Source organism: Ranitomeya variabilis, chromosome 8 (assembly GCF_051348905.1).
Source record: "Ranitomeya variabilis isolate aRanVar5 chromosome 8, aRanVar5.hap1, whole genome shotgun sequence".
NCBI lineage: Eukaryota > Metazoa > Chordata > Amphibia > Anura > Dendrobatidae > Ranitomeya > Ranitomeya variabilis.
The window spans coordinates 72141107-72213195 of record NC_135239.1 but is presented as its reverse complement, the minus strand read 5'-3'; the positions used below and the strand labels follow the sequence as shown (position 1 = coordinate 72213195).

The window sequence follows — 72089 nt, the reverse complement described above, 5'->3', positions numbered from 1 at the left end:
AGAGAAATAGAGTCCCCGATCCCCCCCCCCCCGGTACCTCTGTTGTCCCTACGTGGCCCCCTGAAGTCCCCCGTGCCTCTGGCTTCATCTTCCGGGAGAAAATGGCGGGCGCATGTGCAGTGCGCCCGTCAAGATCTGCCGGCCGGCACCCAGCAACAATAGGGAGATTTTTCCTATTGGTTCATTTTGGTCACCGTGATAGACTCTATCACGGTGATCAAAATAAAAAAAATAGTAAATAAACCCCCCCTTTATCACCCTTTTAGTTAGGAAAAAATAATAAAATAAAGAAAATGTAATTATTTCCATTTTCCAATTAGGTTAGTTACAGTTGGGCTAAAGTGAGTTGGGCTAAAGATAGAGTTAGGGTTAGGCTCGGGGCTAAAGTTAGGGTTAGGGTTGGGGCTAAAGTTAGGGTTGGGGCTAAAGTTAGGGTTAGAGTTGGGATTAGGGTTAGGGTTGGGATTAGGGTTATGGTTAGGATTAGGGTTAGTAACGAAACCCCCCTTTATCACCCTCTTAGTTAGGAAAAAATAATAAAATAAAGAAAATGTAATTATTTCCATTTTCCAATTAGGTTAGTTACAGTTGGGCTAAAGTGAGTTGGGCTAAAGATAGAGTTAGGGTTAGGGTCGGGGCTAAAGTTAGGGTTAGGGTTGGGGCTAAAGTTAGGGTTAGAGTTGGGATTAGGGTTAGGGTTGGGATTAGGGTTATGGTTAGGATTAGGGTTAGGTTTGGGATTAGGGTTATGGTTAGGGCTGGCATTAGGGTTAGGGGTGTATTGGGATTAGGGCTGGGATTAGGGTTAGGTTTGTGGTTAGAATTATGGTTAGGGTTAGGATTAGGGGTGTGTTGGGGTTAGGGTTTTGATTAGGGTTATGGTTAGCATTGGGATTAGGGTTAGGGGTGTGTTGGGGTTAGGGTTGTGATTAGGGTTATGGTTAGGGTTGGGATTAGTGTTAGGAGTGTGTTGGGGTTAGGGTTGTGATTAGGATTATGGATAGGGTTGGGATTAGGGTTAGGGGTGTGTTGGGGTTAGGGTTGGAGTTAGAATTGGGGGGTTTCCACTGTTTAGGTACATCAGGGGGTCTCCAAACGCGACATGGCTCCACCATTTTTTGTGTTCAAAATGTCAAATGGTGCTCCCTCCATTCTGAGCTCTGCCGTGCGCCCAAAGAGTGATTTACCCCCATTACCCCCACATACAGGGTATCAGCGTACTCAGGACAAATTGGACAACAGCTTTTGGGGTCCAGTTTCTCCTGTTACCCTTGGGAAAATTAAAAATTGGGGGCTAAAAAAATCATTTTTTAAAAATTTTCATGGCTCTACGTCATAAACTTCTGTGAAGCACTTGGGCGTTCAAAGTGCTTACCACACATCTAGATAAGTTCCTTGGGGGGGTCTAGTTTCCAAAATGGGGTCACTTGTGGGGTATTTCTACTGTTTAGGCACATCAGGGGCTCTGCAAACACAACATGACGCCCGCAGACCATTCTATCAAAGTCTGCATTCCAAAACGGCACTCCTTCCCTTCCGAGCTCTACCATGCACTCAAACAGTGGTCCCCCCCCCAGATATGGGGTATCAGTGTACTCAGGACAAATTGCACAATAACTTTTGCCATCCACTTTCTCCTGTTACCCTTGTGAAAGTAAAAATTTTGGGGGTGAAAAGATCACTTTTGTTGAAAAAATATAATTTTTTATTTTCACTACTCTACGTTATAAACTTCTGTGAAGCACTTGGGGGTTCATAGTGCTCACCACACATCTAGATAAGCTCCTTGGGGGGTCTAGTTTCCAAAATGGTGTCACTTGTGGGGGGTTTCTACTATTTAGGTACATCAGGTGCTCTGCAAATGCAACATGACGCCTGCAGACGATTCCTTCAAAGTCTGCATTTTAAAACATCACTACTTCCCTTCCGAGCCCCAATGTGCACCCATACAGTGGTCCCCCCCCCCACATATGGGGTATCAGCGTACTCAGGACAAACTGGAAAACAACTTTTGCGGTCCAATTTCTCCTGTTACTCTTGTGAAAATAAAAAAAGCGAGCTAAAAATCATTTTTTGTTGAAAAAAAAGATTTTTTATTTTCACAGCTCTGCATTATAAACTTCTGTGAAGCACTTGGGGGTTAAAACTGCTCACCACACATCTAGATAAGTTCCGTAAGGGGTCTAGTTTCTAAAAAAGTGTCACTTGTGGGGGTTTTCCACTGTTTAGGTACATCTGGGGCTCTCCAAACACGACATGGCGTCCGATCTCAATTCCAGACAATTCTGCATTGAAAAAGTCAAATGGCGCTGCTTCCCTTCCGAGCTCTGTTGTGCGCACAAACAGAGGTTTACCCCCACATATGGGGTATCTATGCACTCAGGACAAATTGCACAATAACCTTAGTTGTCTAATTTCTCCTGTTACCCTTGTGAAAGTAATAATTTGGAGGCAAAAAATCATTTTTGTGGAAAAAATAAGATTTTTTATTTTCACGGCTCTGCGTTATAAACTTCTGTGAAGCACTTGGGGGTTCAAAGTGCTCACCACACATCTAGATAAGTTCCTTAAGGGGTCTAGTTTCCAAAATGGTATCACTTGTGGGGGTTTTCCACTGTTTAGGCACATCAGGGGCTCTCCAAATGCGACATGGCGTCTGATCTCAATTCCAGCCAATTCTGCATTGAAAAAGTCAAATGGCTCCCCTTCTCTTCCAAGCTCTGCGGTGCGCCCAAACAGTGGTTTACCCCCACATATGGGGTATCGGCGTATTCAGGAGAAATTACACAATTTTGTGGTTCATTTTCTCTTTTTACACTTGTGAAAATAAAAAAAAATGGTTCTGAAGTAAAATGTTTGTAAAAAAAAAGTTAAATGTTAATTTTTTTCCTTCCACATTGCTTCAGTTCCTGTGAAGCACGTAAAGGGTTAATAAACTTCTTGAATGTGGTTTTGAGCACCTTGAGGGGTGTAGTTTTTAGAATGGTGTCACTTTTGGGTATTTTCTGTCATGTACACCCCTCAATGTGACTTTAAATGTGAGATGGTTCCTAAAAAAATGGTTTTGTAAATCTTGTTGTACAAATGAGAAATCGCTGGTTAAATTTTAATCCTTACAACTTCCTAACAAAAAAAATGTTGTTTCCAAAATTGTGCTGATATAAAGTAGACATGTGGGAAATGTTATTTATTAACTATTTTGTGTGAAATATCTCTCTGACTCTCTGATTTAAGGGCATAAAAATTCAAAGTTTAAAATTGCAAAATTTAATTTTTTTTTGCCATATTTCCATTTTTTTCATAAATAAACGTAATATCGAAGAAATGTTACCACTAACATAAAGTGAAATATGTCACGAAAAAACAGTCTCAGAATCAGCGGGATCCGTTGAAGCGTTCCAGAGTTATAACCTCATAAAGTGACAGTGGTCAGAATTGTAAAAATTGGCTTGGTCATTAAGTACCATATTGGCTCTGTCACTAAGGGGTTAAACGCATGCACACGCAGCAGTTTTTTTGTGTCATGCATAAGATGATGCAGAGGCGTAAGCATGCATTTTGGCATGCTTTTGCGTATGCAGATGATATGCTGCGCACAGAAACGCTAATGTAATCCTAGCCTAACCCCTTCCCTATCATGACATATGGGTACATCAAAGGTCATGAAGGGATTAAAGGGAACCTATCATTTCCCCAAATGCTATTAACCTGCGGGGGACGCCGGAAGGTGAGAATATCATGATTTTTTATGTTAATTCTTTTTTTTAACAATTATATGGTTCCCAGGGCCTGGAGGAGAGTCTCTTCTCCTCCACCCTGGGTACCAACCGCACATGATCCGCTTACTTCCCGCATGGTGGGCATAGCCACATGCGGAAAGTAAGCGGATCAATGCATTCCTATGTGTGCGGAATCCCCGCAATTCCGCACAAAGAATGAACATGCTGCTTTTTTTTTCTGGAATATGATTCCTCCGTGGAAAAAAACACAGCATGTGCACAAAAAATGAGGAATGCATTCTAATAATAGGATGCTTAATGTATGCGTTTTTTTCGCGGTTTTATCGCGTTTTTATAGCGAAAAATGCAAAAATTCCTGAACGTGTGCACATAGCCTAAATGCACCTGGTCTGTGATAGTCTCAGGGTTCTGTTTGATGCACAGAGCGCATCATGAAGACCAAGGACCACAACAGGCAGGTCCGTGATACTGTTGTGGAGAAGTTTAAAGCCAGATTTGGATACAAAATGATTTCCAAAACTTTAAACATCCCAAGGAGCACTGTGCAAGCGATCATATTGAAATGCAAGGAGTATCATACTACTGCAAATCTACCAAGAACCGGCTGTGCCTCTAAACTTTCATCTCAAACAAGGAGAAGACTGATTAGAGATGCAGCCAAGAGGTCCATGATCACTCTGGATGAACTGCAGAGATCTACACAGGGGCGTAACTACCGCGGTCGCAGCGGTCGCAGTTGCGACGGGGCCCAGACTACTTAGGGGCCCCATGGACAGTAGTGAAGCCGGAGAATGAAATGACCCATGATTGCACCATTTGTGAGTGACCCGCGGCAGGGAGCCGTCACCGCTCTCTAATTATACTTACCTACTCCCAGCGCGGTCCCTGGAAGTCCCTGCTTCTTCCAGCGCTGCAGATTCTTCCTGCACTGAGCGGTCACATGGTCCCGCTCATTACAGAAATGAATATGCGGCTCCACCTCCCATAGAGGTGGAGCCTCATATTCATTTCTGTAATGAACGGGACCATGTGACCGCTCAATACAGGAAGAAGATGCAGCGGTGGAAGAAGCAGGGACGCAGCGCCAGGAGCAGCCTGCAGGTGACTGGTGGTGAGTATACAGCGCTGCGCAGCGCTGGGCGATATTTACCTCTCCTCGTTCCGGTGCGGCTCTGTCATCAGCGTCCTCTGGCAGTGACGTTCAGGTTAGAGGGCGCGGTGACGTAGTCAGTGCGCGCCCTCTGCTGAACGTCAGTGCCGAAGACGGAGCCGCACGAGGAGCAGCCAGGTAAATATTGATAGTGCCGGGGTCCTGAGCGAAGAGAGAGAGGTGAGGTGAGTATGTGATTTATTTTTTTTATGGCAGCAAAAGCAAAAGGGGCAAGTCGCAAGTGGCTATACGGAGCATCTTATGGGGCCATAACTCTTGTGCAGCGCCAGCACTATAAGGGGCAGTGGCTGTGCGGAGGAGCATCTTATGGGGCCATAATGATTGTGCAGCGCTATAAGGGGCAGTGTCTGTGCGGAGCATCTTATGGGGCCATAACTCTTGTGCAGCGCCAGCACTATAAGGGGCAGTGGCTGTACGGAGCATCTTATGGGGCCATAACACTTGTGCAGCACTATAAGGGGCAGTGTCTGTGCGGAGCATCTTATGGGGCCATAACGCTTGTGCAGCACTATAAGGGGCAGTGGCTGTGCGGAGCATCTTATGGGGCCATAACACTTGTGCAGCACTATAAGGGGCAGTGTCTGTGCGGAGCATCTTATGGGGCCATAACGCTGGTGCAGCACTATAAGGGGCAGTGGCTGTGCGGAGCATCTTATGGGGCCATAACTCTTGTGCAGTACTATGCAGTGGCTGTGCGGGCTGTGCTCTATATACCCCTGTGCGGGCTGTGCTCTATATACCCCTGTGCGGGCTGTGCTCTATATACCCCTGTGCGGGCTGTGCTCTATATATCCCTGTGCGGGCTGTGCTGTATATACCCCTGTGCGGGCTGTGCTGTATATATCCCTGTGCGGGCTGTGCTGTATATACCCCTGTGCGGGCTGTGCTGTATATATCCCTGTGCGGGCTCTGCTGTATATATCCCTGTGCGGGCTCTGCTGTATATACCCCTGTGCGGGCTCTGCTGTATATATCCCTGTGCGGGCTCTGCTGTATATATCCCTGTGCGGGCTGTGCTGTATATATCCCTGTGCGGGCTGTGCTGTATATATCCCTGTGCGGGCTGTGCTGTATATATCCCTGTGCGGGCTGTGCTGTATATATCCCTGTGCGGGCTGTGCTGTATATATCCCTGTGCGGGCTGTGCTGTATATATCCCTGTGCGGGCTGTGCTGTATATATCCCTGTGCGGGCTGTGCTCTATATACCCCTGTGCGGGCTGTGCTGTATATATCCCTGTGCGGGCTGTGCTGTATATATCCCTGTGCGGGCTGTGCTGTATATATCCCTGTGCGGGCTGTGCTGTATATATCCCTGTGCGGGCTGTGCTGTATATATCCCTGTGCGGGCTGTGCTGTATATATCCCTGTGCGGGCTGTGCTCTATATACCCCTGTGCGGGCTGTGCTCTATATACCCCTGTGCGGGCTGTGCTCTATATACCCCTGTGCGGGCTGTGCTCTATATACCACTGTGTTGGCTGTGCTCTATATACCCCTGTGCGGGCTGTGCTGGATATACCACTGTGCGGGCTGTGCTGGATATACCCCTCTGCGGGCTGTGCTGGATATACCCCTCTGCGGGCTGTGCTGGATATACCCCTGTGCGGGCTGTGCTGGATATATCCCTGTGCGGGCTGTGCTGTATATATCCCTGTGCGGGATGTGCTCTATATATGTTATGACCCCAATGGCGAGGGTCTCAGAGGAACGTGGAAGTCTGCAGAATACAAAAATCCAGCTCATAGGGCAGTGGTAACTGGGTTGACCATATATCTACTCCTAACGCCAACACTAGAAGTAGCCGGGGATCATTCCTACGTTGATTCTAGATGACACGCGCCAGCCGGAGAATCTAGCTACCCCTAGTAGAGGAAAACAAAGACCTTTCTTGCCTCCAGAGAAGGGGACCCCAAAGCTGGATAGAAGCCCCCCACAAATAATGACGGTGAGGTAAGAGGAAATGACAAACACAGAAATGAACCAGGTTTAGCACAGAGAGGCCCGCTTACTGATAGCAGAAATAAGAAAGGTAACTTATATGGTCAACAAAAACCCTATCAAAATCCACACTGGAAATTCAAGAACCCCCGAACCGTCTAACGGTCCGGGGGGAGAACACCAGCCCCCTAGAGCTTCCAGCAAAGGTCAGGATATAGATTAGGAACAAGCTGGACAAAAATACAAAACCAAAACAAATAGCAAAAAGCAAAAGGCAGACTTAGCTGATATAACTGGAACCAGGATCAGTAGACAAGAGCACAGCAGACTAGCTCTGATAACTACGTTGCCAGGCATAGAACTGAAGGTCCAGGGAGCTTATATAGCAACACCCCTAACTAACGACCCAGGTGCGGATAAAAGGAATGACAGAAAAACCAGAGTCAAAAAACTAGTAACCACTAGAGGGAGCAAAAAGCAAATTCACAACAGTACCCCCCCCTTAGTGAGGGGTCACCGAACCCTCACCACGACCACCAGGGCGATCAGGATGAGCGGCATGAAAGGCACGAACTAAATCGGCCGCATGAACATCAGAGGCGACCACCCAGGAATTATCCTCCTGACCATAGCCCTTCCACTTGACCAGGTACTGAAGCCTCCGCCTGGAGAGGCGAGAATCCAAGATCTTCTCCACCACGTACTCCAACTCGCCCTCAACCAACACCGGAGCAGGAGGCTCAGCAGAAGGAACTACAGGCACAATGTACCGCCGCAACAAGGACCTATGAAATACATTGTGAATAGCAAACGACACAGGAAGATCCAGACGAAAAGATACAGGATTAAGGATTTCCAATATCTTGTAAGGCCCAATAAAACGAGGTTTAAATTTGGGAGAGGAGACCTTCATAGGAACAAAGCGGGAAGAAAGCCATACCAAATCCCCAACGCGTAGTCGGGGACCCACACCGCGGCGGCGGTTGGCAAAGCGCTGAGCCTTCTCCTGTGACAACTTCAAGTTGTCCACCACATGATTCCAGATCTGCTGCAACCTATCCACCACGGAATCTACCCCAGGACAGTCAGAAGGCTCCACATGACCCGAAGAAAAGCGAGGATGGAAACCAGAGTTGCAGAAAAAAGGCGAAACCAAGGTGGCGGAACTAGCCCGATTATTAAGGGCAAACTCAGCCAACGGCAAGAATGTCACCCAATCGTCCTGATCAGCAGAGACAAAACACCTCAAATAAGCCTCCAAAGTCTGATTGGTTCGCTCCGTCTGTCCATTAGTCTGAGGATGGAAAGCAGACGAAAATGACAAATCAATGCCCATCCTACTACAAAAGGATCGCCAGAACCTGGAAACGAACTGGGATCCTCTGTCTGACACAATATTCTCAGGGATGCCGTGCAAACGAACCACGTTCTGGAAAAACACAGGAACCAGATCGGAAGAGGAAGGCAGCTTAGGCAAAGGAACCAAATGGACCATCTTGGAGAAGCGATCACATATCACCCAGATAACGGACATGCCCTGAGATAGCGGAAGATCAGAAATGAAATCCATGGAGATATGTGTCCAAGGTCTCTTCGGGACAGGCAAGGGCAAGAGCAAACCGCTGGCACGAGAACAGCAAGGCTTAGCTCGAGCACAAGTCCCACAGGACTGCACAAATGACCGCACATCCCTTGACAAGGAAGGCCACCAAAAGGACCTGGCCACCAGATCTCTGGTGCCAAAAATTCCCGGGTGACCTGCCAACACCGAGGAATGAACCTCGGAAATGACTCTGCTGGTCCACTTATCCGGGACAAACAGTCTGTCAGGTGGACAAGACTCAGGCCTATCAGCCTGAAATCTCTGCAACACACGTCGCAGATCCGGAGAGATAGCTGACAAGATAACTCCATCTTTAAGAATACCAACAGGATCAGTGACTCCAGGAGCATCAGGCACAAAGCTCCTAGAAAGAGCATCGGCCTTCACATTCTTTGAACCTGGTAAATACGAGACAACAAAATCAAAGCGGGAGAAAAACAATGACCAGCGGGCCTGTCTCGGATTAAGGCGTTTAGCAGACTCGAGATACATCAGATTTTTGTGATCAGTCAAGACCACCACACGATGCTTAGCACCCTCGAGCCAATGACGCCACTCCTCAAATGCCCATTTCATGGCCAACAACTCCCGATTGCCCACATCATAATTTCGCTCGGCAGGCGAAAACTTCCTAGAGAAAAAGGCACAAGGTTTCATAACAGAGCAACCAGGGCCTCTCTGCGACAAAACGGCCCCTGCCCCAATCTCCGAAGCATCCACCTCAACCTGAAAGGGAAGTGAGACGTCAGGCTGGCACAAAACAGGCGCCGAAGTAAACCGGCGTTTCAACTCCTGGAAAGCCTCCACGGCAGCAGGAGCCCAGTTAGCTACATCGGAGCCCTTCTTGGTCATATCCGTCAAAGGTTTCACAATGCTAGAAAAATTAGCGATAAAACGACGGTAGAAGTTAGCGAAGCCCAAGAACTTCTGAAGACTCTTAACTGACGAGGGCTGAGTCCAATCAAGAATAGCTCGGACCTTGACTGGGTCCATCTCCACAGCAGAAGGGGAAAAAATGAACCCCAAAAAGGGAACCTTCTGTACACCAAAGAGACACTTTGAGCCCTTGACAAACAAAGAATTTTCACGCAAAATTTTAAAGACCAACCTGACCTGCTCCACATGCGAATCCCAATTATCAGAAAAAACCAAAATATCATCCAGATAAACAATCAAAAATTTATCCAGATACTTCCGGAAAATGTCATGCATAAAGGACTGAAAAACTGAAGGCGCATTGGAGAGCCCAAAAGGCATCACCAAGTACTCAAAATGACCTTCGGGCGTATTGAATGCGGTTTTCCATTCATCACCTTGCTTAATGCGCACAAGGTTGTACGCACCACGAAGGTCTATCTTGGTGAACCACTTGGCACCCTTAATCCGGGCAAACAAGTCAGACAACAGCGGTAAAGGATACTGAAATTTGACAGTGATCTTATTTAAAAGCCGATAATCAATACAAGGTCTCAAAGATCCGTCCTTTTTTGCCACAAAAAAGAATCCCGCACCAAGAGGGGAAGAAGACGGACGAATATGTCCTTTCTCCAGAGACTCCTTGATATATGAACGCATAGCGGTATGTTCAGGTACCGACAGATTAAACAGTCTTCCCTTAGGAAATTTACTGCCTGGGATCAAATCTATAGCACAGTCACAGTCCCTATGAGGAGGCAGTGCACTGGACTCAGACTCACTGAAGACATCCTGATAATCAGACAAATACTCCGGAACTTCCGAAGGCGTAGAAGAAGCAATAGACACAGGCAGGGAATCGCCATGAATACCACGACAGCCCCAACTTGAGACTGACATAGCCTTCCAGTCCAGGACTGGATTATGGGTCTGTAACCATGGCAGCCCTAAAACAACCAAATCATGCATTTTATGTAAAACCAGAAAACGTATCACCTCGCGGTGTTCAGGAGTCATGCACATGGTAACCTGTGTCCAATACTGCGGTTTATTTGCTGCCAATGGTGTAGCATCAATACCCCTAAGAGGAATAGGATTTTCTAATGGTTCAAGAGTAAAACCACAGCGCTTAGCAAATGAGAGATCCATGAGACTCAGGGCAGCACCTGAATCTACAAACGCCATGACAGGATAAGATGACAGTGAGCAAATCAAAGTTACAGACAGAATAAATTTAGGTTGCAAATTACCAACGGTGACAGGACTAACAACCTTAGCTATACGTTTAGAGCATGCTGAGATAACATGTGTAGAATCACCACAGTAGTAGCACAAGCCATTCCGGCGTCTATGAATTTTCCGCTCATTTCTAGTCAGGATTCTATCACATTGCATTAAATCAGGTGTCTGTTCAGACAACACCATGAGGGAATTTGCGGTTTTTCTATCACATTGCACCGAATTAGGTGTCTGTTCAGACAACACCATGAGGGGATTTGCGGTTTTGCGCTCCCGCAACCGCCGGTCAATTTGGATAGCCAGTGCCATAGTATCATTCAGACCTGTGGGAATGGGAAAACCCACCATAACATTCTTAATGGCTTCAGAAAGGCCATTTCTAAAATTAGCGGCCAGTGCACACTCGTTCCAATGTGTCAGCACGGACCATTTCCGAAATTTTTGGCAATACACTTCAGCCTCGTCCTGCCCCTGAGACATAGCCAGCAAGGCCTTTTCTGCCTGAATCTCAAGATTGGGTTCCTCATAAAGTAAACCGAGCGCCAGAAAAAACGCATCAAGATCAGCCAATGCCGGATCTCCTGGCGCCAGCGAAAAAGCCCAATCCTGAGGGTCGCCCCGTAAGAACGAAATAACAATTTTTACTTGCTGAGCAGAATCTCCAGATGAACAGGGTCTCAGGGACAAAAACAATTTACAATTATTCACGAAATTCCTAAACTTAAACCTGTCTCCGGAAAACAGTTCAGGAATCGGTATTTTAGGTTCTGACCTAGGATTTCTGATAACATAGTCTTGTATGCCCTGCACACGAGTAGCCAGCTGGTCCACACTTGTAATCAAGGTCTGGACATTCATGTCTGCAGCAAGCATAGCCTCTCTGAGGTAAAGGGGAAGAAGAAAAAAAAAACTCAGAATCTTCTTTCTTATAATCCCTCTTCTGCAATGCATTAAACATTTAATACTGGCCTGGCAAACTGTTATGACCCCAATGGCGAGGGTCTCAGAGGAACGTGGAAGTCTGCAGAATACAAAAATCCAGCTCATAGGGCAGTGGTAACTGGGTTGACCATATATCTACTCCTAACGCCAACACTAGAAGTAGCCGGGGATCATTCCTACGTTGATTCTAGATGACACGCGCCAGCCGGAGAATCTAGCTACCCCTAGTAGAGGAAAACAAAGACCTTTCTTGCCTCCAGAGAAGGGGACCCCAAAGCTGGATAGAAGCCCCCCACAAATAATGACGGTGAGGTAAGAGGAAATGACAAACACAGAAATGAACCAGGTTTAGCACAGAGAGGCCCGCTTACTGATAGCAGAAATAAGAAAGGTAACTTATATGGTCAACAAAAACCCTATCAAAATCCACACTGGAAATTCAAGAACCCCCGAACCGTCTAACGGTCCGGGGGGAGAACACCAGCCCCCTAGAGCTTCCAGCAAAGGTCAGGATATAGATTAGGAACAAGCTGGACAAAAATACAAAACCAAAACAAATAGCAAAAAGCAAAAGGCAGACTTAGCTGATATAACTGGAACCAGGATCAGTAGACAAGAGCACAGCAGACTAGCTCTGATAACTACGTTGCCAGGCATAGAACTGAAGGTCCAGGGAGCTTATATAGCAACACCCCTAACTAACGACCCAGGTGCGGATAAAAGGAATGACAGAAAAACCAGAGTCAAAAAACTAGTAACCACTAGAGGGAGCAAAAAGCAAATTCACAACAATATATCCCTGTGCGGGATGTGCTCTATATATCCCTGTGCGGGCTGTGCTCTATATATCCCTGTGCGGGCTGTGCTCTATATATCCCTGTGCGGGCTGTGCTGGCACCCAACACCATGTTGCAGTGCAGGAGATTCCTGCAACAGTCCGAGGCGTATCTAGGGGAAGGTGGGGGGGGCCCCATTTGGAAGTTCGCACCGGGGCCCATGACTTTGTAGTTACGCCACTGGATCTACAGCTGAGGTGGGACAGTCTGTCCATAGGACAACAATCAGTCGTACACTGCACAAATCTGGCCTTTAAGGAAGGGTGGCCAGAAGAAAGCCATTTCTCAAAGATATCCATAAAAAGTGTTGTTTAAAGTTTGCAACAAACCACCTGGGAGACACACCAAACATGTGGAAGAAGGTGCTCTGGTCAAATGAAACCAAAATCGAACTTTTTGGCAACAATGCCAAATGATACGTTTGGCGTATCACCCTGAACACATCATCCCCACTGTCAAACATGGTGGTGGCAGCATCATGGTTTGGGCCTGCTTTTCTTCAGCAGGGACAGGGAAGATGGTTAAAGTTGATGGGAAGATGGGATGGAGCCAAATACAGGACCATTCTTGAAGAAAACCTGTTGGAGTCTGCAAAAGACCTGAGACTGGGACAGAGATTTGTCTTCCAACAAGACAATGATCCCAAACATAAAGCAAAATCTACAATGGAATGGTTCACAAATAAACGTATCCAGGTGTTAGAATGGCCAAGTCAAAGTCCAGACCTCAATACAATCGAGAATCTGTGGAAAGAGCTGAAAACTACTGTTCACAAATAGTGTTGAGCATTCCGATACCGCAAGTATCGGGTATCGGCCGATATTTGCGGTATTGGAATTCCGATACCGAGTTCCGATATTTTTGCGATATCGGGAATTGGGATCCATATTCATGTAAAAAATAAAGAATTAAAATAAAAAATATGGATATACTCACCCACCGACGGCCCCTGGCTCGCAGCGGTGCAACCGGCAGCCTCCGTTCCTAAGAATGCAGTGAGTGTAGGACCTGCGATGACGTCGCGGTCTTGTGATTGGTCGCGTGACCGCTCATGTGACCGCTCACGTGACCGCGACGTCATCGAAGGTCCTTCACTCTGCATTCTTAGGAACGGAGGCAGACGCTTGCAGCGGTGACAGCCAGGGCTCGTCCGAGGGTGAGTATATCCATATTTTTTATTCTTTATTTTTTACATGAATATGGATCCCAGGGCCTTAAGGAGAGTTTCCTCTCCTTCAGACCCTGGGAACCATCCAGGATCACTTCCGATATTTTTGTCCCATTGACTTGTATTGGTATCGGGTATCGGTATCGGCGATATCCGATATTTTTTGGATATCGGCCGATCCAATCCGATACCGATACTTTCAAGTATCGGAAGGTATCGCTCAACACTATTCACAAACGATCTCCATCAAACCTCACTGAGCTCGAGCTGTTTGCCAAGGAAGAATGTGCAAGAATTTCAGTCTCTCAATGTACAAAACTGACAACAACACGACCAAAGGATGATAAAAAGGCCCAGGTATAAAGAAATATATTTTATTAGACACAGTTTAAAAATACAAACGTGTAAATAGTGGATAAGACCACAGTGCAAATAGCAATGAAAAACGGGATGGGTGCACCGCGACTGAATATAAATAAATTACAAATATAGTTGTGCTGCATTGCACGTAGATAATAATACATAATTTATTCTAATACCTCCATATATAGCACATTTAGTCAATATTAGCACCAAAAATCGTAGTCAAAAGTGAAATGACGGCGAAAAATCATACAACATACCAATATGGAGAAATGCCAAATGCTCGTCCAGCTAGCAGGAGGTATAGAAAGAAGCCAGCGATCACCACATCACAGCGACGCGCGTTTCGGCGCACAGCCTTCGTCAGGGGGCGTGGCGAAAATTGAAATGTGTGCAACTTAAAAAAGGGGCCCGAACCAATGGCCAGTGGCCGGAAGTGAGGTCATATTACTATGGTGACAATTAGTTTGAAGATGCCGCGCGGTTAGCATAATAGTAATCATAATATCGCATAATATATAGGATGCGCAATAGTTTAGAACTGTAATATCAAGGCGGTACAAATTGACACAATAAAACTGCACCGATGGCGGCGCATGCGTGAATGGAAACAAAACCCCGCCCGCCGGCGTCCACGTCAGAGGGAGACGGAGCCGCTGCGCGCGCAGCACAACGGAGCCATGTCACCTAGGAGACACAGAGAGCCGAGGGACGCGGAAGACCAAGCCCGCATGCGCACACGGGCAGCAGATAGGTAAGTATGACCTGCACAATTATACTATATCTAGCATCCATAACAATGGCTGGATGATATACAAGGAAATAGCATGGATAGTAGATATGCAAATATTGAAGACAAAATAAAAATCAAACAAAAAGAAATATAAATGCTAATATGCAGAGACAATCTTGCAAATATAGATGATGATGCAATATCCAGAATGATGGAGCCGGTGTAACAGGCCAAAGTAACCCCGTCCCAGATTAACCCCGGGTATAATTTGGCCTAGGCCAGAGTATACCCCGGGGTATAAACTGGCCTAGGCCAAACTATACCCAGGCATAAAATGGCCTAGGCCAAACTATACCCCGGGGTGTAAAATAGCCTAGGCCAAACTATACCCCTCCAGGCCACATTATACCCCCCAGGGTTAAAGTGGCCTAGGCTACATTTAACCCTGGGTATATTTTGGCCTAGGCCAAACTATACCTAAGGATGTAAAACAGCCTAGGCCAAACTATAACAGGCCACACTATACCCTCAGGCCAGACTATAGCCTTTTACTGGTTGCTATGGGATTTTACATGGCCACTTTATCCTAGCAACGCCCTGGATACGGTTGGAAAAGGGGTTTATCTACCTTGGGGGGCACCCTCACAGCACTGCGGGGAAGCCGGGGAACCCTTTTACTGGTTGCTATGGGATTTTACATGACCAATTTATCCTAGCAACGCCTTGTATACGCTTGGAAAAGGGGTTAATCTACCTTGGGGGCACCCTCACAGCACTGCGGGGTGGGTGGGGATCCCTTTTACTGGTTGCTATGGGATTTTACATGGCCACTTTATCCTAGCAACGCCCTGGATATGGTTGGAAAAGGGGTTTATCTACCTTGGGGGCACCCTCACAGCACTGCGGGGAAGCCGGGGAACCCTTTTACTGGTTGCTATGGGATTTTACATGACCAATTTATCCTAGCAACGCCTTGTATACGCTTGGAAAAGGGGTTAATCTACCTTGGAGGACACCCTCACAGCACTGCGGGGTGGGTGGGGATCCCTTTTACTGGTTGCTATGGGATTTTACATGGCCACTTTATCCTAGCAACGCCCTGGATACGGTTGGAAAAGGGGTTTATCTACCTTGGGGGCACCCTCACAGCACTGCGGGGAAGCCGGGGAACCCTTTTACTGGTTGCTATGGGATTTTACATGACCAATTTATCCTAGCAACGCCTTGTATACGCTTGGAAAAGGGGTTAATCTACCTTGGAGGACACCCTCACAGCACTGCGGGGTGGGTGGGGATCCCTTTTACTGGTTGCTATGGGATTTTACATGGCCACTTTATCCTAGCAACGCCCTGGATACGGTTGGAAAAGGGGTTTATCTACCTTGGGGGCACCCTCACAGCACTGCGGGGAAGCCGGGGAACCCTTTTACTGGTTGCTATGGGATTTTACATGACCAATTTATCCTAGCAACGCCTTGTATACGCTTGGAAAAGGGGTTAATCTACCTTGGAGGACACCCTCACAGCACTGCGGGGTGGGTGGGGATCCCTTTTACTGGTTGCTATGGGATTTTACATGGCCACTTTATCCTAGCAACGCCCTGGATACGGTTGGAAAAGGGGTTTATCTACCTTGGGGGCACCCTCACAGCACTGCGGGGAAGCCGGGGAACCCTTTTAGTGGTTGCTATGGGATTTTACATGGCCACTTTATCCTAGCAACGCCTTGGATACGCTTGGAAAAGGGGCTTATCTACCTTGGGGGCACTGTCGCAGCATTGCATGGAGGCTGGGGAACTCTTTTCCTGGTTGCTAAGCGATTTCAAATGATCAATCTAAGGTACTTACACCATGTAAAACCCTATAGCAAGCAGGGTGCCCCCAAGGTAGATAAACCCCTTTTCCAAGCATATACAAGGCATTGCTAGGATAAAGTGGTCATGTAAAATCCCATAGCAACCAGTAAAAGGGTTCCTCGGTGTAACAGGCCAAAGTAACCCTGTCCCAGATTAACCCCGGGTATAATTTGGTCTATGCCAGAGTATACCCGGGCATAAACTGGCCTAGGCCAAACTATACCCCGGGGTGTAAAATAGCCTAGGCCAAACTATACCCCTCCAGGCCAGATTATGTAACTAATCTGGGGTTAAAGTTGCCTAGCCCAATTTATACCTCTCAGCTCATATTATACCCCAATGAAATCATTTGCATTGAGTGATATACACAAGAATTACTTAATGCTTCAACATTTTATTGAGAAACCAAACTGACAATTCTTAAAGAGTACCTCCCACTATACAAAACTTTTGCCCATGGCAAAAGTAGTTGTAAAGGGGGGTATTTGTAATGCATATGCATTACAAATACCCCCCCATTTTATAGTTACCTTAGGGGGGCTGCCCGATTACCCCCCCTCGCTAACCGCCGCTGCCCGTCTCCTGGTAGACGGGGTCCCCCTCCTGCCGCTAGGTGGCGCTGCCTCTCCATGCGCCGACGTCACAGCCAGGCGCCATAGAGGAGAGCGGCACCTGGCTAGTGCCGTTGGAGCTTGTAGAAGCAGAGCCAGCACCACCTAGCGGTGGGAGGGGGGGCAATAATTTCTCATTAGCTATAAGTCACTTATCATGCAATGCAATTATCTGGGGCAACAAATCGCCCAACAGTCATTCTGTGTATTATGACATTTAGTCTAGCATGTCCTTGCTACCAAATTAACGTTTAAAGCTAAACACTGATAACAACATTGAAATGATCGTGCTTATTTTCAAGATACAGTGCATGTTCAGTTGTTGACTGCAGATTGAAGCTTGCAGGATATGTCAACCAATCCATGGAGTCACCGACGTTTGTGTAGATTATTATGTCGCAACTCAACAGATTCGCCGTGGTCATGATCTCTGCATCAGTTGCCCAGACTCCATCACGAGAGATTCCAGAGATGTTCACATATTCATTCACATTTTGGTTCAAGTAGTCCTGTAGTTTTTTTGTCAAGTCAGTTTTCATATGGTGGATGACTTTATCTCTGAGAAGGGAATGGTTGTCCTCTGTTCCTGTCAAGATGTAGCTGATGGCCCGGAAGAAGCAGTTTCCATCACCTTTGGTTTTATATGTACGCCGTGGTTGTTCAAGGTCTCGTCTGCATCCACAGTATACAACCTTACTAAACGTAAGGCCAAGAGTGGTGCTAAGATACTTCCTTCTTGAACTTGGTAGTAGGTTGAAAGCCTTAGTTTGCTTATTTTTCTGTGTGGCAGAGTCACTGGAATAATCATCATCGGATGGTGGAGAAGCCTCTTTATCCTGGTAAATCTTTAGGTTGCTGGTGTGGTATGTGTTGCTTAATATCTTGCCAGTTTTGTTGTTCTTAAGTTTTACTCGTCCCTTGGTCAAGGATTCCACAACTAAATAAGGTCCAATCCAGCGTGGTTCCATCTTTGAACCTATGCGTTGAATACGGCGCTGATTCTTGATATAAACTATGGTACCAGCAGTGATTTCTTTGTTGCTTTTGTGTCGGCGATCAAAGGCACACTTCTGGTGTTCTTGAGCAGAGTGGATGTTGGTACTGACGTCTGAGTGCAGCTTTTTAAGAATGCTTGACAGTGTATTTAGCACATCAGGGGTGGCATGATCTGAAATGGGCATGGGATCCACCGTATCATCTTTTGAGGGATTAAGGTCCATGGGAAGCTTGGCCTTCCGTCCATACATGACCTCAAATGGAGTAACCTTGGTTGAAGCATGCACAGATGTGTGATAGGCAAACAGAACACCAGGGATGAATTGATCCCAGTTGTTTCCTTGGTCATTGACAAGCTTACTAAGAGCTTCTTTAAGTGTCCGATTATCACGTTCCCGCTGGCCATTTGTTTGTGGGTGGTATGCAGATGAAATACGGTGATCTGTTTGAAAATGTTCCATCAGGTTGTCAATGATCGAGTTTACAAACTCTCGTCCCTGGTCGCTAATCAGAGTCTCCATACAGCCAAGGCGACAGATAACAGAGTACAAAAAATTTGCCACTGACTTGGCACTCTTATCTGGGACAGCTGTTGCTTCAGTCCATTTGGAGAAATGATCAGTGGCAGCAACTATATATTTGTTGCCATTTGATGTTTCCTGAAGAGGGCCAATCATATCAATCCCAACTAAGCTCCATACTTTTCCAGGCACTGATATACTGTTGAGTGGTGGAGCTTCCTTTGTGATTTTGGGATTTATAACAAAACATTTTTGACAGGCTTTCACATACTGGTGAACGTCATTTTTCATTCCCTTCCAGTAAAACCGGTCAGAGATTTTGGCTAAAGTTTTATCTCTGCCAAAATGGCCCCCAGATATTGGGTTGTCATGACAGGCCTTCAGGATATTTGGCAGTCGACTTTTAGTAAGAACCTCCTTTTCCCTATGATAAACAATTCCTCCTTGGGCTCGATATGGCTTTGCTGTTTGTCTAAACTGGGACTTGGCATTTGCACGTTTCTCAGGAGGTAGATCGTAGGTATACTGAGGGTACCTTTGTTCTGTTGCAGTGTAGAATCTCAAAAGCTGGTCATACAATTGATCTTCCATGGTTGTCAAAATTGGAAAAGATTTGGTGTCATAGAGAGCAGAGAGGTGTCATAGAGAACATACAAAACAAGTTATCATTAACTATGCACTGACAGGACAGCGCCATCTACTGTCAGTTCAGATCTGCACACTTTTCAACAAATAAGCAATAGGGTGAGAAAAACAGTGAAGTGATAACATTATGGCCTAGAGAAATACTATAAAAACTATTTTATACCCCCTGGTATAAAGTTTATCCCCCGGGGGTATACTATGGTTTAAGTCAGCTTTTGAATTTTTGTGCTGTTTCCTTCCTCAGTAAAAGGGTTCCCCGGCTTCCCCGCAGTGCTGCGAGGGTGCCCCCATGGTAGATAAACCCATTTTTTAAGCGTATCCAAGGCGTTGCTAGGATAGAATGGCTATGTAAAATCCCATAGCAACCAGTAAAAGGGTTCCCCACCCACCCCGCAGTGCTGTGAGGGTGCCCCCAAGGTAGATTAACCCCTTTTCCAAGCGTATACAAGGCGTTGCTAGGATAAATTGGTCATGTAAAATCCCATAGCAACCAGTAAAAGGGTTCCCCGGCTTCCCCACAGTGCTGCAAGGGTGCCCCCAAGGTAGATAAACCCCTTTTCCAAGCGTATACAAGCCGTTGCTAGGATAAAGTGGTCATGTAAAATCCCATAGCAACCACCTAAGGGGTTAACCACCTATCCTTAAGTGCTGCGAGAGTGCCCCCAAGGTAGATAAACCCCTTTTTCAAGCGTATTCAAGGCGTTGCTAGGATAGAGTGATCATGTAAAATCCCATAGCAACCAGTAAAAGGTTTCCCCACCCACCCGCAGTGCTGCAATGGTGCCCCCAAGATAGATAAACCCCTTTTCCAAGCGTATCCAAGGTGTTGCTAGGATAGAGTGATCATGCTATATCCCATAGCAACCAGTAAAGGGGTTCCCCACCCACCCCTCAGTGCTCGTCAGTGCCCCCTAGGTATACAAAGCCCTTTTCCAAGCATATCCAAGGCGCCAAGACAACGAGCTGGCACGAGCAGGGCTGAAGATTTCATGTCACATGTGACTATAGGGAGGGGGTGGGGCTTAGAAAGGGAGATCCCTGGCGTCACCAGAGGTGGAGGAGCTTGAAAAGGAGCAGTGCCCGATGGGAGGGGGAGCTGTGACCTAGAAGAATGAGCAGCTTTCCCTCAGCTTACCCTGGGGGGTATAATCTGGCCTGGAGGGGTATACTTTGGCCTAGGCTATTTTATACCCCGGGGTATAGTTTGGCCTAGGCCAAAGTATACCCGGGGTATAATCTAGCCTAGGCCACTTTAACCCCGGGTATAGTCTGGCCTGGGGGTATAATCTGGCCTGTTACACCGGTAGAGGATTGAAACGCCAAATAAGGAAACGGAGCCGCAGGCTAAAATAAAACAATGTGAACAAGTTGGAAACATAAACACACAAAAAATAAATAAAAAACAATAAAAACAAAAGCTATAGCACAGATGAAAACACCAACAATGCAACAGAACGGAATCACAAAAATGGGACAAAACTCATTTGTTCATTGAGTCCCTTTGGATGTAACGTATCAAGCCTCCATATCCAGCGGGACTCAAGCTGGGCAAGCCGTTGGGATACTTTGCCGCCACGTATATTGGTCTCCAAGGTATCAATCCCCCTAATCCTCCAAAGAGTGGCGTCACAATTGTGATACTGCCAGAAGTGTCTGGGAATTGTTTTTAAGATAGATGGATCCGTGGTCTCAGACGCAGCTATTATCCCCAAGACATGTTCCCTAATCCTAATTTTAAAGGGGCGTGTGGTCAAACCAATATATATAAGACCACACGGACAGGTGGCAAAATAAATAACGTTCCGTGTGGTACAATTGATAGATTTCCTGATGTCAAACGTTCTTGATTTATCAGAATTAAAAAAGGAATCACACCTATCCACATTAGGACAGGCCACGCAATGCCCACAAGGAGTACAACCAAATTTCCTTGGATACTGATCCAAGAAAGTGGTTTTGGTGTTACCAACATAGTGACTATGTACCAAAAGATCTCGTAAATTTTTGGACCTCCTTGTGGTAATGGCGGGCCTATTGGGCAGATATTGAGAGAGAATAGGATCAATAAGCAAGATTGGCCAGGATTTAATAAGGGCTTCTCGAACAGCTGGAAAACGATCATGGTAATCTGTGACAAATCTTATCTTCCCATCAGATAATTTATTACTCGATTTGTAAATCAAATCATGCCGAGAAGAATGTCTGGCCTGGTTGTACGCTTTTTTTATCATACGATGACTATACCCCCTTTGATAGAATCTGTTTTTCAAGTCCTCAGCTTGTTTTTCAAAATCTCTTTTGTCAGAGCAGATCCTCCGAAGACGAAGAAACTGTCCTGTGGGTACAGATTGGACGATATGTCTCGGATGGGCAGAGGAGGCGTGTAAAAGTGAATTGGTGGAGGTAAGTTTCCTAAAAATATCAGTTTGTAGCATATTACTATTATCCCGCTTAATAGATACATCCAAAAATTCGACACATTGGGTATCATGATGGTGAGTGACACGGACATTGATTGAATTGTTGTTAAGAGAAATCATGAATTCCTGTAAAAGATCAGTAGGGCCCTGCCAGATCATGAAAATATCGTCTATGTACCGTGTCCAAAGGAGGACGCGGTCCATAGACGAGACAGGATCTGACAGGGGGAGGTCCCTCTCCCACAGCCCCAGGAACAGGTTAGCATAGGACGGTGCAAAGGCCGCACCCATGGCCGTTCCCTGGAGCTGCAGGAAGAAGGACCCCTTGAAGGTGAAGAAATTATGAGTCAGAGAGAACTCCAATACCTCCAATACAAAATTTTGAAAGGAAACAGAAAAATTGGACATGGTCAAATAGTATTTGATGGCCTTGAGACCGTCCTGGTGCCTAATGCTGGTATAAAGAGATTCAATATCTGCTACAACCATGACGGCCCCAGGGTCAATCTGAACACCATCAATCAATTTAAGGAAGGCACCTGTGTCCTTCAGAAATGATGGAAGGCTCTCCACGATTGGTTGCAAGATAGAATCAATCCATCGCCCGACATGCTCCAAGAAATTCCCCCCTCCAGAGACAATGGGGCGTCCCGGTGGGTTGGCACTGTTCTTATGTATTTTGGGCAGTAGATAAAAAGTAGGAATGGTAGGTTCAATTATTGTAAGGGCACTTGCCAGTTCTTTTGTAATAACCTCCATCTCAACTGCCCGATCCAAAATAGATTTCAACTGTGTTGTAAATGTGGATAAAGGATTATATGTGAGTTTTTTGTAACATATTTTATAATTGAGCTGGCGGTAAACTTCTTTTTCATACATTAACCTTGGCCATACGACAATGTTGCCACCTTTATCAGCTGGTTTAAATTCAACGTCGGGAAGTTGTTGAAGTGTTTTTAAACAGTCACGCTCGCGACGTGTTAAGTTGTCATTGGCAATAGATTTTGGAATTTCCATTAAATCCCTCGTGACAAGCCGGACAAATAGGTCAACATTGGCACTAGAAGAAAGAGGGGGAAATTTCTTGGACCGTGGTCGGATCGATGGAGGTATCTTACCATTAATAGGTGTGTGATGTTCATCGTAGAGTTCCTCCAAAATTCTCAAGGTACATTGTTCCTCCTCTGTGGGGAATAAAACATGTAAGTCACCATCATGAAAATGTTTTTTAAAAAGTAAAGATCTAGCAAAGATGTGTAAATCTTTTATGGCCAAAAATGTATGGAATTTGGAAGCGGGGGAAAACGTAAGACCCCTGTTTAATATTGATAACTCAGTATCAGAGAAATTGTAGTGACTTAGATTGATTACCTTATTGTCCCTTTTGGGGGCATCAGGCGAACCCCGATCCTTCCTTCTATATGGATGGTAATTTCGCTCATGTGTCTTTTTAAAATTAGTTCCTGACCGAGTCAAGTAAGAGGAGGAAGCTGAATCAGACTGATCACTTATTGATGATACAGATGAAAATGAAGGGGTACGTGTTGTACGCTTGGGTTTAGATGATAACGATTTCCAGAAAAAAATGTTGTTCATCTGGTAATCTCTTGTATCCCTGTTGAATTTTTGGGTTTGAGATTCATTTATCTTTTTCACCAAGGTATCCAATGTCTTTTCTAATTGTGCCTCAAAATTTTTAAATGTATCATTAGGGCATTTAGACTTGACCTCTATCAGGGATACATCGATCAATGAGTCTAATGTAGTAATAGACTTGGAGTTCAAATCAATCAAAAGCTGAATGAAAGTAGTGGAACAACTGGTACACGCCTCCTCCCACATAGAGACAAAAGAGTCATCTTCTACTGGAAATGCAGGAATCACTTTAATTCGTAGTCCACGAGGGATTATCTGACGAGTTTTATATTTCTCTAAAAAAGCACGATTCCACCATATTTTGGTTCTTTTTACAAATAATGCCTTAAGAACAGAGAACTGATTGTCCCAATTGTGATTGCCGGGCTGCTGCAAGTCAGAGGTCTCACCACCAAACACCTGCTCAATCTGGTTAAGCCAAACCTTCTCCTTGGCTTTATAGTCCATTTTGTTGGTGAGAAAGCAACCTGTGCGAAACACAGTAACAATAACAACATAAGCAAAGACCAACAAAAATCCAAGTGACATCATATTAAAGAGTATCAAAGCATATTAGACAAATATTGTCACTATAAATAGGACATGTATATGGCCAATCATCAATTTACTAAAACTAACAACAACACGACCAAAGGATGATAAAAAGGCCCAAGTATAAAGAAATATATTTTATTAGACACAGTTTAAAAATACAAACGTGTAAATAGTGGATAAGACCACAGTGCAAATAGCAATGAAAAACGGGATGGGTGCACCGCGACTGAATATAAATAAATTACAAATATAGTTGTGCTGCATTGCACGTAGATAATAATACATAATTTATTCTAATACCTCCATATATAGCACATTTAGTCAATATTAGCACCAAAAATCGTAGTCAAAAGTGAAATGACGGCGAAAAATCATACAACATATCAATATGGAGAAATGCCAAATGCTCGTCCAGCTAGCAGAAGGTATAGAAAGAAGCCAGCGGTCACCACATCACCCCGACGCGCGTTTCGGCGCACAGCCTTCGTCAGGGGGCGTGGCGAAAATTGAAATGTGTGCAACTTAAAAAAGGGTCCCGAACCAATGGCCAGTGGCCGGAAGTGAGGTCATATTACTATGGTGACAATTAGTTTGAAGATGCCGCGCGGTTAGCATAATAGTAATCATAATATCGCATAATATATAGGATGCGCAATAGTTTAGAACTGTAATATCAAGGCGGTACAAATTGACACAATAAAACTGCACCGATGGCGGCGCATGCGTGAATGGAAACAAAACCCCGCCCGCCGGCGTCCACGTCAGAGGGAGACGGAGCCGCTGCGCGCGCAACACAACGGAGCCATGTCACCTAGGAGACGCAGAGAGCCGAGGGACGCGGAAGACCAAGCCCGCATGCGCACACGGGCAGCAGATAGGTAAGTATGACCTGCACAATTATACTATATCTAGCATCCATAACAATGGCTGGATGATATACAAGGAAATAGCATGGATAGTAGATATGCAAATATTGAAGACAAAATAAAAATCAAACAAAAAGAAATATAAATGCTAATATGCAGAGACAATCTTGCAAATATAGATGATGATGCAATATCCAGAATGATGGAGCCGGTAGAGGATTGAAACGCCAAATAAGGAAATGGAGCCGCAGGCTAAAATAAAACAATGTGAACAAGTTAGAAACATAAACACACAAAAAATAAATAAAAAACAATAAAAACAAAAGCTATAGCACAGATGAAAACACCAACAATGCAACAGAACGGAATCACAAAAATGGGACAAAACTCATTTGTTCATGGAGTCCCTTTGGATGTAACGTATCAAGCCTCCATATCCAGCGGGACTCAAGCTGGGCAAGCCGTTGGGATACTTTGCCGCCACGTATATTGGTCTCCAAGGTATCAATCCCCCTAATCCTCAAAAGAGGGAGACGCAGCGGCTCCGTCTCCCTCTGACGTGGACGCCGGCGGGCGGGGTTTTGTTTCCATTCACGCATGCGCCGCCATCGGTGCAGTTTTATTGTGTCAATTTGTACCGCCTTGATATTACAGTTCTAAACTATTGCGCATCCTATATATTATGCGATATTATGATTACTATTATGCTAACCGCGCGGCATCTTCAAACTAATTGTCACCATAGTAATATGACCTCACTTCCGGCCACTGGCCATTGGTTTGGGCCCCTTTTTTAAGTTGCACACATTTCAATTTTCGCCACGCCCCCTGACGAAGGCTGTGCGCCGAAACGCGCGTCGGGGTGATGTGGTGACCGCTGGCTTCTTTCTATACCTCCTGCTAGCTGGACGAGCATTTGGCATTTCTCCATATTGGTATGTTGTATGATTTTTCGCCGTCATTTCACTTTTGACTACGATTTTTGGTGCTAATATTGACTAAATGTGCTATATATGGAGGTATTAGAATAAATTATGTATTATTATCTACGTGCAATGCAGCACAACTATATTTGTAATTTATTTATATTCAGTCGCGGTGCACCCATCCCGTTTTTCATTGCTATTTGCACTGTGGTCTTATCCACTATTTACACGTTTGTATTTTTAAACTGTGTCTAATAAAATATATTTCTTTATACTTGGGCCTTTTTATCATCCTTTGGTCGTGTTGTTGTTAGTTTTGGTAAATTGATGATTGGCCATATACATGTCCTATTTATAGTGACAATATTTGTCTAATATGCTTTGATACTCTTTAATATGATGTCACTTGGATTTTTGTTGGTCTTTGCTTATGTTGTTATTGTTACTGTGTTTCGCACAGGTTGCTTTCTCACCAACAAAATGGACTATAAAGCCAAGGAGAAGGTTTGGCTTAACCAGATTGAGCAGGTGTTTGGTGGTGAGACCTCTGACTTGCAGCAGCCCGGCAATCACAATTGGGACAATCAGTTCTCTGATCTTAAGGCATTATTTGTAAAAAGAACCAAAATATGGTGGAATCGTGCTTTTTTAGAGAAATATAAAACTCGTCAGATAATCCCTCGTGGACTACGAATTAAAGTGATTCCTGCATTTCCAGTAGAAGATGACTCTTTTGTCTCTATGTGGGAGGAGGCGTGTACCAGTTGTTCCACTACTTTCATTCAGCTTTTGATTGATTTGAACTCCAAGTCTATTACTACATTAGACTCATTGATCGATGTATCCCTGATAGAGTTCAAGTCTAAATGCCCTAATGATACATTTAAAAATTTTGAGGCACAATTAGAAAAGACATTGGATACCTTGGTGAAAAAGATAAATGAATCTCAAACCCAAAAATTCAACAGGGATACAAGAGATTACCAGATGAACAACATTTTTTTCTGGAAATCGTTATCATCTAAACCCAAGCGTACAACACGTACCCCTTCATTTTCATCTGTATCATCAATAAGTGATCAGTCTGATTCAGCTTCCTCCTCTTACTTGACTCGGTCAGGAACTAATTTTAAAAAGACACATGAGCGAAATTACCATCCATATAGAAGGAAGGATCGGGGTTCGCCTGATGCCCCCAAAAGGGACAATAAGGTAATCAATCTAAGTCACTACAATTTCTCTGATACTGAGTTATCAATATTAAACAGGGGTCTTACGTTTTCCCCCGCTTCCAAATTCGATACATTTTTGGCCATAAAAGATTTACACATCTTTGCTAGATCTTTACTTTTTAAAAAACATTTTCATGATGGTGACTTACATGTTTTATTCCCCACAGAGGAGGAACAATGTACCTTGAGAATTTTGGAGGAACTCTACGATGAACATCACACACCTATTAATGGTAAGATACCTCCATCGATCCGACCACGGTCCAAGAAATTTCCCCCTCTTTCTTCTAGTGCCAATGTTGACCTATTTGTCCGGCTTGTCACGAGGGATTTAATGGAAATTCCAAAATCTATTGCCAATGACAACTTAACACGTCGCGAGCGTGACTGTTTAAAAACACTTCAACAACTTCCCGACGTTGAATTTAAACCAGCTGATAAAGGTGGCAACATTGTCGTATGGCCAAGGTTAATGTATGAAAAAGAAGTTTACCGCCAGCTCAATTATAAAATATGTTACAAAAAACTCACATATAATCCTTTATCCACATTTACAACACAGTTGAAATCTATTTTGGATCGGGCAGTTGAGATGGAGGTTATTACAAAAGAACTGGCAAGTGCCCTTACAATAATTGAACCTACCATTCCTACTTTTTATCTACTGCCCAAAATACATAAGAACAGTGCCAACCCACCGGGACGCCCCATTGTCTCTGGAGGGGGGAATTTCTTGGAGCATGTCGGGCGATGGATTGATTCTATCTTGCAACCAATCGTGGAGAGCCTTCCATCATTTCTGAAGGACACAGGTGCCTTCCTTAAATTGATTGATGGTGTTCAGATTGACCCTGGGGCCGTCATGGTTGTAGCAGATATTGAATCTCTTTATACCAGCATTAGGCACCAGGACGGTCTCAGGGCCATCAAATACTATTTGACCATGTCCAATTTTTCTGTTTCCTTTCAAAATTTTGTATTGGAGGTATTGGAGTTCTCTCTGACTCATAATTTCTTCACCTTCAAGGGGTCCTTCTTCCTGCAGCTCCAGGGAACGGCCATGGGTGCGGCCTTTGCGCCGTCCTATGCTAACCTGTTCCTAGGGCTGTGGGAGAGGGACCTCCCCCTGTCAGATCCTGTCTCGTCTATGGACCGCGTCCTCCTTTGGACGCGGTACATAGACGATATTTTCATGATCTGGCAGGGCCCTACTGATCTTTTATAGGAATTCATGATTTCTCTTAACAACAATTCAATCAATGTCCGTGTCACTCACCATCATGATACCCAATGTGTCGAATTTTTGGATGTATCTATTAAGCGGGATAATAGTAATATGCTACAAACTGATATTTTTAGGAAACTTACCTCCACCAATTCACTTTTACACGCCTCCTCTGCCCATCCGAGACATGTCGTCCAATCTGTACCCACAGGACAGTTTCTTCGTCTTCGGAGGATCTGCTCTGACAAAAGAGATTTTGAAAAACAAGCTGAGGACTTGAAAAACAGATTCTATCAAAGGGGTATAGTCATCGTATGATAAAAAAAGCGTACAACCGGGCCAGACATTCTTCTCGGCATGATTTGATTTACAAATCGAATAATAAATTATCTGATGGGAAGATAAGATTTGTCACAGATTACCATGATCGTTTTCCAGCTGTTCGAGAAGCCCTTATTAAATCCTGGCCAATCTTGCTTATTGATCCTATTCTCTCTCAATATCTGCCCAATAGGCCCGCCATTACCACAAGGAGGTCCAAAAATTTACGAGATCTTTTGGTACATAGTCACTATGTTGGTAACACCAAAACCACTTTCTTGGATCAGTATCCAAGGAAATTTGGTTGTACTCCTTGTGGGCATTGCGTGGCCTGTCCTAATGTGGATAGGTGTGATTCCTTTTTTAATTCTGATAAATCAAGAACGTTTGACATCAGGAAATCTATCAATTGTACCACACGGAACGTTATTTATTTTGCCACCTGTCCGTGTGGTCTTATATATATTGGTTTGACCACACGCCCCTTTAAAATTAGGATTAGGGAACATGTCTTGGGGATAATAGCTGCGTCTGAGACCACGGATCCATCTATCTTAAAAACAATTCCCAGACACTTCTGGCAGTATCACAATTGTGACGCCACTCTTTTGAGGATTAGGGGGATTGATACCTTGGAGACCAATATACGTGGCGGCAAAGTATCCCAACGGCTTGCCCAGCTTGAGTCCCGCTGGATATGGAGGCTTGATACGTTACATCCAAAGGGACTCAATGAACAAATGAGTTTTGTCCCATTTTTGTGATTCCGTTCTGTTGCATTGTTGGTGTTTTCATCTGTGCTATAGCTTTTGTTTTTATTGTTTTTTATTTATTTTTTGTGTGTTTATGTTTCTAACTTGTTCACATTGTTTTATTTTAGCCTGCGGCTCCGTTTCCTTATTTGGCGTTTCAATCCTCTACCGGCTCCATCATTCTGGATATTGCATCATCATCTATATTTGCAAGATTGTCTCTGCATATTAGCATTTATATTTCTTTTTGTTTGATTTTTATTTTGTCTTCAATATTTGCATATCTACTATCCATGCTATTTCCTTGTATATCATCCAGCCATTGTTATGGATGCTAGATATAGTATAATTGTGCAGGTCATACTTACCTATCTGCTGCCCGTGTGCGCATGCGGGCTTGGTCTTCCGCGTCCCTCGGCTCTCTGTGTCTCCTAGGTGACATGGCTCCGTTGTGCTGTGCGCGCAGCGGCTCCGTCTCCCTCTGACGTGGACGCCGGCGGGCGGGGTTTTGTTTCCATTCACGCATGCGCCGCCATCAGTGCAGTTTTATTGTGTCAATTTGTACTGCCTTGATATTACAGTTCTAAACTATTGCGCATCCTATATATTATGCGATATTATGATTACTATTATGCTAACCGCGCGGCATCTTCAAACTAATTGTCACCATAGTAATATGACCTCACTTCCGGCCACTGGCCATTGGTTTGGGCCCCTTTTTTAAGTTGCACACATTTCAATTTTCGCCACGCCCCCTGACGAAGGCTGTGCGCCAAAACGCGCGTCGGGGTGATGTGGTGACCGCTGGCTTCTTTCTATACCTCCTGCTAGCTGGACGAGCATTTGGCATTTCTCCATATTGGTATGTTGTATGATTTTTCGCCGTCATTTCACTTTTGACTACGATTTTTGGTGCTAATATTGACTAAATGTGCTATATATGGAGGTATTAGAATAAATTATGTATTATTATCTACGTGCAATGCAGCACAACTATATTTGTAATTTATTTATATTCAGTCGCGGTGCACCCATCCCGTTTTTCATTGCTATTTGCACTGTGGTCTTATCCACTATTTACACGTTTGTATTTTTAAACTGTGTCTAATAAAATATACCGTATTTCTTTATACTTGGGCCTTTTTATCATCCTTTGGTCGTGTTGTTGTCAGTTTTGGTAAATTGATGATTGGCCATATACATGTCCTATTTATAGTGACAATATTTGTCTAATATGCTTTGATACTCTTTAACATGATGTCACTTGGATTTTTGTTGGTCTTTGCTTATAATGTACAAAACTGATAGAGACATACCCCAAGCGACTTGCAGCTGTAATCGCAGCAAAAGGTGGTGCAACAAAGTATTAAGTTAAAGGGGCCGAATAATATTGCACGCCCCACTTTTCAGTTTTTGAATTTCCACAAAAATTTAAAATAACCAATAAATTTTGTTCAACTTTACAATTGTGTTCCACTTGTTGTTGATTCTTCACCAAAAATTTACTGTTGGTATCTTTATGTTTGAAGCATGATATGTGGGAAAAGGTTGAAAAGTTGCAGGGGGCTGAATACTTTAGCAAGGCACTGTAGCTTTGAAAATGGAAGTCTGGAACACTTATCACACAGGCTTCAAACCCAGTCATTAGTATTAAGTTCTATAATAAGAAGAATATCTGAAACCTACAGTAAGATGGGAGAAGGCATGAGGCAATTACTAATAGTACTGATGGTCTCACACCCTATCAGGGCATGTCTAAGTGGGATGAAGTAATTTTTTCCTGAGGATTTAAACTGCCCTTCAACATCCTCCTCATTTCCAGACCTTTGTCTAACAGGAATATTTGGAATTTCCTATAGGAAGTAATGGGTTGTGACCTCTTTCCATTTTGCTGATACCATTTTCCCACAGCAAAAAAAATCCTCAGTATTTATTGTGCATCACTTATAATAATAATAAAGGGAATTATTTAAATCTTTTGCCAGAAGGATATTTTTTATGATTATTGTATTCATTATTAGTAATAGATATATTTACACCATTATAGAAATCATAATCTTACTCTATTCAGCATCATATTAACCAGGATGCAGCATTTCACTGAGTTCTATAGGCAGAGGGTCCTTGGCTTATTCAATGGTGCAGTAAGCTGAAGACCCCAAACCTTGTAGCCCAATGGCGTCTCTGTCTACACTATATTTTCTAACCAGTACTGAAGATTAGAAACTGAGGCACAGCTAATGCTTTTCATTCTTTGGGTAGTCTCTGAAAAGACCTTATTGAAACAACCAATTTAATTTTTTTGCATATGAGAAAAATGAGCCTTTTGTCACGTGTTGGATCCACTTTTTACCCATTTTTAGTCCAGTTTTCCAGTTTGGACATCAGTGTGGCATCCGTTTTTTCTTGTATGCAAATAAAAGAAAATTGCGAGTTCTTTTACCCAATAATCAGTGAAAAATGGACAGTACTTAGAAATTGGCTTCTGTGTGCTCTCAGAAACATTGATTGGAAGATGGAAATTTGACCTGTGATGATGCATGTAAAGCACGAACATTTGAACTGCGTCACAGACTGTACTGTTCTATCTGGGAAAATACAGAACACAAAAAACAGATGTCTGAATGAGGTCTAAGACTCTGTTTTGTGCTTTCCCTCTGTTATTCCTTCTGGAAATGTATAAATAAATTGATAACTGGGAATTACCTGTGTGTACTTATTAAGTCTGATACAAACATCACTGATTGGACATCGTCAGACTGTACAGATATACCCCGTTAAATGGGTTGTCCACCACTAGGACAACCCCTTCCTGATCTAAATGTTTGGCCCCAATAAAATAAAATAATAAAGCCTATACTCACCCGCAGTGTCGGCACTCGATCTCCCCAGGGCTCCTGTGCTGTTGTTGTGACACTTGAGCCCGGCGCCCAATCAGCGATGGCGTCACTGTCCCAGGCTTCTGTCGAATTGATCATGAAGAGCAAGTCAGGGCTGCAACTGATCTCTGACTTCCTCTTCAAGTTCAATTCGACAGAAAGGGGTGATAGTGACTCCAGCGCTGATTGGGCGCCGGGCATCATGGGTCACAGGATCCCCGGGAAGTGCGAGTACCAAAACCACGGGTTTCACACTAGGTATGTCCTCTCCTACTTGACATTTCCATGATTGATATAGTGATTCTACCAGTTTAATCCTCATCCTCTTCGTTTATTCTGACACACTTCAATACTATTAGGTGATTTCTCATTTCCATGACTGGTGGAAGCTGGTTTCCAGTAAGTGACTCCCAGATCCTGTGTGGATCTCTTCCAAGGTTAAGGCCCTATGTAATGACCGACTGCAATACAACTCATCACAACTTCCTACATCAGATGTAAGGCTCACTGGACACTGGCATGCAGACAGATATACAGCCAAAGACTTTTTCATTAACACTTCGATGACTATTGAGTGTTCCTGAGCAAGATAGAGCTATACTTATGTACCATGCAAAACTAATTGCATCATTCTAATGACAGTAAGGACTCCTCCTGCTTTGAGGAAGATATCCAGTACTTAAAAGGAAAATGTACCTAAGGGCTAACACGCACTAACCTACCTGCCTGTTATGCACGGCACTGTTCTTCCTTGGCACAGACCGTTCCTGCCAGGGATTCAAAAGCCTCTGCTGACATCACATCTACAGAGTGGAGGATTCTGTTTCGGTCCACTCTGTCGACAGACTTCCAAGGTCATTCTGATTGACAACCGTATCCACACTGCCTAACTGGGGAGCTATCTATCTGTCAATCAGAATGAGTCTGAAGTCACACCTATCACGTCAGCAGAGGCAGCTGATTCCCTGGCAGGAGCGGTCTGTGCACACAGGCAGGTAAGTTCCAATTACCTAAATGTTAGTGCTTAGGTACTTTTTTGTTTTTTGGTAAAGTCTCAGATATACCCTTTAATAAAACACAATTTATTTTAAAAGTATTTTGATGGCTTTGTACAAGTATGTTTGTTGTAGTTTTTTTAGGATGGTAAATGTAACTTGCATTTTTCAGGGGTTCTTCGAGCCCTATACAGAAAGTCTATGTGAAACCCCCCCCCAAAAAAAAACTATTTGTAATTTTTACCACCAGAAAAAAAACATTATGTAAATATCTGACTGCAGAGTTTTGGGGGAAGAAATAATCTTATAGAAAGCTTTACAAAGAAAACCCCTTTTTCCAGAACTTTCTTTTCCCTGTGTAAGACATTCATACAAATGTGAAAGTCTTTTATGATATTTTGTAAAGAATGCATTCATCATTAAGGTAGCTCAACTTTCCCCTCTTCTATAGATTCAGCTTATAAATTTAGTTATCCTCCAGTCATTACAAAAACTGGTCGAAGATCTCCAGTCAAGCAAAAGTTCTTCAGTGCTTATTTTCAGTGCTTATTTAGACTGCACACTCCGGCTGGCATGACCAGTGGTCAACTCAGATCACGAGACCCTGATGACATCATTACAGGTTCTTGTGCACTTCTATGTTGTTGTCTGCTTATGATTGGTCAGGGACATACAGAGAAGAGAAGTACACGCCCCCGATGAAAAATATCTAATAACACGCACTTAGATTAATGAAAGTTAACTCATTAGGTGCCAAATATTTGACAGTTATTTGAATGTCTGCCTCCACTAGGCGTATACGCCTGAAAATGATGCACGTCAGAGCGTACGTTCACTCTTTCAGCACCATTGTAAGTTATGGCCCCGTCAGCACATAAGCCCAAATCACATTTTGCGAGGAGATTCGGACGTGTGTTATTTTCTGCTGTTTAAACTCTGCAGTGGATAGGTCTGACGGTAACGTACCCTTATTCTGTGATCACCCCAGAGGATAACCTTTTATTCAGGTAAATAACTAGTGTATTCTGCTGCATTTTTCACGTGACATTGTTTTTGTTTTATTTAAGTGGTGAAAAAAAAATATGAAATTTGAAAAAAAAAAATTTGCTTGTGTCACCATTTTCTGAAAGTCGTAACATTTTCATTTTTCGGGACATAGAGCTGTGTTTTATTGTATCCCAAGGTGATCTTTTTATTGATTCATTCTGGGGTAGATATGATGTTTTCATTGCCTTGTATGATATTTTTTTGTCTAGTTGCAACTAAACCCCCTCCCCCCAATTCTGGCGTTTTGATTTTTTTCTTCTTGTTATGTGTTTTTTTTTTTATTTCTTAATTTTTAATGGAGGTAAGTAGGATGATATCAACTTTTATATTTAAAGAAAAAAAAAACATTTTTTCAAATTTTCACTGTATTTGTTAGTCCCCTGAGGGGATTGTGCTACATACAGTAATGCCGCAACATTGGCTGGCTTTCACAGCACAGGAGTACCATCATGACAGGCACAGGTGTCTTCAGCAGACCCCTGGCCATCATGGTCACCCATTAGAGCGCCGAGATCACATCACGGGAGGAACAATGGGCGTATGGAATGGTGGGCGCATTATAAATGCCGCTGTCACAGATTAACAGCTGCAGGCTCAGCTCTGTTCCATCTGCCTGTTAGAGGCATATGATGGCTCAGTATCACAGCCATCATCTGCCAGCAAAGATGTGCGCTTGGCTTGCGAGTCCACATCAAAGTTAGGGAACCATCATAATACGTACCCAGTACATCATATGTCATTAAGAGCTTAAAAACGTTGTCCAATTTTATCACAGCGTGCACTGTAAGGATTCTGTGGCACCAGCAGCAAAACCAAGCAGTCATGTGACCACAAGTTTACGATATCTATACTCACAGCCACATTCCAACTAGACGTGTGCTGACTTTTGTGAAAAACCTGGACAACCCCTTTAATGCTCACCCACATGAGAACTAATTTGACTTCTACAAGTGTCTCAATCCCAGGGTCAAAATCCTCTGGAAGATTTTATATACAAAATCTTAAAGATGATTCCAGCTCTTTATAAACATAGCATTTTGGGTGCCTTTAGGAAAAATGCAGTGCTTTGTGCAGTGCGGCCCAATGTTAGCCAGCAGCCTATGGCAAATTATGAAACGCAAACTTTTTGGTGACTAAAATAAATAGAAAATTTTAAAAAATGCTCGAAAATGATGGCCGCCAAAAATGTACAAAGTACCTCAATGAGTTATATTATGTAGAACTATAAGGCGTCTGCTCCGGTTTTTCCTTGGGTTGCTGGCCTGGTAAGGATGTCACTATGGAAAATTACTGAAGAGGCCAATGTTTTTCAATGATCTTCTTTCCAGGCATTCATTGGTGTGACCTATAAATCACATGTGTGCTGCACTTCAGCCCCTGCCTGAGAACCCTGTGAATACACTCTCCGCTCTCTTGGGATTTCCTGTCTGGCCATTCTTTCGCAGATGGTATTTCCTGGATCCTTACAATGTCCCGGATCCTTCATTCCAACCATATTTGGAAATGGCCAGAATGACTTTGTCTGCGACATCATTCACAAATTAGAACGGATCACGCAAAGGTAATTACAAAATTATCAGTTTTATTACAGGTTTACAATACAGTATTTCTATGTGCAAATCCAACAAGAAGAGTCAGGTTTTTTAAATACTATGTAAAAAAAACAAAATAAAAACACACAAAAACAAACAAAAATGTCTGTGTAATTGCACCGGTAAAAAAATACTAAAATAAGAACACAATAATAAGTATTACAAATGGCGCATTAAGAGCACCTGTGAATAACTTGCATTTAGAACAACGCAGCTTTTTGCATCATCTGAGAAGAAGGCTTCCCAAATGGAAATATTAAAACTACTTTTGCGTTAAAAAGGTTTGTCAAAGATTTAAAAAAAATGCTGACAGTAGACAATATGACCCAAAAAACCTTATTCCCACTACTCCAGCAACTTCAGGGATCCCTGTGAGTCTTTGTTTGCCTTCCTGACCAATGGCATGCCCATACATCTATGTGACCGCTGCAGCCAATCACTGGCTTTAGAAGCCTCATGGCGTTCATGCAGGTATCTCCGCAGTAATCAAGTGCATGTATGACGCGGTCACAAAGTAAGCGAAGACTAGGGGGGACCTACGAACCGGCAGCGTGGGGCCAGCAGAGGTCTTAATAGGTAAATATTGGTATTTTTTAATTTTTTTTATTTAAGCACATTCCCTACTAGAAGACGTTTCATTACATTCCGGACAACCCTATTAACCATTACATTAGAAAAACAATTTCATGTTGCAGAATTACAGCTTGTCGGAGAAGAGTCACCCAGTCTGGTGAGATACGAGCGCCATGTCTTTTAGAGGTCGGGCAGCCCAATAGTCACAGATTAGTGCACCCCTATCTATCACCTTCTCTCCAGGATGCTCACAATAAGTGCTTACTTTTCTCATCTTTTTGATCTATGGCTCCAATTTTGGAAGCAACATTTTGCACTAGATATTAAAGAAATTGTGTTTTAAATAATCAGCAGCTTGGAGTTCAGTCATTTTATGTAGCTCCGTTTCTGAAACCCAACAACTCCCTAATATCTGATGCACTGAAGCTCCAGCGTGCGGCTAAAGAGGTTGCATGGAATTAGAAAAAAAAAGGATATGTTTTTCCTAGAAAGAGCTCCATTCCTATGCAGGGTCTGAATCTAGTACTGAAGTCCTGACCCATAAAATTGAAATCATGAAATTGCAATACCAACCACAGCCTGTAGACAAGAGTGGCGCTATTTAATGCAATAACTCAGCCACTTTCTTCTACTGGTCTACAACCCAATGAAAGGACTAAATGAATCATCATGGATTGTTGATTGTATTTTAGGACAAAACATTCTGAATTTACAATAAGTTATTGATTTAATAGAGAAGACAGACAATGGCTACTTTAACATGCCGTATACCTGATGTCTTGAGACATATACTTCTGGACAGATGTAATATCCAGTAGGAGCTACGAAGGTCCCTAGGATACGTGCCCCCCATCGACTGACTATGGGGAATAAGGCTCCGTTTACATTACGCCACTTCTCAGACATGAGGTGCAGGGGGTCTTACAATCTCCATGTTCCTAAGGTACATTCACAAGGTGGTGACTAGTCCATATATTTTAGAGGACCCGTCACTTCCCATAAATACGTATTATTTTACTTGGTGTAAATCCCGCTACTCTCCTGAATCGGGCATTACTTTTCTTTAGTCACTGTACCTCTTCATTCCTGAAAATGGCTCTATCTTCCATATATGGAAATATAGGATTTTTTTTAGCCAATTGGGTGGGAACTCAACTCTTATAGGACCATTCCCAGTTGGCTAAAAAAATCTATTCTTATACACAGGGATGATGGGCCAATATTGCAGGAATGGAGAGATGCTGGAACAAGTTTAGATAACACCAGATTAAGGAGAACAGCGGCATTTACACCAGGAAAATATATTTCTGGAAAGTGACAGGTCCTCTTTATATAGACTAAATGAAATGTGATCTTATCTAGTATGTGAAGGATTGTCTAAAAACCTTTAACCTGCCCTAATGAATCTCACATGAAGCCTGTATGTTATTGTACAACTACAGCCTACAGCACTGTGGCTTTACAAGGCACATAGGACCATCTGGACTAACCCAGGACACAGTTGGAGAACACTTATTCCCTTTAAGGAGGACCAGTCGCCAGATCAAAAGTGGTCAGTTTTTCCATAATTTATTCTGTCTGCTCCCCTGAATATGCTGGTTTTTATTTTTTCTAAATCTGCCATATGGTTCCAGAGATATGGTTTTTTTTATTTAGTGCTAATTTTTATAATCTTTATCAGGAAGGCGTGGCTCACAGGGTAATTATGCAGAGCAGCCTAAAGACATGCCCCCAAGGAATCCTGCGAGCCACACCCCTATGGAATCTTATGAACCACGCCCCCTTTGCAAAGACCATAAAGATCAGCACTAAATAAAAAGGCCCATATCTCTGGATCCGTGTGATGGATTTAAAAACAAATCATATCTGAATATTCAGTGGAGCAGTGCGACTAAAATAAAAAGAAAAACTGGAGAAAAAATAGGAAAAATTAGAGATTGCAACATTTTAATCATTTAATATTAGAAAAGGCTAAAAAAAAGTGTAAGAGCTCAGCCTCATCCGACCCTGCTGATTTTTGTATACTGATGTAACAGCTGAATCTGTCGTTTGACACTTTTTGGGGTTGCATTGCTTGTGCATTCGATAACGCTGAATGATCTTTTAAGGCTATGCAGCATGTCTAATAGTGGTTTTATGTAAAACCTCAGATTAGTGGTAAACTCAGCTCTGCTCCATCTGTATACCATCACGTGACCCAGAGTTCGGAACGAGCATGTAGTGTAATGACTTTCTCTAGTTCATAGATCATCTGCACCATTCACAGACTTTGTTACAAAGAACGATAATTGGACTCCGCCATACAGGACAGTTACATAGGAGACAGGTAACCTCCTGCCCCGTTTTCTCTTGTGGAGCCTGGTTCTATATTAAGAGGGTAAGTGATGTTAGATCCCAAATTCACACTGTTCATGGAGCAAACAATCCGCATGATACGTGAGGCTAGACCTCATCCTACCAATGTCTGTGCAGCTTACATGCTCCTCATCCTTCCATGAAATGTCCACTCCTTTCCACCCAGTTCTATGTTATCGTGCTGGGCTCAGTGCACACTTGGCATTATCCAGATGAATTTCCCTTCATATAAAAACATGTAATCTCAGTCTGTGACCCATGTTCTAGGATGATGACGTCACATTTCCTGAAGACATGATGGTCCCATGGTATTCCATCTCATCTTTCTGAGGGTGCGAAGAGTTGTCCGACTTGCTCCTACTGAACTCCATCCCTGTGATGATGGGTCTCTTAACTTTTATTTCTGGATTCAGAATGGGGCAGTGGCAACAACATGCCATTTTAAGGAAGGCACGCCTCATCTCCCTGTTGGTCAAGGTGTAGATGATGGGGTTAGTGGCTGAATTAAGAACTGCGAGAGCCAGAAAGTACTCGGCCTTGAAGAGAACCTGGCAGGCCCTGACATCACAGCCGACATCCAGTAAGAGAAAAATGAAGAGCGGCGACCAGCATACAATGAACGCACTTAAGACAATGATGACTGTTTTAAGCAAGGCCATAGATTTTTCCGAACTCCTACTCGTCCTTGCACAGTTTCTTCTGAAGGTCAAACTTCTGCTCCTCGTTCTTACCAAGAAGTAAATCCTGGCATATAGAACAACAATGGATAACAATAAAATGCTGAAAATGCTGGTGCAAAAGAGGATGTAATGTTTATGGTACAAGGGGAGCACGGTGGAGCAAAGGCTCATGTTATCCATACAGTTCCATCCCATGAGCGGAAGTCCTCCGAGACACAACGACAGCAACCAGCATCCACTAATCAGAAGGAACGACCTGGAGCTTTTGCTACCATTGTGGAGCTTCATTTTTAACATGGTAATACAACGCTCGATAGCAATCGCCAAGAGGCTGAAGACTGAGGCAGAGAGAGCCACAAACATACTCCCTTCCCGAATAAACCATTGCACAGGTGTTAACCTGTATGTGTTGGATCCAGAAAGGAGAATGTTGGCTGTGTACGCCGCCCCAGCTAGTAAGTCAGAGAGCGCCAGATTACCAATGAAGTAATACATGGGTCGATGAAACTTCTTGGTTCTCCAGATAGTAAGAAGCACCAGGACATTCTCCAGTACAATGAAGCAGCAGATAATGATGAAGATGATGGAGGTCGGCTTCAGATCGTTGGTGGAGTTAGTCTTATACTTCCCTGTATAATTGTAATGGGTTACAATCGTCTCATGGCTGTAGTAAAGGCTCTTCTTATGAGAATGCTCGGTGGGAGTCATGGCTGCTGGAATTGTCCAATACAACACTAGATGGCGGTAGTGCTTCTTAAATTAGGCACTTCTGAACTTTTCCTGAAAAAAAATCATAATAACGTTAGGGTCAATGTTCTTGGTTATCTGGTGATTTTTACTACTATGATGCCTACGGCTACCGAATTGTCATCTGATAAACAGATAATGACCACATTTCGAATGGTAAGGTGAGATCTACAAATTTGGAAGAATTTCTACCCCTAAATATATATGACCACAACATTAAGCAGATTCCCATAGGTAAATTTTTTTTTGCATGAAGCTAGAAAACAGAATTACAACTTCTCCAGATGAACCTGGGACACGTTATGGTTTAACCAACCCAACTTTCAACCACAAAGATGCAGCTTCCATATGTTATATCGATATACCAGAGCTGGATGTACTTACTGAAAGCTAATGCAGGTGTAACTACGAACTATCAATAGGACATTATTCATCTGCTCTACTCACATTTGCTTCTTTTTCTAGTGACAAGACATACACTACTGGAAACCAGACCTACTGGAAACCAGACCTACTGGAAACTTGACCTACTGGAAACTTGACCTACTGGAAACCTGACCGACCCCATTATAGGTCTAAGGGGTCAATCTGGCACAAATTGGGTCTGTCAAATGATGGATCTGTAAAGAATTCTGTTTTTCTTTTCCTATGGCCCTGTTTACACTGTGATTTTGCAGTGCACCTATGACTCTACCGGGATTTCTGTCTGTATCGCTGAAAAACAGGATTCAGATGGAATTACTGAAGGAGCCAAAGAGGACACAAATGTACTCCCTTTGTGGTTTTTTCCAGTGGTACCCATGTTTTCAGACAGGCATCAGAGTATAGTCTACTACATTTTTTTGCTTGTCTGAAAGGACAAACATCACTGGAAAAAAAAGCAGAGTACACTTGAACTCAGGTTGTGCGATTGCACTCTGTGCCTTGATCAGAGGTTCTGTCTGAATTAAGTTTTTAGGGAGGATTCAGACAAAAGCCCTGTAGAGTCATAGGCGCCCAACATAAAGGAGTGTGAACAGGGCCAAATGGGATTTACGTCCAAAGCAGATCTGTGCCATAGCTGATGCAAACAGAAGCAGGGAGCCCCATTGCCCCATTAATTAACAGGTCCCAGGTTATATTAGATCTGATGAATAAAAAGCATCATACAGAATTGTTATTGCCATTCTAACAAGAAGCACCCAATGGAAGCTAGACCAACCACAAAATAATCAGTGGGGCCCCTCTGCTCCCATTTACATCAGTTATACAACAAGTCCATCATGGACATTAATTACATTTGTTTAGATAAAGGGAATTCCTGAACACAGGTGTGAACCTAGTCTTGGCTATTTCTTTTGGTTAACCTTACAATTTAATGTTTTTGGGGGCTTTTTATGGCAAAAACACCTATATCGATGCAGTACACCAGTCATTTGTGCCAAATTATAAGCTCAGCTCTGCAGGGCACACAATAAACCCTGCACTAGATGCGGACCGTCCTCTATATAGCGGCTGTCCAGAAGTAGTAGAGCGTAGTAGAAATCTGTATGATGTCACTCTGCTCTAAAGAAAGCTTCTGCTCTCTGTGGGGTAAGCTCCTCTTTTTTGCGGAACTTATGATAAATCTTGGCTAACATTGAGCTGGAAGAAAGGAAATGAAGGGAATCGGATAAAAGTACATGTTGTTCAGCATCCAGGGGAAGCTGTGTACGGTGACCAGATGTGACAGAACATGGGGAGTTTCTTAAAGAACTGATGGGGAAAATGTATCAGGGATATTTATGTGGGCAACATGTCTTTTCAAACCAAGTTCATGCCACTTTTCTTTACAAAGAAGCAAAAGAATTCTTGTTTAGAGGATGTGATGTGGCAGGAAGAGGTATAAAATTTTCAAGGGCTAAGGATTAGGTTAGGGACAGGATAAGGGTTAGGGTTATGGCTAGGGATAGGGTTAGAGATAATCTAAGGGTTAGGGTTATGGCTAGGGTTAAGAATAAAAGGTAAGCTAAGGGTTAGAGCTTTGGCTAGGGATAGGGTTAGAGATAATCTAAGTAGGGTTATGGCTAGGAATAGGGTTAGAGATATCTAAGGGTTAGGGTTATGGCTAGGGATAGGGTTAGATATAATCTAAGGGTTAGGGTTTTAGCTAGGGATGGGGTTAGAGATAATCTAAGGGTTAGGGCTTTGGATAAGGATAGGGTTAGAGATAACCTAAGGGTTAATGTTTTAGCTAGGGATAGGGTTAGAGATCATCTAAGGGTTAGGGCTATGGCTAGGGATAGAGTTATAGATAATCTAAGGGTTAGTGTTTTAGATAGGGATAGGGCTAGATATCATCTAGGGGTTAGGGCTATGGCTAGAGATAGGGTTAGAGATAATCTAAGGGTAAGGGCTTTGGCTAAGGATAGGGTTAGAGGTAATCTAAGGGTTAGGGCTATGGCTATGGATACGGTTAGAGACAATCTAAGGGTTAGGGTTATAGCTAGGGATAAGGATAGGTCAATAACATTGATATACAAAGTAAAAAGAAAAATTAAAGCCATAATGTTTTATGTTTAAAACACTTAAAATCTTATGTCTGATTACAGTAAAATTGGAAAAACAACTAGAAAGACAAAGCACAGACTAGAAATAAATCAATGTTTTAACTAAATTACAATACATATGTTTGGGTAGTAAGTGATTCAATACTAGACTGGTGGGAGTATGTTACCTCTTCCCATATACCCATATTCACCTGGCTAATGATGGGAGAGTGACAGTTCTGATGTGAGAACACTGTGTACAACGCTGTATTATAGGCTAGTGCTATACAGAAGCCTTTGACACGCTGAATGTCAATGGTATCCCTTTTATTATAACATGTTATACTAATTAATTTTGGACATCTCTTTTAGCAATGAAGCATTGAGGACTATGCAGTATGGACATGACGGACCAATTACATTGATCTTTACAGTGTACGATCAAAGCAAGCAGGTTCTTATAAATCATTAATAAGGCTACAAGCACAATGAATTTCAAGGATTTGCCATCCTGAAACTTATGAATTAATTACAGGGCAGTATTTGAGATTCTGAAAGTAGTTAACATAAGTTTTCCCTTCTGTCTAGGAGCGCTCATTCACTGGAGGTAATTAGTTTTGTTGTTAATCAAAGGAGCCATTAGCTTAAGTACAAATAGTTGCAGCTATATGCGTTTACATAGGTGCAAGACTTCAAGGGATCCAAATACACTGCAGACCCCTGTATGGGTACAGTGCCCCCCAACAGACAGATTAGTATAAAACTCCTGAAGACGTGATTGCTTTATTGTCATTGCTATTTTGGATCTAAGTCTGGAGACTGACTGAAGGAGAGGTAGCACTTTCTAAGCAAATTAATGTGTATTTCTGTAGACATCACCTATCTGATCAAATCAATTAATTGCTGTATTTTATGTCTGATCACGTATATCATATATCCCCTCTGATGCTTTGAAGTCTCTTTCCATGTTTCCAAAATCATGGCTCGTGACAAATGGCAATCAATGTAATGGATGGGAGCATTTTTTTTAATTAATACTAGGGAAGCAGTCATTGAAGATACTGCAAGACCCAGGCTAGCTATTCCCATGGGAAAACTGTCAGTGGTAGCATAAAATATAGACACTTCTTGAAAATTCATTTTTTCTGGTTAGCCAATAAAGTTATAACTCCTATATTACTTTTATCATAAAAGTGATTAACGTCACATAAAAATGCCACATCATTTCAGTTCTGTGTCCAATATAATCTATCAGGTGGCGCCTGCATTATACAGTACATCATGCAATATCTGATTGTATCCACCACGTATCTAATCACTGTGCTACCATACACGGCGCTGCTACAATTAGGATTAGTGGTATGTAGAGTCGCTGCCATACACCATACCTTAGTGTGAGAGTGAACTTCTGGCTTGCAGTCCGCAGACTTCCCTTCTCCGGGACAATAAACTTTTTGAATATCTTCCCATGTGGTTAAATTATTCCAGAAATGACAAATCCTTCACTTCACGAAGAAACCTCATATCTGCATTCATTCCTGCTCAGTGGTGTCCCCATACAAGTGTCCTCAGAGCTGTGAGGGTTATGTCTATCTCTACACTGTAGAAACCCTTCTCCACCCACCAGCTCCTCCTCTCATGATGCTATCACAGCTCTTACCAAGGAAACTACATACGCAGACTTTTCTGCAGATCTACTGAGATTATGATGTGGCTTTACAAGTGAAGCCCTATAAAGGACTGTCCACATGAATACATGGGTATCACAGTACCAACAATGTGGATGTAATCTGAAATAATCTCACCCACACACTGTGGAGAAAATCGGAGATGTAATCTGACCCTTCCTGCAGATTATTTACCTTATGTACACGTTCAGTATTTGATGAGTTTATTACCTCAGTATCTGTAAGCCAAAATGAGGAGAAGAACAATCAGAGCAAAGGTATAAAGTCCATTTTCACACTTCAGTATTTGCTCAGTATTTTACCTCAGTATTTGTAAGCCAAAACCAGGAGAGAACAATCAGATGAAATAGAAACACGTCACCACTTTTGTATTTTTCAACCATTCCTGGTTTTGCACAGCAGAAAGAAGAAAGAAAAAAAAATCCAGCAATGGGTGTAGGTGAACGAAAAAATAACTTTTATTCCATATTGTTAAAAAATCATTCCAAGAATATCCTTTGTCGGACACATAGCTTCATATGAACAGATCAGCACTTTTCAACGTTAAGTCTTTTTCATGATCTTGAAGACTAAAGTCGAAACGCGTTGATCTGTTCATATGAAGCTATGTGCCCGACAAAGGATATTCTTGGAATGATTTTTTAACAATATGGAATAAAAGTAATTTTTTTAGTTCACCCACGCCTATTGCTGGATTTTTTTTTTCTTTATCTTTCTGCTGTGCATCATTTGGCTACTCCACCAGATCCGTGCAAGGTGTTGGTTGACTTTGGGGAGTCGGATTGAAGGCTTGGTAAGCTGACTACATATTTTTTGTATGCTATTCCTGGTTTTGGCTACAAATATTGATGTAAAAAACTCACCAAATACTGAACGTGTGCACGTGGAGTTGAGGAGAAACCACATTACCACAACAAAATCTGCATGATTCAGTGTGATTTTACTGATGTGTACTAACAAATTACCCAAAGGGTAAACAGACCCAATTTAAAGTGAGCCTGTTAGAAACTACAGACAGTGTCAGGTTGGCGCTGCTATGGTGATTAAAATGATATCTGGGGCGAAGAAATCAGTCTTGTTGTTCTTGTGTAATCAGTGTTAGAAGTTTTCAGTTAATGAGATGCCAGTGTTCCAGGGCAGGACTGTAGGCAGAGTCTTATCTTCCTGCTCTAAGCCAGAGAAACCAAGGAGAGACCTGCCCACAGGCCACCCGAAGCACAAATAGTCTGTCTCTATAATGAGGAACATGTCTGTGCTCTGGGGCAGGACTGTAGGCAGAGTCTTATCTTCCTGCTCTAAGCCAGAGAAACCAAGGAAAGACCTGCCCACAGGCCGACCCGAAGCACAAATAGTCTGTCTCTATAATGAGGAACATGTCTGTGCTCTGGGGCAGGACTGTAGGCAGAGTCTTATCTTCCTGCTCTAAGCCAGAGAAACCAAGGAAAGACCTGCCCACAGGCCGACCCGAAGCACAAATAGTCTGTCTCTATAATGAGGAACATGTCTGTGCTCTGGGGCAGGACTGTAGGCAGAGTCTTATCTTCCTGCTCTAAGCCAGAGAAACCAAGGAAAGACCTGCCCACAGGCCGACCCGAAGCACAAATAGTCTGTCTCTATAATGAGGAACATGTCTGTGCTCTGGGGCAGGACTGTAGGCAGCGTCTTATCTTCCTGCTCTAAGCCAGAGAAACCAAGGAAAGACCTGCCCACAGGCCGACCCGAAGCACAAATAGTCTGTCTCTATAATGAGGAACATGTCTGTGCTCTGGGGCAGGACTGTAGGCAGAGTCTTATCTTCCTGCTCTAAGCCAGAGAAACCAAGGAGAGACCTGCCCACAGGCCACCCGAAGCACAAATAGTCTGTCTCTATAATGAGGAACATGTCTGTGCTCTGGGGCAGGACTGTAGTCAGAGTCTTATCTTCCTGCTCTAAGCCAGAGAAACCAAGGAAAGACCTGCCCACAGGCCGACCCGAAGCACAAATAGTCTGTCTCTATAATGAGGAACATGTCTGTGCTCTGGGGCAGGACTGTAGTCAGAGTCTTATCTTCCTGCTCTAAGCCAGAGAAACCAAGGAAAGACCTGCCCACAGGCCGCTCCGAAGCACAAAACAGTCTGTCTCTCTCTCAGTCTCTATGATGGAGAACATGTTTGTGCTTCGGGGCGGCCTGTGGGCAGGTCTTTCCTTGGTTTCTCTGGCTTAGAGCAGGAAGATAAGACTGCCTACAGTCCTGCCCGGGAGCACGGGCATCTCCTTAGCTGAAAACTTCTAACACTGATTACACAATAACCACAAACAGATTTATTCACCCCAGGTATCATTTTAATCAGTGTAACAGCGTCAACCTGACAATACCTGTAGTTTACTTAGCAAAATCCTGCTGACAGGTTCACTTTAAGGGATTTGTGATTAAAACTTGACTTTTATTGAAATTAGTCTAATATAAATGGTCTAGATTGATATTAAAAAAACTAAAGTGGTATTACTGTGTAATAAATCCTAATAGAATCCTATATCAAGCATCATTGTCCTATCAGTTATCATTGCTCCTACCTAGATTAATGGCTGCAGTCCACTAGTTAGTGTAGTCTTGTGAATATATGTATGGTAGTAAATATTGGATATAGAACTACTAAAGCTGATTCAGATTGGCCCATAGCCTCCCCGACATGTTTCGCCTAAACAGGCTTCATTGGGGGCTCAGGTTAGAATAGAAACTGTAAATTTTGTCCTTTATGCACATGTGGAGTATTTGGTCAGTATTTTACATCAGTATTTGCAAGACAAAACCAGGCGTGGAACAGTCAGAGGAAAAGTATAATAGAAACACATCACCACTTCTGTATTTATCACCCACTCCTGGTTTTAGTTTACAAATATTAAAAAAACTCAACATGGCCTAAGAGCTGTGGAGAAGCCACATTACCACAGCAAAATGGGCATGATTCATTGTGATTTTACTGATGTGGACTCTGGACAACACTTAGCATAACTGCTGTGTGCACATGTCTGATGCCTTGCTTCTCACAATTTTTTTCCAGTATTTTTCGTGGTGTTGGGTTTTTCAAACATACTTTTGGGCAATTTTTTTTTACACAAATGCAGGTTATTTTTTGGGGGGTAAGAAGTACTCAAAAAAGCACATCAGCACATCACCTAAAAATGCTAGAAAGCCACTACAAAAAAGACAACCGTTTGCAGTGCATGTCATATTTTCCTACAGACTTACAACCAAAAAAAACACTGTTTGTAGAAGCAACCTGAAATGCACAAAACATGAAAAGAGATAACTGACATATAAATCTCTATCTCTACTACATCAATACATAAAACCATCTCCAATACAGTTATGGTGAAACAGACAGTACAGGCTCAGTTTGAGGTTTATGTCTAGGGATTTAGAGCCTTTGGACCCCACCTCTAAAAATGAGTCAGCAAAGGTTCAATTTCACTTTGTAAATACATCAATGATTAGAAAGTCTTTCATGTTGCTAATGTAAAAACGGTTGCCTTATACAGTATATCTGTAGTTTTTTACAAGAGTCTTAAAGTATCAGTAGGGCTTAAAATGTTACTGATGGTGAAGCTGCACCTACATGTAGGGATTTCTACGATTCTTATTTTACTTGTATAGTACCATTATATTTCAAAGCGCTTTACAGATATCATCATAATCACTCTCCCCATTGGGGATCACAATCAAAATTCTCTATCAGTATTCAAGGTCATAACTGGGGAGACAGGGCACTCGGGCATTTGCCCCACTCACAGTCAACAGGAAGTGCCACTGGGACACCTGATGCAGTGGTCCAAGATATCTCAGGTGATTGGTATTCTGTTACCCCAGGAGTGGGATTTGCCGTTCTCCTAGCTGGTTGTAAAACTGACAGCTTAAAGAACATGAAAACGCCAACTCCCTGAATTCAATTGAACAAGCGTCTATCAGGTGTGAGTAAAATTAAAGCTCTAATTTCTGACCTCTTACAGGTCAGGGTGAAGTCAGCAGTGTGATCAGATCAGCTAATCACACCGCTGATGTTACACATGCAGGTGATTGGGTATGTGCTCCAATACAGCTGGAAACAGGTTTTTTTTTTTGGGGGAGAGGGACTTTTTGAGGGGATATAGTGGGGGGAAAGTAAGAGAACAAAATGGGGTTAAAAGGGTGAGCTCTCAGTATGAGAAGTGTGAGGGGACAGTATGGGGAGATAATATACTAGGACAGTATGGGATGAATAGTGTGAGAGGACAGTATGGGGGAGAAATGTGTGAGGGGAAAGTAAGGGGAAATAAAACTGCAAGGCAACAGGATGGGGAGAAAAGTGTGAGGTGACAGCATGAGAGAGAAAATGTGAGAGGACAGTATGGGCATAATATGAGGAGACAGGATGGAGGGAGAAATGTGTGAGGGGACAGTATGCAATGAAAAGTGTGAGATAACAATATGGGGGAGTGTGAGGGAATAGTACGGGTAAGAAAAGTGTGAGGGGACAGTATGGGGGAAATACTGTGAAGGGATAGTATGGGGAAAAATGTGTGAGGTGACAGTAAAGGGAGATAAAAATGTGAGGGGACAGGATGGGGAGAAAAGTGATAGATGTTATATGGCTTTGGGGTATTGGAGGAATATGAGGGTGTGTGCGGGGACAATATGTGGAAAGAAAAGTGTGAGGGGACAGTATGGGGGAATTGATGGAATAGTATAGGGGAGAAAAATGTGAGGGGGAGGTATGGGAGGGAATAGTGTGACATAGTATGGGGGAATGTGAGGGAACAGAATGGAGTGAGTGTGAGTGGGACAGTATGATGGGGAAGTGTGAAGGGACAGCTTGGGGGATGGAGTATAAGAGGACAGTATGGGCGGGAAAAAGTGTAAGGGGACAATATGGAGATGAAAGTGTTAGGGGTTAGTATGGGGTGGAAAAGTGTGAGGAGGCCGTATGGGGATGGGAAGTGTGGGACTGGGTAAACTGAGGGGCAGTATAGAGATGCGGCAGCATGGGGGGACATTGTAAGTGGACACAGCATGGAGGACACAGTATGAATATTGGGGATGAGGAGGTACACAGTGTGAAGGGACCCAGTATGGAAAGTGGGCAACATGGTGGGGGACATTTTAGACAGTATACTGGTCATCACTAATCAGAGCGGAAAGTGGGGCAGTTACTGTATAGCTAATAAGGGAGGACAATGTGGCAGTCATAGGTAATAAAGGTGGACAGTGGTAGCTATATTTCATAAGAACGGAGGAGATATTTTATAGGAGTATAGTGTAAAGGCCATATACAATCAGAAGGACAGTGTGGGGTAATATTTTGTGCAGAGAGCACTGAGAGGGGCAACTATTTATTCAAGGGAATTCAGAGCAGTGCAGATATATTTTTATTTTGGAGGATTATAATGACACTGTTATTTTTAAGGGCAATGTGTCATGATGTGCTGCTGAAGACAGAAGAGAGCAGTCTGCAAGGATGAACCACCAATGTGAAAAGACATCATGGCATCTGGACAATATGGTAAAGAAAAGAGAATGACTGCAACTAGAGAATATGTCACCTATAAAGTATAAAGAAGTAATTGGTTATTTGTGATACTGACAATGTCTCATCAGTACCGTGATTCCTGTATGGTCCACAGTCTGATGGGGACAGTTAACAACAACTCCCAATATCTCCTTACCATTAATAAGGATATACAGCTCTGGCAAAAATTAAGAGCTCTCTGCTAAATGTTCAGCTTGTCTGATTTTTCTCTTTATAGGTATATTTTTGAGTAAAATGTAAATTGTTCTTTCAAACCTCAAATAATGCAAAAAAAAACAAGTTCATAATCATTTAGAAACAATATTAATGTTTTAACTCAGGAAGAGTTCAGAAATCAATATTTTGTGGAATAACCATGATTGTTAATCACATCTTTCATGCGTCTTGGCATGCTTTCCACCAGTCTTTCACACTGCTTCTGGTGCAAAAATGTAAGCAGTTCTTCTTTGTTTGATGGCTTGTGACTATCCATCATCCTCCTGATTACATTCCAGAGATTTTCAATGGGGTTCAGGTCTGGAGATTGGGCTGCCCATGACAGGGTTTTAATGTGGTGGTCTCTTAATTTTTGCCAGAGCTGTACAGGGAGTTGTATGTTTATGTAATACAGTTGTATAAGACGGTGACCTGACATTGCAATTGATCATTGTACTAAACTTGTTGATGTATTCATGTACTAATGATGATTTTGGTGATGCATTCCTGTGCAGATGATGGTTCTGATCATGTATTATTGCACTGATGGGGTTTCAGGTGCTGTATTCATGTACCATTACTGGTTTTGAACCTGTACACATATAGCAATTCATAACTTGTGAGATAAGGTGATACATTCCTATGTTAATAAAGTATTATATCATTACAACATCTGTATTTATGTTAGGAGTATTAATTATAAAATTAAGCACTGTTGTATGTCTGATCCTAATAGTGTGTAATATGCTCGTCAGGATTCGGTTTTACTTGCTAGTCCCAGCGGTCATCATCATATGACCACTCAAAAGTGATTTATGCACATCAGCAGCGTAGCTACTGGGGGTGGCAGAGGATGTCAGTAACTCCAGGCCCCTGACTTGGGGGGCCTCACCTGGAGTGATCACCACCCTTAACTGCTGTACAAGCCAATACAGACTCTGCAGTAGAGCAGGGAGATATGATCTCCCTGCACTGTCACTCTCTGTTCTGTAGGCCTCAGGTCACTTTGGGCTTGCAGCCTGCAGAACACCAGGCTCTGGGAAGAGAGACGTGATGACGTTACTGTGCCGGGACTCTGGTGTCTTGTGCCTGTCCCGGCATGATGACGTTACTGCGTTGGTGAGCCCAGGACTTCCCGCTGTCTGACGCTGGACTCACCGGAGTTAGGTAAGTATATTTTTGTTTTGTATTTTAATATTGTGTAAGGGTCATTATACAGAGCAAGGGCCCTCATACAGAATGGGGGCAACTAAGGGGGTCATCATACTGAGTGAAGACTATTAAGAGAGCCCTCATACATAGTGGGGAATACTAACGGGGCCCTTATACATAGTGGAGGCCACTCAGGGGGCCATCATACAGCATGGGGGCTACTAATTGGGCCATCATGCAGTATGGGGGCTACTGTGAGGCCATCATACAGTGTAGGGGCCATGGGAATACTAAGGGGGCCCTTATACATAGTGAGGGCAACTCGGGGCCATCATACAGCATGGCTGTTACTACAGGGACCCTCATACAGAGTGGGGTCTACTAAGGAGGCCCTCTTACAGAGTGGGGGCTATTGCGGAACCTTCATACATAACGTGAAGAATATGGAGATATAATTTAATGTCAATCATTTGTATCCTTGGTGTCATGAGATTATAAACCCCCCTTCAGTGTGCAGCTGTAAAAGAACCCACCTTCAGTGTGCAACTAGCTCAGCAGGGGACGAAGCCTCAAAAGCTGTGAGTGACAGATCTCACACCTTGACCAGCTCAGAACAAGACAAAGGCCTGTTTGCCATATACACTCACTGGCCACTTTATTAGGTACACCTGTCCAACTTCTTGTTAACACTTAATTTCTAATCAGCCAATCACATGGCGGCAACTCAGTGCATTTAGGCATGTAGACATGGTCAAGACAATCTCCTGCAGTTCAAACCGAGCATCAGTATGGGGAAGAAAGGTGATTTGAGTGCCTTTGAACGTGGCATGGTTGTTGGTGCCAGAAGGCCTGGTCTGAGTATTTCAGAAACTGCTGATCTACTGGGATTTTCACGCACAACCATCTCTAGGGTTTACAGAGAATGGTCCGAAAAAGAAAAAAAATCCAGTGAGCGGCAGTTCTGTGGGCGGAAATGCCTTGTTGATGCCAGAGGTCAGAGGAGAATGGGCAGACTGGTTCGAGCTGATAGAAAGGCAACAGTGACTCAAATCGCCACCCGTTACAACCAAGGTAGGCCTAAGAGCATCTCTGAACGCACAGTGCGTCGAACTTTGAGGCAGATGGGCTACAGCAGCAGAAGACCACACCGGGTACCACTCCTTTCAGCTAAGAACAGGAAACTGAGGCTACAATTTGTACAAGCTCATCGAAATTGGACAGTAGAAGATTGGAAAAACGTTGCTTGGTCTGATGAGTCTCGATTTCTGCTGCGACATTCGGATGGTAGGGTCAGAATTTGGCGTAAACAACATGAAAGCATGGATCCATCCTGCCTTGTATGGAGCATCTTTGGGATGTGCAGCCGACAAATCTGCGGCAACTGTGTGATGCCATCATGTCAATATGGACCAAAATCTCTGAGGAATGCTTCCAGCACCTTGTTGAATCTATGCCACGAAGAATTGAGGCAGTTCTGAAGGCAAAAGGGGGTCCAACCCGTTACTAGCATGGTGTACCTAATAAAGTGGCCGGTGAGTGTATAGCCCTACTGAAACTGCAGACAGCTTCTAGAACATTCCAGAAACATAATTTCATAAAGATTTGTGGAGATAGTGAAACATCCTAACTGTACATCGTGTACATTTCCAAGATCTCTGAATATGGCAAACGCCGGCCTGTGTCTCGACCCGTTCTAGCAACAAAGGGTATGGATATACATAGAACTACTAGTAGAAACCAGATAGCAAAACTGTGTTTGATCTTAAAGCGTAGCTTGGGTCCTGCCAGTTACAGTGGCGCCAAAACCGCCTCTTTAGGACTGTCTATTGAGGGATTATGACCGATCTTAGGTTTTGGAGGTTTTTTTTGCAGAGGTAAGAGGATGAGATTTAGGTTCAGCCCAGAGGGCAGAAGGGGAGTGACCTAAAGGGGATAAAGGCTAATGTAAGGCCATGTAGTCTCTCTCTGTTATGCATGCAATCCACTTCGACAGTGGGGGCCACGCAAGTAACGTGCTGTGAAGGACCAAGGAGACGGCAGGCAGCCCTTGCCCTCTGCGGCCCAGGTCACACATGATCGAACATCATCTGGTAATTGAAATGATCCATCTGCTTATATCTTTTGTCCTACCACTATTGTATTTGCATATCTGACCATATGTATAGTATATACATACCATATATGTATAATCATTGTGTATATAGTGAAATAGTGTCTAGTGCACACGTAAGGCGATCAAATATATAATTTAACCTTGGGTTGCTCTTTTCTCTCGATCCACGAATCTACACATCCTTTTCTCAGTTTAACTTTCCATACTACCAGAGCTGGTTTCTGGCCTGATATAATCCTGATGACAGGGTTTATATCCAATGGGAAACTGGTGGCAGTCCTACTGGGCTGACTAGGCCCTGTTTTACTGGTGCTACTGAAAGGGGCCTATCAACCTGTCAGGGTTGGGAGCGAGTGTAGGGCACCGTCAGTGACCACGTGGGCCACCCTGTATGGACAGAGGACGTCTGTGTAAAACTATACCAAGCTGACCTTACATGTCCCCAGGGGTTAAGTTGGTGACAGTGTGGAGACCGCATTACGTGATCTGTCTGACATAATAGTGACGTCACTAGGGGTGGTGAGGTGTGGGATCATCACATGTGGTGGCAGTGGTAGGATTCTGCGTTATCTCTCTGGTGCCATCCTTCACAAGTGGTGGCAGTGATGGGATTCTGCGTGATCTCTCCCATGTTGTGCTTCACAGGAGCTACTAAGGGGGCCCTCATACATAGTGGAGGCCATCAAAGGGTCATCACACAGCATGGTGGCCACTAAGGGGGCCATGCTACAGTGAGGGGTCCATGATACAGTGTGGGGGCCCTCAAAGAGTGCAGGTACTTCTAAGGGACCATTACATGGTGTGGAGCTAATAAGGGGCTATTACACAGAGTGGGGTTACTAAGAGGCAATTATATAGTGTGGGTGCTACTGTGAGGCAATTCTGCAGTGTGTAAGCTACTGTGGGCTCATCATACAGTGTGGGGACTATTGTGGAGGCATCATGCAGTTTGGGGTAATATACTGTATATAGGAGAATTGTGGGGTCAAGATACTGTGTAGAGGGTAGCTGTGGGACATCCTACTGTTTAAAGAGGTCTATAGGGACATCATGCTGTATAGAAGAGAGCTGTGGACCCATCATACTGTCTATAGGGAAGCTGGGGGCATCATACCTTGTAGAGGGAAGCTGTGGGGACATCATAATGAGTATAGTTAAGCTATGGGGACATCATGCTCTATTGAGAGTAGATGCAGTCCCATTACACTGTGTATATGTAAGGGTCAGCCAGGACTGTAGTCATGGCCAAGGACACAGGGCTTTTGTGTCCTGGCCTCCCCTCACAGAAAAACAACTTTCTTCTGTCAGCATACCTGTGTCTTCTCTCTCCTCACCATCAGGAACTCCTCTGCGGTGTTGGGAACTTTCTGTAATCAATTTCACAAGAACTGAGACACAGTCCGGGTCAATTGCAAAACGAAGAACTTTACTTGACACGCTTTGCAGCACATTCTTGTCAGAATCAGCATAAACATCAGGCTTCATACAGTACACATCCTGCATCTTCCTTGTACTCAATTCTACGTCCTTCAGTACATTACGGAGTAATAATGTCTTAGGCGGTACCGCAGTGTTCTCCTTGTCCAGACTCACTGTTTCTGGGATTTCCCTCATCCGTTTCGCACCGGATCTGAGTATCTGCCCATGCAATTATCTACCATATCTTGAACCATCTGTGCCCTGTACTTTCCTGGACCGCTTCTTTTCCTCCACTCCAAACTGCTGTAGCTCTGCTGCTGTACACCATCCTTCTGTCCCTATAGGACTCTGAATGGCTGTGTTCTCTTTTCAAACGTTACGTGGCTGCTGCTGTGTCCTGGGCTTAGTGCCCATATAGATGCTTCGGGTGCCTAGACCCTACTGAACTCCCTAACATATGCACACTTGCTTACCACACAGCAGCCCCTCCTACAATTAACCATTTACTTACACTAAGTTCCCGTATACATTATGTATGCTATAGTACCCCATCTTGTGGCCATAACTGGACACTACGCTTTCTCTGTTCTACACATAGCATCAATACAACAATATAACATATAAAATATATTTAACAAGACACGGTAATACACCTAACAGTATAGCAGCACCATTGTATAAGAGTAGTAATACACTAAATCCTGTAGCAGTACCAACATGCGTTAACAAATAATCCAACAATAATAATCTGTGGGCAATGGGAAGAAGCAAGGGTATAAAAGTAATATATCAAACCCCCTACATATATGAAAGCTGTGGGGACATTTTACTGTATGTAGGGAAGCTGTGAAGGCATCATACTGTGTATAACTGAATTGTGATCCCATCGTACTGTATATAGGGGATCTGCAGAGGACCCATCATACTGTGTATAGGGGTATAGGGGAGCTATAAAGGGGGAACTCAGAGGACATTATGAAATGTTAAGTGGGCACTTATTGGAATAGGGTCACTTTGGGTATTGTGCAAATAGGGGGCATTATTATATTCTAGGGGGCAACATATGGGCACTGTTTTCTATGGCACTTGGAAAGGGCATTAATATATTCTAGGAGTCAGTTTTATTATCTATCTCTTTTCCTTCTACTCAATGAAGTAGGGCTGTAGTTTTGCACTGAACTCTGAGAGAATAAAGGTACCGTCACACTAAACAACTTTGTAACGATAACGATAGCGATCCGTGACGTTGCAGCGTCCTAAATAACGATATCGTTAAGTGTGACACGCAGCAGCGACCTGGATCCCGCTGTGATATCGTTGGTCGGGGCTAGAGGTCCAGAACTTTATTTGGTCGTTAGGTCGGCTTGTATCGTCATGTTTGACATTAAAAGCAACGACGCCAGCAACGATCAAAGGGGGGCGTCGCAGCGTCTCGTTCTAGCCAGGTAGGCGTTTAACATTACAAAAAGAGACACCCTCAGTCGTGATGGCATTAATCATTACGCCACAAAAGGTGACATCTTTTCTTTTCAATTTCAACTAAAAAGGAGACACTATAACGTAAATCACATTAAAAAGGAGACGCCATACAATACTGAGATTATAAAACGGGACGCCTTTTAATAGGATTTCATTTTAAGGAGATGCAATCGTGACATACATAAACAAAGGTGATGACTCATAACAGTACATACCAAACGAGACACCTTTGTACATTACAAAAAGGGGGCTTTTCCAAAACATTTAATTAAGAAAGGTGACGCTTTTCAGTACAAAAGATGACGGTCTGGGAGGTGTCATGTACATTAAGGGGGCTCTAACAATACATTACATTAATTAAATTGGCCTGGAATGACTGGCTGTGACACCATCTACCTGTGAACGCTGATTGGCCATAGTGGGATCTATAGCTGCGTTCCGAAATATAAAAAAAAGCGACTCTATAGTCTTGCCTTTGGGATCACTTGTGCGTCCTCCGCTACTTGTGCGTCATATTTTGCAAACCAGAACTCTGCAACGTCTTCATTCTGTATCCTTCAACAGTGCAATCCAGAACTCTGCAACGTCTTCATTCTGAATCCCATAACTACAACAGTAAGTTATATTTTTGTGCTGTTTGTTTCATTTGCCATGCAGCAATGCTAATTTATGTGTATTGTAGAGTGATGTATACGAGATCTCTGCAGAGATCCGTTTGAGCGTGCAAGTTTTTAAACAATTACGCTGTTGCGCTTGTTGGCAGCCATTTTGAGCGTTAAATTTCTTAATGTAACTTAACTATTTCTTTCTTTCAGATGTCTACCAATGACAATGAATTTGTGCGGGCACTCATTGATATGTACCGCTCCCTGCCCTGTCTGTGGAAAATAAAGTCTGCGGATTACAGCAACCGCAACTTGAAGAGAGCTGCATACGAGAAGCTGGTGGCCCTTCACAAAGAGCATCAGCCCACAGAATCTGTGGATGAAACGATTGTGCGTAAAAAGTTACAGGCTCTCCGCACAGTCTACAAAAAAGAGCTGAACAAGGTTGAAAAGTCCAAGAAGTCTGGGGCCGGAGCCGACGACGTGTATGTGCCAAAGTTGTGGTACTTTGACCTGCTGGCGTTCACACGGGACCAGGAAATCCCTCGCCCGGCCCAGACTGTGACAAGTCTTTGTGCGCCATCAGCTGAAGAGTCTCCTGACGAGCATGTAAGTACCCCCTAGCTTCCCTGCTTGTAGGATGCCGTGTGTCCTATATGTATGTGAGACTGCATGGTTTCCAATTATAATAATTCACGTTTTTCATGTTTAATCCACCAGATAATAACAGTTGCCACTTCCTGTTCAGATAACTATGTCCAAACAGTCCTTCCCAACCTTTTCAATGCTGTCTTATTGCAAAAGTCTACTATAATGTAACTTTTTTGTCTTCCGCACAATCGTGCAGTATAGCCGGCAAAAGTAGTTAAGCTCTGTAACCCCTGTGGTTTTCTACCTAGATAATAACTGTTCCTCATTGCTTCCCACGCACGGGCATACTGGTGTTGGGGAGGTGGGGGCTCTTTAGGGCTGTGATGTTTGTATGTTATTGACTTTTTATTTTTTTTTCTGTACTCGCAGGTGCCTCCTGAACAGCTCGATACACTGGAAGGGACCGATAGCGATACCCCTCATTTCTCCGCAAGCCCGTGTGTTGAGGAGCAGACAGGTGAAAAGCGGCCATCTCGCAAAAGAAAGGCAACTGCAGGTCAACCGGTGGATCTCCTGGCACTGGCCAACAAGATAATGATCCAGCATGACACAACCCGGCTCTCCGGCTTTCCAACCTTCGTAGGGGAACGGTTAAACAGTCTGGACCAGACCCAGCGAAGAAACGCGGAGAGATTGATACTTGAGGTGTTGAACGCGGCAGACGCTGGCAAACTGAGTGACACTTCAATGATGACCATCGGCGACCGTCAGCCCAGTGGCCAGCTTTATTGGGGGCCTCAGCAGGAGCCCATTCACAGCACTCCTGTCCGCAGACCGGCCCCACCTCATTTGCAGTTCCGTACACCACCTCCACACCCTTCTTTTGGTGACTATTTGCAAGGACCTTCTACGGCCACACAGCCGTACAGCGAGATTGACAACTACTATCAGCAGCTGTAGTGTTCTTGGACAGAAACCAATAGACTTCCGTTTCATAAGCACTTTATGCCTTCCCTTTTTTTTTATTTATTTATTTTTTTTTTTAACTTTTGGTTACTGAGCCACATTTTTCCCAAGTTACGGTTGTAATATGTTAATAAACTTTGTAAGCTTTACATGTAACAATTTATTTTGATTTATTGTTTACTGTGTCACATAATGTATGAATGAATATATATATATATAGCAGGGGTGAGACACATGGGGAGCGTCATGGGTAGAGAGATATATATGGGATGGCAGGGGTGAGACACATGGGGAGCGTCATGGGGAGAGAGATATATATGGGATGGCAGGGGTGAGACACATGGGGAGCGTCATGGGGAGAGAGATATATATGGGATGGCAGGGGTGAGACACATGGGGAGCGTCATGGGGAGAGAGATATATATGGGATGGCAGGGGTGAGACACATGGGGAGCGTCATGGGGAGAGAGATATATATGGGATGGCAGGGGTGAGACACATGGGGAGCGTCATGGGGAGAGATATATATATGGGATGGCAGGGGTGAGACACATGGGGAGCGTCATGGGGAGAGAGATATATATGGGATGGCAGGGGTGAGACACATGGGGAGCGTCATGGGGAGAGAGATATATATGGAATGGCAGGGGTGAGACACATGGGGAGCGTCATGGGGAGAGAGATATATATGGGATGGCAGGGGTGAGACACATGGGGAGCGTCATGGGGAGAGAGATATATATGGAATGGCAGGGGTGAGACACATAGGGAGTGTGATGGGGAGAGAGATATATATGGGATTGCAGGGGTGAGACACATGGGGAGCGTCATGGGGAGAGAGATATATATGGGATGGCAGGGGTGAGACACATGGGGAGCGTCATGGGGAGAGAGATATATATGGGATGGCAGGGGTGAGACACATGGGGAGCGTCATGGGGAGAGAGATATATATGGGATGGCAGGGGTGAGACTAGACTAGATAGATATATCTTCATGTAGACATTGAAACAGAAAATGAATTTAATGGGTCTTCAACCAAATGGAACACGAGAGCACATCTACCCCAAAGAATGTAGTGCATAATACATGCTAAAAGTTATGACACGTAATGACAACAGTTGTGCTACTGCTGAAGATGCTGCCATGGGACAGCCCCTGGCCCATTGAAAAAGTTACAGTACTTCTCCCTGCAGATCATAGCATCATCAGAGTTCCTTCCGGATCCCAGACTTTCCAAGCCAGAAACCCTGTGCTCGTCTAGACGCCATTCGCCCTGGGTTACATCTCCGTTTGCAGGGTCAACAGAGTCAACATACTGTGGAGGGCTGTATGCACTGGCATCACGGCGGTGGAGAAAGTTGTGCAGGACGCAACAGGCAAGCACCACAGAGTCAATAGACGTTAGTTTCATGTTTAGTGGAGTGTGGAAAACCCGAAATCGGTTTGCCATAATGCCAAAAGCATTCTCCACAACGCGGCGAGCTCTGGAAAGTCGGTAATTAAAAATGCGCCGCTCCGGTGTCAGAGTTTTCTGGGAGAAGGGCTTCAGAAGGTTGGGATGCAGTGGGAACGCCTCATCTCCGACAAACACAAAGTTCAGGTTTTCAGTAGTGTCGCTGTTGGGCGGCAAGGCCAGTTTGTGTTCTTTCAAGCGTTCCCCAAAATCGGTGTGCTCCAAAACTCCGCCATCAGAAACTCTACCATTGATCCCTACAGCCACACTTATGAATTCATAGTTAGCATTAACGAGGGCCATGAGAATAACGCTGAAATAACCCTTATAATTGTAATAAAAAGAGCCAGAGTGTGGTGGTTGGGTGATGCGGACATGTTTCCCATCCAAGGCCCCACCGCAATTAGGGAACTGCCACTGCTGCTCAAATCCCTGGGAAATCTGTTGCCAATCATCCGGGGTCTCCGGGAAAGGCATGTAAGTGTGGTGTAAAAAAGAGATAATTGCTTTACATGTCTCTGGGATGAGGACGCTGAGCAGGGTTCGGGAAATAGCTGCGCAGTAATGCAAGTCTTGCATAGACCTGCCAGTCGCCAGGAACCGCAGCGTGACAGCCAGTCTCTCATCCACAGGGATAGCAGCTCTCATCTTGGTATTTTGCCGCCTGATATAAGGTTCCACACCTGCAAGCAGCACATTAAATGAATCCTCAGACATTCGCAGGTAGTTCCGGAAATCATGCGGGTTGTTCTCCTGCAGTTCCCTTATAAGGCCCATATGGGAAAATTGATTTCTCTTCTGCAGCCACTGTCTGGTCCACATGCGGCGCTGTCGCTTTGCACGATTGTTTCGCGCTTGAGCCTCCAGCTGGTTCTGAGCTTCTAGCAATAACGCAGCCGCAACAATCACAGGTACATCCGAAAGAGACATGGCAACCTGAGAAAGGAAAAAAAAAAATAAAAAATAAAAAATTACTACATATGATTTGTTTAAGTGACACAAGACATTCAACACTGTAATGTAGCGTTTACACATATGTTTTTGTGCCGCTTATAAGGCAAAGTTAACATTAGCGTTGCGTTTGGCGCTTCCGCGGCGATGCATGTGTCATGCGCCCCTATACTAAAGATGGGGGCCGCATGGACATGTGTTGCCCTAGTGTTTTGTGATGCATGCGTCAGGGTGCAGAGGACACCGCATGATGCAGTTTTTTGGTGCCCCTAAAACCATTTCAAAGTTAATGCATGTGTCACAAAATGCTGCATTGGTAATGCATTTACATTTGCATTCTGCGTTGCGTGTCCGACGCTGCACCGCTCAACAAAAAATGTTAACAAAAGATTAAAGGTACAATACATATACATGGCTAATAAACAGGGTTGACACAACAGCCGTTCCCCATGGATACCCAAGCCACTGAAACACAGAAACAAGAACGATGAGCGCTGCGGCTTGATAACAAGAACGCCAAAAAGAGATTTGTGGAGCCGGCGTAACAACAGCGACGCTGTGCAGAAACGGAGACGCTACAGCGATGCGGATCGCGCGGCAACACGCCTGAGTCCCTCCTCTGGGCGTGGTTAGGTGGTTCAGCGTTGTTACAGGCAAAATGGCGGCGCGCCAACGTTCAGCTCCTCTGGGGCGGCCTGAACTTGCATTTTTTGTGCAAAAAATGTATGCCCTGGATTATGAGGGCCTGGAGTCTGGACCTGCCCACCCCAACCTCCACAAGCAGGAGGTGCTGCGCCGCATTCGGCATATAATGGAGAGGAGGTTCGGCATCCGCCGCAGTGCGCTGCAGCTGCGCAAGAAGTGGGCTGACCTCCGCTACAAGACCCCACAGCTTCTGGCAGAGTTGCGGACGGAAACAAGGCGTGGTAAGTACCAGTATGGGGGAATCGGGTGCGGCGCGGTGTGTACGTCGTAGTGTGTGCGGCGCGGTGTGTGCTCCGTATTGTATGTGACGCGTTGCTGTGTGTGCTCCGTATTGTTATTCGGCGCTGTGTGTGCTCCATATTGTGCACGGCGCGGTGTGTGGTCCATATTGTGCGTGGCGCGGTGTGTGCTCCGTATTGTGTGTGGCGCGGTGTGTATGCCGTAGTACTGTGTGCGGCGCGGTGTGTGTGTGTGTGTGTGTGTGTGTGTGTGTGTGGGGGGGGGGGGGTTTGCGGGCGCCGAAATGAATTCTTGCCCCGGGTGGTAGAAACGCTAGATACACCTCTGGGTTGGAATGTGAAAAATGGTCAGGTCAGGGGTTACAGAATCTCCACCGAGATATAAAATTTTGGGATGTCCGCAATTGCCGTGCGGGGGAATCAGGAGACGCGCGCTGCCGTGAGGCACTTCCTAGTTATGCAATAATACGTGTCTCAGGCCAGGCAGACCATTCAACACCAGAGCCCCCAGACAATGCAGAGTCTAGCATCACTGGGAAGAGTGATCTCTATTTTCTGTATATGTACGTACATTTGGCGACTAAAAAATTCATTTGGCTCCTAACTTTTGCCGCCAATGGCGCCTAGGTATTTTTTTTACATTCTGGAGGCCTATACTTTTGGTGTCTAAATATTGCGGTTCTTTCATGTTTGTGTAGAGAGACATCGCAGGCAACAGGCACCAGCACCGGCCAGCATGCCTTCATCCGCCACCAGCGGCAGCCCACAGCCCGGGACATCACGTATGTTAACCATCATTCTTTGCAATTTTATTACTGCATACGGAAAATTAGAGGGGAGCTAAAATATTGTATACATTACAGACGCAGTAAGGACCAGGAGCGATAGCACCCCACCGCAGGCCACAACACCACCCTTCCGCCACTCATCATCCTCCCCCGGGTCGGCGGCATTCTCCCCAGAGGCCACCATTCGTAAGTGACCAAAACTGCGAGTGCTTCACCACACCGTGTTCAATTGTTAACCAGATATGTATTTGCTTCCTTTTAGCTGCGGCAGCTGTGGCACGAGCGAGGGGATGGGAGGTGAGCAGCTCTTCCACCTCTTCCGGGGATGAACAGCCGGCGTCCCTTCTACGTAAGTATACAGACAGTGGGAGGGGTTATCGGTGGGATGTCACATTTGACTAGTGTTGAGCATTCCGATACCGCAAGTATCGGGTATCAGCCGATACTTGCGGTATCGGAATTCCGATACAGAGTTCCAATACTTTTGTGGTATCGGGAATTGGTATCGGATCCATATTCATATGTAAAATAAAGAATTAAAATAAAAAATATGGATATATTCACCTCTCCGGAGGCCCCTGGACCTTACCTATGTAACCGGGAGCCTCGGTTCCTATAAGAATGAGCCCGTGAAGGACCTGCAATGACGTCGCGGCTTCTGATTGGTCGCGTGAGCGGTCACATGAGCGGTCACGCGACCAATCAGAAGCCGCGACGTCATCGAAGGCCCGTCACGCACTCATTCTTAGGAACGGAGACTCCCGGTTACATCGGTAAGGTCCAGGGACTTCCAGAGAGGTGAGTATATCCATTTTTTTTTTTTTTTTAATTTTACAAATGAATATGGATCCCAGTGCCTGAAAGAGTTTCCTCTCTTTCAGACCCTGGGAACCATTCCGATACTTTGCGTCCCATTGAAATGCATTGGTATCGGGTATCGGTATCGGCGAGATCCGATATTTTGCCGGTATCGGCCGATACTATCCGATACCGATACCAATGCATATTGGAAGGTATCGCTCAACACTACATTTGACAATGACAAGATCGATAAAAAAAAAAAAAACATTCTCGCCCTCTGGGACAGGACCAAATTGAGTGTGTAGTAAATCTCAGGGAATGTTCACACATGCCGTATTTACAGCGTAATCACCGTCCGTTCTCCGACCTCTTCTATCCACAGAATCGACCACCTTGAGAGAGCTGCTGGCCAAGCAGAAGCGGCTGGAGGGGACAGCAGAGCGCCTGCTGAAGCAGGTGAAACAGCAGGGACGCACGCTGCGACACCTGTTAGCCCACCGCCGTGGGAGGATTTAGTTTTTTTTTGTTTAAAAAAAAAAAAGTTTAAAAAGTTGTTTTATAAAAAAAAAGTTATTACCTTTATTTTGTGTGCTGTTTCAATTTACTAGCGGAGCAGGCCAGGGCCAGCCAAGCCAAGGCAGACACAAAAGAGTTGGTTTACATTTCCATAAAGTGTGCAAAAAAAATGGCAGACAGCGCAAAAGAGTTTGCAAACAACATCCTAAAGTGCCTCCATCTTGTGCGTCCGCTTGCCAGATGCACAAGATAGCTGCCAGAGATGTTTTATACATCATTATACTGTGTACGTAGATAAGCATTGCTACATAGCCATAACTATACACAGAAGAAACAAACAACAACTCAAAGATATTTCTTACCGTTGATGTGCAAGAAGAGAACCGATGAAGACGCTGGCTGTATAGAATACGGCGTTCCGGACAGAACGTTCACGGGAGAAGAGATCGTAGCTGGTGAAGGACGCTGGATAGGCAGAAGAACGTGAAGACGCAGCTCTCAGACAATATGAATCAGTCGCTGTAGAGTCGCGGTTTATATTCCGGGACGCCGGAACGTCACATCCTGGGTGTCGCCCAGTGGAAAAACACACCTATCTGGCTACGCTTGTAATCCATCAGATCGTTACCACTGCTGTTTGACATGGAGCAAACAACCAGCGAGAACGATCCGTGAGTCGCTGTCACGTCACTGTATCGCTCCTGTATCGTTCGGAAGTTGGTGTGTTTGACGTCTCTACAGCGATCTAAACAACGACGCTGTAGCGATCGCGTTTTGGTCGGATCGTTGTCTATATCGCTGCAGCGTCGTTTAGTGTGACGGTACCTTTAGGAAGAGCAGCTGGTCGGCACGTGAATGTGTGTAAATCACGTATGAGCAGTTGCATGATGACTACTCAAATCACTTAAGCTGTGAATATGAACTTGCCCCAAACTGAGTTTTTTCCCTGGGTCTAAGAAACTTAGATTTGCCTATGCAGTATGTATTTGGAGTTTGGGAGGAAACCCACACAAACACGGGTAGAACATACAAACTCCTTGTAGATGTTGCTGGTGGAGGGAATTTGAACAGGGGGGCTTAAGCGCTGGAAAGACACAATGAGTGCTAATGACTGAGCCACCATGCTGCTGATAAGCAGATTGTGGATAACCATTGGTGGCCCTAACAAACCTTGAATAAATGAGCCTCATCTAATTTGAACTTTTCCCAAAACAGAACAACATCAGAGATGATCCAGCATTGCTACATAGCACCATTCTTGGAAAGCCTAGTCCCAAATCGAAACCCCTGGATGGTAAATCTACCAAACTTCCTGGCATAACTCTATGACTACACATATTATAGGCATATTATTATCAATCAGGGGTCTGCGAAGCTGAAGTAGCCATTTTGTTTGTCAACCACGTTTACTAAATATAGATAAGGGAAAATAAAGCGTTAAATGAAATATTTCAATATTTGACAGACTATCTTGTAAGGTGGTTAGGGGTGAATTGGGGAAATGCTCCTTTGCATATGCATTGAAAGGTGTAAAAGCATAGAAACATATAAAATACCACTATGATAGCATTTGTATTATTACTTGTCTGTTTCTTTATTTTAATGATAAATTACTTGCAGATCCAACCCATCAGGTAACAGATTAGCCACCAGCAAATTCATTCTGAAAGGTGGGGCTCAAACCACTTCCATATGTAACCACAATTACTCATAAACACACGAACAGAAAAAAATAAGTGTAAAGCCAGCACTCATTATGTGAGAATCTTACTGAAAGCTGTTGCTATCATTTACTACATATATAAAGGTGCGTCTCACAAAATTAGAATATCATCAAAAAGTTAATTTATTTCAGTTTTTCAATACAAAAGTGAAACTCATATATTATATAGAGTCATTACAAACAGGGTGATCTATTTCAAGTGTTTGTTTCAGTAAATTAGAATACTTTATAACACCAGCTTGAAAAATGATTGTAAAATACGAGATGTTGGCCTACTGAAATGTATGTTCTGTAAATGCACTCAATACTTGGTCGGGGCTCCTTTTGCATCAATTACTGCATCAATGCGGCGTGGCATGGAGGCAGGGGCGTAACTACCGCGGTCGCAGGGGTCGCAATTGCGACGGGGCCCGCAGTGCTTAGGGGCCCGCCCAGTCCAGCAGACTGGGCGGGCCCCTAAGAACTCTGAGCTACAAAATGGGCCGCCGGCCCTTTAAATAAATCTTCTTTACAGGCCCTGGTGCGCGTGCACTCTCAGTGCATGCGCGATCACGGGTGGGACTGCACTTGTCCCGCAGCAGAGCCCCTCCACCGCAGAGAGCCGCAAACCACAACTATGGCTGCAGCTGCTCTGTGCGCACAGGACCTGTGATGAGGTCACAGGAGGGGAGGAGTCGGAGTCACATGATCAAGGGCTTCCGTGTAGTGCAGGACAGTAGTGCAGTGCTGGTTGTCATCGTGCTGGAGGAGGGTAAGCTTTTGTGTGAGGTCAGGAGGGGTTTGTGTGGATGTAGCGGAGCCGTGTGTGTATGAGGTGTACGGAGCGGAGCCGTGTGTGTATGAGGTGTAGGGAGCGGAGCCGTCTGTGTATGAGGTGTACAAGGCGGAGCCGTGTGTGTATGAGGTGTACGGAGCGGAGCCGTGTGTGTATGAGGTGTACAAGGCGGAGCCGTGTGTGTATGAGGTGTACGGAGCGGAGCCGTGTGTGTGTATGAGGTGTACAAGGCGGAGCTGGGTGTGTATGAGGTGTACAGAGCGGAGCCGGGTGTGTACGAGGTGTACGGAGCGGAGCCGGGTGTGTACGAGGTGTACGGAGCGGAGCCGTGTGTGTATGAGGTGTACGGAGCGGAGCCGTGTGTGTATGAGGTGTACAAGGCGGAGCTGGGTGTGTATGAGGTGTACGGAGCGGAGGCGGGTGTGTACGAGGTGTACGGAGCGGAGCCGGGTGTGTACGAGGTGCACGGAGCGGAGCTGGGTGTGTATGAGGTGTACGGAGCGGAGCTGGGTGTGTATGAGGTGTATGGAGCGGAGCCGTGTGTGTATGAGGTATATGGAGCGGAGCCGGGTGTGTACGATGTGTACGGACCGGAGCTGCGTGTGTATGAGGTGTACGGAGCAGAGCCGTGTGTGTATGAGGTGTACGGAGCGGAGCCGTGTGTGTATGAGGTGTACGGAGCGGAGCCGTGTGTGTATGAGGTGTACAAGGCGGAGCTGGGTGTGTATGAGGTGTACGGAGCGGAGCCGGGTGTGTACGAGGTGTACGGAGCGGAGCCGGGTGTGTACGAGGTGTACGGAGCGGAGCTGGGTGTGTATGAGGTGTACGGAGCGGAGCTAGGTGTGTATGAGGTGTATGGAGCGGAGCCGTGTGTGTATGAGGTATATGGAGCGGAGCCGGGTGTGTACGATGTGTACGGACCGGAGCTGCGTGTGTATGAGGTGTACGGAGCAGAGCCGTGTGTGCAAGGTGTACGGAGCGCAGCCATGTGTGTACGAGGTGTATGGAGCGTAGCCGTGTGTGTACGAGGTGTACGGAGCGGAGCCATGTGTGTACAAGGTATACGGAGCGGAGCCGTGTGTGCAAGGTGTACGGAGCAGAGCCGGGTGTGTACGAGGTGTGCGGAGGGGAGCCTGGTGTGTACGAGGTGTACGGAGGGGAGCCGCATGTGCAATGTGTACGGAGCTCAGCCGCGTGTGTAGGAGTAATTATGTGTGGCCATTATACTGTAGGCAATATCATGTGTGGCCATTGTACAGTATGGAGCATCATGTGTGGCCATTGTACAGTATAGAGCACTATGTGTGGCCATTGTACAGTATGGAGCACTATGTGTGGCCATTGTACAGTATGGACAGGGGCGTAACTACCGCGGTCGCAGCGGTCGCCATGGCGACCGAGCCCGGAAGGTCAGAGCAGGGCCGGACTGGCCATCGGGCACGTCTGGCAAATGCCAGAAGAGCCGGTGCCAGTCATGGGCCGCTCGATCCGCCTCCCCCCGCCGCCGCCAACTCACCCCCCCTGCCGTCGCATTCAACTATACCGGCGTCTATGATGCCAGTACAGTTGAATGCAATGACGGAGGAGAGAGCGTCTACAGACACTCCCTCTCCCATCATTCCCCGCTCTGCCTCTGACACTGCGGGTGCACGATGACGTCATATCATCGCGCACCTGCTGTGTCCCGGGCAGACTGCAGCCGAGCCTGAGACCGGAGCAGGAAGCAACGCTGGCAAGAGGAAAGGTAAGGAGAGTGTTTTTTTTTTTTTTTTTACTGGGCTGGGGGCATTCCCGGGGGGGGGGGCGAGAGATGTGGGCTGTGCTGGATATACCACTGTGCGGGCTGTGCTGGACAGACCACTGTGCGGGCTGTGCTGGATAGACCACTGTGCGGGCTGTGCTGGATACACCACTGTGCGGGCTGTGCTGGATATACCACTGTGCGGGCTGTGCTGGATATACCACTGTGTGGGCTGTGCTGGATATACCACTGTGTGGGCTGTGCTGGATATACCACTGTGCGGGCTGTGCTGGATATACCACTGTGCGGGCTGTGCTGGATAGACCACTGTGCGGACTGTGCTGGATATACCACTGTGCGGGCTGTGCTGGATAGACCACTGTGCGGGCTGTGCTGGATAGACCACTGTGCGGGCTGTGCTGGATAGACCACTGTGTGGGCTGTGTTGGATAGACCACTGTGCGGGCTGTGCTGGATAGACCACTGTGCGGGCTGTGCTGGATATACCACTGTGCGGGCTGTGCTGGATAGACCACTGTGCGGGCTGTGCTGGATAGACCACTGTGCGGGCTGTGCTGGATAGACCACTGTGCGGGCTGTGCTGGATAGACCACTGTGCGGGCTGTGCTGGATAGACCACTGTGTGGGCTGTGTTGGATAGACCACTGTGCGGGCTGTGCTGGATAGACCACTGTGCGGGCTGTGCTGGATATACCACTGTGCGGGCTGTGCTGGATAGACCACTGTGCGGGCTGTGCTGGATATACCACTGTGCGGGCTGTGCTGGATAGACCACTGTGCGGGCTGTGCTGGATAGACCACTGTGCGGGCTGTGCTGGATAGACCACTGTGTGGGCTGTGTTGGATAGACCACTGTGCGGGCTGTGCTGGATAGACCACTGTGCGGGCTGTGCTGGATATACCACTGTGCGGGCTGTGCTGGATAGACCACTGTGCGGGCTGTGCTGGATAGACCACTGTGCGGGCTGTGCTGGATAGACCACTGTGCGGGCTGTGCTGGATAGACCACTGTGCGGGCTGTGCTGGCACCCAACACCATGTTGCAGTGCAGGAGACTCCTCCTGCACGGCAACAGTCCGAGGCGTATCTAGGGGAAGGGGGCAGCCGGGGCACGTGAGAGACAGGAAGCAGCTCCAGTCATCACGATGAGACAGCTTCTCAGTCTGTATTTTTCCCCCCTCATACATCTCATGTACGTCTGAATGAGATTGTATTTAAGAGAAAGCCAAAATAACCCCGGGACAGAAGGCGAGAGCAGGGGGGAGGTGCGGGACAGAGCCGCTATAGTCAGAAGCTGAGGAGCTGCAGCCGGTTTACATCAGCCACCCCTGTACCAGAGAGGAGATTGTGAGTTGTGTATGTGAGCTGGTATCTCTGGTGTGTGTGTGATATCTGTAGTATGTGTGTGTGTGATATCTGTAGTGTGTGTGTGATAACTGTAGTATGTGTGTGTGTGATATCTGTAGTATGATGTGTGTGTGATATCTGTAGTGTGTGTGTGATATCTGTAGTATGTGTGTGTGTGTGTGTGTGTGATATCTGTAGTGTGTGTGTGATATCTGTAATATGATGTGTGTGATATCTGTAGTGTGTGTGTGTGTGATATCTGTAGTATGTGTGTGTGATATCTGTAGTGTGTGTGTGATAACTGATGTGTGTGATATCTGTAGTGTGTGTGTGATATCTGTAGTATGTGTGTGTGTGAGGCAGCGGCGTAACTACCACGGTCGCAGCTGCAAGCGACTCTGGCAGGTCAGGGGGCCGTGTGTGCCCTTGAGCCTGTCTCCCTTTTGCTTGTGTCCCCATGTGCCAGTCTCCCTTGCCCATTAGTCCCTGTGTGTCCCCATGTGCCTGTCTCCTTTGTCCCCTTGTGCTTGTGTCAGTCTCCTTTGTCCCCTTGTGCTTGTGTCAGTCTCCTTTGCCCACTAGTCCCTGTGTGTCAGTCTTCCTTTCCCACTTGTCCCTGTGTGTCCCCTTGTGCTTGTATCCCTTGTCCCCTTGTGTCAGTCTCTTGCCCACTAGTCCCTGTGTGTCCCCTTGTGCCTGTCTCCCTTGTCCCCTTGTGCTTGTCCCTTGTCCCCGTGTGTCCCCTTCTGTCAGTCTCCATTGCCCACTAGTCCCCTTGTATCAGTCTCCCTTGCCCACTATTCCCCGTGTGTCAGTCTCCCTTGACCACTAGTCCCTGTGTCCCCGTGTGCCATTCTCCCTTGTCCACTAGTCCCCGTGTGCCCTTTGTGTCAGTCTCCCTTGCCCACTTGTCCCCGTGTGCCCCTTGTGTCAGTCTCCAATGTCCCCTTGTAACCTTCTCCCCTGCCTCCTAGCCCCCATGTGTCCCCTTGTGCCTGTCTTCCTTGCCCCCTTGTGCCCTCTCCCCTGCCCCCTCGTCACCATTTGCTCGTGTCTTTCTCACTGCCCCTGTATGGAGGGGCTGCATTATACTATGAGGGGGGCTGCATTGTATTCTATGGGGGTTACATTGAATTTTATGGCGGGGGGGCCCCATTTGGAAGTTCGCACCGGGCCCCATAACTTTGTAGTTACGCCACTGCATGGAGGCGATCAGCCTGTGGCACTGCTGAGGTGTTATGGAAGCCCAGGTTGCTTTGATAGAAGCCTTCAGCTCGTCTGCATTGTTAGGTCTGGTGTCTCTCATCTGCCTCTTGTCAATACTCCATAGATTCTCTATGGCAGGGATGGGGAATATTTTTTCTGCGAAAAGCCATTTGGATATTGATACCTTCCTCCGGGGGCCATACAAACTCCGCCCACAAAGTACATCCTGACTCTGGCACTGGTTTCAGGACATAATCTTTCATTGCATGCCCTTCAATGTTCAGTAGTGAACACTGCCTGTGTGTGCTAAAAGAGCAAGAAGAAATTAATGAGCTTGTGGCAATCAAAATACAGCTCCTTGCCCAGGAAGGCGGTCCCTGAGAATCTGCTCGGGGGCCTGATAAAAGGTCATCAAGGGCCGTAAATGGCCCTGGGGCCTGAGTTTCCCACCCCTGCTCTATGGGGTTAAGGTCAGGCGAGTTTGCTGGCCAATCAAGCACAGTGATACTGTTGTTTTTAAACCAGGTATTGGTACTTTTGGCAGTGTGGACAGGTGCCAAGTCCTGATGGAGAATGGAATTTCCATCTCCAAAAAGCTTGTCAGCAGAGGAAAGCATGATGTGCTCTAAAATTTCCTGGTAGACGGCTGTGTTGACTTTGGTCTTGAACTTTGGCTTGATAAAACATAGTGGACCTACACCAGCAGATGACATGACTCCCCAAACCATCATTGATTGTGGAAACTTCACACTAGACCTCAAGCAGCTTGGATTGTGGCCTCTCCACTCTTCCTTCAGACTCTGGGACCTTTATTTTCAAATGAAATGCAAAATTTACTTTCCTCTGAAAACAACACCTTGGACCACTGAGCAACAGTCCAGTTGTTTCTCTCTTTGGCCTAGTTAAGACGTTTCTGACGTCTATTAGTCATGAGTGGCTTGACATGAGGAATGCGGAACTTGTAGCCCATGTCCTGGATACATCTGTCTGTGGTGGCTCTTGAAGCAATGACTCCAGCAGCAGTCCTCTCCTTGTGAATCTCCCCCAAAATTTTTAATGACCTTTTCTTAACAATCCTTTCAAGGCTGCGGTTATCCCAGTTGCTTGTGCACCTTTTTCTACCACACTTTTTCCTTCCACACAGCTTTCCATTAATATGCTTGGATACTGCACTCTGTGAACAGCCAGTTTCTTTAGCAATGACTTTTTGTGGCTTACCCTCCTTTTGGAGTATGTCAATGGCTGCCTTCTGTACATCTGTCAAGTCAGCAGTCTTCCTCATGATTGTGGAGCCTACTGAAACAGACTAATGGACCTTTTTAAAAGCTTAGGAAGCCTTTGCAGATGCTTTTTTCTTATTTATTCTATTTTACTGAGATAATGACCTTTGGGTTTTCATTGACTGTAAGCCATAATCATCAGCATAGATAGAAATAAACGCTTGAAATAGATCACTGTTTGTAATGACTCTATATAATAAATG

General features: G+C 44.8%; 3 protein-coding genes across 3 annotated transcripts; 2 read left to right on the top strand and 1 right to left on the bottom strand.

Annotated features, from left to right (window-relative positions):
- Positions 1–35693: 35693 nt before the first annotated feature.
- On the bottom strand, positions 35694–44163 carry S1PR1 (sphingosine-1-phosphate receptor 1). The gene is made up of 2 exons (XM_077277847.1): positions 43974–44163; positions 35694–40111 (listed from the first exon to the last, which is right to left on the bottom strand). The coding sequence occupies exon 2, from the start codon at positions 40037–40039 to the stop codon at positions 38915–38917; it is 1125 nt and encodes a 374-aa protein (XP_077133962.1). The 5' UTR covers positions 40040–40111; positions 43974–44163; the 3' UTR covers positions 35694–38914.
- Positions 44164–56675: 12512 nt separating this feature from the next.
- On the top strand, positions 56676–58491 carry LOC143788595 (uncharacterized). The gene is made up of 3 exons (XM_077278379.1): positions 56676–56790; positions 56991–57389; positions 57801–58491. Exons 2-3 carry the CDS (start codon positions 56991–56993, stop codon positions 58329–58331), a joined length of 930 nt encoding a protein of 309 aa, XP_077134494.1. The 5' UTR covers positions 56676–56790; the 3' UTR covers positions 58332–58491.
- Positions 58492–61276: 2785 nt separating this feature from the next.
- Positions 61277–63859, top strand: LOC143787372 (uncharacterized). The gene is made up of 5 exons (XM_077276042.1): positions 61277–61670; positions 62387–62470; positions 62552–62662; positions 62739–62825; positions 63660–63859. The coding sequence occupies exons 1-5, from the start codon at positions 61403–61405 to the stop codon at positions 63791–63793; spliced, it is 684 nt and encodes a 227-aa protein (XP_077132157.1). The 5' UTR covers positions 61277–61402; the 3' UTR covers positions 63794–63859.
- Positions 63860–72089: the final 8230 nt, after the last annotated feature.

What these genes read in the sequence shown, in the direction of transcription:
- S1PR1 (XM_077277847.1), bottom strand. Translation starts at nt 40,039, where the DNA reads ATGACTCCCACCGAGCATTCTCATAAGAAGAGCCTTTACTACAGCCAT.
- LOC143788595 (XM_077278379.1), top strand. Translation starts at nt 56,991, where the DNA reads ATGTCTACCAATGACAATGAATTTGTGCGGGCACTCATTGATATGTAC. An exon ending in AAGAGTCTCCTGACGAGCAT is followed by an intron (nt 57,390 to 57,800) that starts GTAAGTACCCCC and finishes CTGTACTCGCAG; the next exon opens with GTGCCTCCTGAACAGCTCGA.
- LOC143787372 (XM_077276042.1), top strand. Translation starts at nt 61,403, where the DNA reads ATGGCGGCGCGCCAACGTTCAGCTCCTCTGGGGCGGCCTGAACTTGCA. An exon ending in GCGGACGGAAACAAGGCGTG is followed by an intron (nt 61,671 to 62,386) that starts GTAAGTACCAGT and finishes ATGTTTGTGTAG; the next exon opens with AGAGACATCGCAGGCAACAG. An exon ending in ACAGCCGGCGTCCCTTCTAC is followed by an intron (nt 62,826 to 63,659) that starts GTAAGTATACAG and finishes TTCTATCCACAG; the next exon opens with AATCGACCACCTTGAGAGAG.